The sequence below is a fragment of the Pungitius pungitius genome, chromosome 16 (genome assembly GCF_949316345.1).
Source record: "Pungitius pungitius chromosome 16, fPunPun2.1, whole genome shotgun sequence".
Classification (NCBI taxonomy): Eukaryota; Metazoa; Chordata; class Actinopteri; order Perciformes; family Gasterosteidae; genus Pungitius; species Pungitius pungitius.
In genome coordinates this window covers 1,109,176-1,170,270 of record NC_084915.1, presented here as the reverse complement: position 1 = coordinate 1,170,270, position 61,095 = coordinate 1,109,176, and the positions used below count along the sequence as shown (strand labels likewise).

Here is a 61,095-nt window from a genome sequence, read left to right as displayed (position 1 = left end):
TCCCCCCCCTGGCGTTACACTCAGCCCATTCTTCTGACATTTTGTGTAAATATGACAAGTGGCAGCACGGCTTAAGTCCTTTCTTTTGCCTAATACCTGATAGCCTCTTGACCTGCTACTTCCCATGGCCTCAGACATGAGGAGGTCATCAGCCATACACAACTAATAAACCAGATGTGCAGCTAGATAAACAACAGGTCACAAGGTCACAAGACTTCTTGCTAGTTTCTTTTCTTTTCTTTTTTTTACAGTTGCTCAGATCAATGAAAGCTGTTTTGTTAAGCTTCCTTATTGGTGACCCAATGCAGGCGTGTAAACACACCCGAAGTAATATGCATGATGAGTGAAAGTCCCTGTGGTCCACAGTGTCCACTGGATCCTGGGCTAACACTCCATGGATGAACACGTGGGATGTTTAGTCAGATAAGCAGCAGGGTAAATGTTTTACAAAGTGGCTTAGGGAGAAGTAGCAAAGTCAAGTCTCGGTCTATCTCGGTCAGGCTCCTCCAGGGTTGGAAGCCCCCATTTGGGTAAGTCTTCTCAGAGAAGCTCTGAAGGTTTTGATTCCATGTTTCCACTGTGACACTGACCTGTTTATTCATGCCGAGAGAAAGTTGCAATGCCGATGATCTCACCAGATCTATCAAAAATCAGGAAACCACTATTTTCCGGTGTGGTTTATCACGTCACATGACAGAGCGGTTGATCAGCAGGGTCATGAACTTTCCACATGAACATTTCTTTCGAAAATTTCAAAATCCTGCCCCAGGTTGAAGGTACTTGTCATTTCAGTGTCAACTGGTGTGGCTGAGAGCAGCTCGGGCTGTGAACTTTGTGCTTTGGGGGCTTGGTGCCATTTAAAACTCCTTGACCTTCTGCTCTCATTGGTCCCCCAAGTGTGAAGTCATACAGAGATGTAAATATTAACTTTGCCACTCAGAGGGGATCTCAAAAAGCAAATGAAAAGCACTTACAATATTTCAGCATTTAAATTGAAAGATATGAGAAGTGGTCAAATTGATGTTGTGATACATTAAGCTATACTAAAAGAGCGGTGAAAGAGCACCAAATCATAATTACAGTCTTTGTCAAGTAACAAACGTTGCATTTTATTTATTGACTGTGTTTTTTTTCCCCATGCTACCAGTGTGGCTCCACGACAGCAGGGCCACCTCTTCAATATGTTTCAATACAACTATATGCATCGCTATGACGTTTGGTTAATAAGTTGACATTACCCCGTCGAAACAACTTTGGTGGTCAATGACCTTTCTTGGGTCTGTGACCAAATATTTGCAAAGCTGATGACACCCTCATCATCCTCAGTTATTGTTTGTGCTAAGAGCACGTCCCCTACATGACCCATGGCGATGCTGTCAACAGTCTCAACTTCCTCTAGGACACTTTCATGTAGTACTCTGTGTACAGTGTAAATCCAACAGGGCAGTTGCGTGATTAAATTACCACTGCAACATTTTACCGCTTCTTCTTCTTCTCTCCCGTTATCAGTGTGAACACACTTAAGCCCTCAAAATATCAAGTGTGAATGCTTGAATACTTTGCTCTTTGGGTCATCTTACATGTGAGGTTTTTCAGATTCCTCTAAGGGTGCAGGGTCTACATTTGAGGTGACTAGGGATTAGGTATTTTAACGCTGCTTTGGATCATGCGTCTGGATCATTCGGCTTTTCCCTTTTTTCTGCAACATTCTTAGAATTTACTTCTTTTAGAATTGAAGTTCATATGGTGGTTAGTGTGGTGAAAGTTATAGATTATGGTTAAAGTTATTAAATTGGCCTTTTGTAACAGATATAACATTTTGTTATTACTAAATGGGACTGGTGGAAGTGGTGATAAAATAGGAATTAGAAACCTGAAATCTTCTTAAAGATCTCTTCAAGACAGCCTATATCCAACCACGGGGGGATCTATACTTCACTCTTTACCAGAGGTGGGAACAAGTCACTGTTAGGCAAGTCACAAGCAAGTCTCAAGTCATTGGCCTCGAGTCCCGAGTCAAGTCGAGTCAAAGACGAAGCAAGTCCCAAGTCGAGTCACAAGTCAAAGCCAACAAGTCTCAAGTCGAGTCACAAGTCGTACCATTTTAGTTTCGAGTCATTTCGAGTCATTTTATTATAGTGGGGACGGGGAACCCTGGGTGATGGTGCGCTGCCTCACAGACCTAGACTACGAAGGGAAGGGAAGTAGCAAGTCTTCTCGAGTCAAAAGGCTCGAGTCCAAGTCAAGTCACGAGTCATCGGTGTTCAAGTCCAAGTCGAGTTGCAAGTCTTTGTACGTTTTGTCGAGTCGAGTCTCAAGTCATCAAATTCATGACTCGAGTCTGACTCGAGTCCAAGTCACATGACTCGAGTCCACACCTCTGCTCTTTACTGTCTCATAAAACAATGGCCATATGTCACAGAAGAGAAAAGGGAAAGGAAACAATCAGTTATTCATAATTAAATGAAGTATGTATTATGGCAACCTTGACTGCTTCTCACAAAATACGTTGACATTTGTTCTCCAACTAAAAAGCTGCCGGGCTGTGATGCCTCTCAGGTACGCCGTGTTCATATTTTCTGTATCACATATGAACATCAATGATAGACGTCTGCTTTCGATATTAAATATGAGGATCAGCGAATGAGATCTCGTCGAGGCATTGTAATTTCCCCTGAACCCAAAACACGGCGCAGCTTATCTTGTCAGAAAAAAAAGTGGAAGAAGTAAAAATCCCTTCAAGGACATATCAGTTTTTATGGCTGCATGCTTTGTGAAGGATTAATATCAGTGGCGTTGAACGTAACCCGGGGGTTTGATCGAATACTTCCCAACCTCCCTCAGGACGACGTCAACAAGTCACCCAGAAATCCTCATTGCATATCTGTACCAAAGATAAAAATGAATTTAGATCAAAATAATGCAGGTTTAGTTTAGGAGATGCAGACCAAACTAAGATGGAGAAGAGTTTGCCTTTTCGGAGGGAATTTATAGAAAATGTAACAACGTACAGTATGTGTAAGAAGAGGCCAGAATCATCTTTTGGAAGATCCGCTTCACGGTGCCCAGGCAGGCCTCACTCTTAGATTAGTGTGCCCCCTCTATACGAGGAGCCATAGTCGATGCTTCCCTGTAGGGCCCTGCAACCCCGGAAATGCGGTGTAATTTGTTAATATTTTCCATTGAGCCACTTGCGTATTCTGTGATAGATTACTAGTGTCGGCGTGCTTGGACACACCGTCTGCTTCAAGAAGAGATCCTACCAATTATATAAAATGTCATAGCAACTGTGCCAACTCATTTAAACATAAACCCATTACTAGATGTGATAGACTACACTTGTAAGAAGCATCACAACTCAATTTCTTATAGTGACCAACACAACGGCCTGCCCTGGAGCTGGTGAATGATAATGGATGATGCTTTGTCAGCCACATTCAGAGACATGTAATTGCCGCAAGCCCTTAGTTAATAAAAAATAATAAATCTCTCCAAATAACTGTAGAGTAGCCTTGAAGGCCAGAGGGGAAACATGGGCAAAAAATCTAATCCAGCACAAAAAGACTCAAAGGAGCATAGACACATTTTAAGATATTGTTATAATATAATATGTATACAGAGAGCTGGCTGCACTGGATCGCATTAGAGTGATCGACACCATCGACGGTCATCCGTTCTTTTTGCAAAGAAGCTTTTATCCAGGATCCAAGGAATGCAGAAACAAGCTGAAGCATTAGGTAATTTACATTCAATAATATCCAAATAAATCTCCATTGAATTATCATTGCATTTCTTAGGATCCCATGATATACGTCAGTAATGTAATATTTCTGTTTCCATGCAGGCTAGAGACAAGATGGGCAAGCAGATGATCACACACCCCAGAAGCCTCCACATCGACTGCAGAGGCATTTAAAATGGAACGTTACATTTTAATCACTATGTTTTTTCTCTATCAACTTCATCGAGTTTGTTCACATTATCTCTATCCATCTGGGTTGTCATATCATCCATAAAATGGCATGAAAAGTACATGTTCAAAACAGGTCTTTTGTTACAATGTGTTGGATTACTGAATCACATACAGAGAGCGGTTTAAAAGAAGTCCTGGTGCGATTGAAGATATTATCATTCAGCCCCCAGGCTCACTTTCAGGATCCCTTTTGATCTTCAAACAAGTCTAGGCTCTTGTCAGACGAGGATCTATCCAGACTGCTACCGCTTGACTTTGCCAATTGACTCATCAACTTATTTTCTGATTGGTTTCCTGACAGCTCCCCAGATTCCTCTGACTGATAGCTCTACTCCCTGCCCTGGGGTCAAACTGTGTGGTGCGTTGGCTCACACAGGAAGGCTGGTTTTATTGGACGTGTTTTGTGTGCTTAGGTCAACCCTTACACACACACACACACACACACACTCTCAGTCAATATTTCTGCACACTGCAACGTAGACGCTATGAAATATTGATCATGGTGCAGCGCTGGGGAAACAAAATCGAAAGCAGACTTGGTGATTTATAAGTGGAATCATTTTCATGATTTATTATCTTTTCCACATTCCTGCTGCCATTGTGAGAGTCTGTCGTAATGCATGCTGGAGCTCTAAAGGAGGAGGGGGCCATCTGCTGGAGGAGGGCTGAATAACAGACCAGCATTGAACAGATAAGGTCTGAACTGAATGCAAAAAATCCAAAGAATGTAGTGATATCTAATGCGAATGGCACCTTGCATAATTTTAATAATCAATCTTCCTCTGATGAAAATGCAGACAACTGCAAGTCTTGTTGACATCTTCCTGCACAATGTGTTTGTGCTGCTGTATCCTTGCCCCAATGACACTACAACGTTCTGACTATTCTCATTAATATGTATATGCACTAGTTAGATGACACAGTTCGTGTTAACAAGGCATGCTTTCTGCTTCAGTTATGACTTTTACAAACAACGCTAACCCTAAACATCTAAAGAATGACCCAGTTTGGTACGAAAGGAATGTTCTCTTACATCTCGCTCTGAATTCATCACAGCTGACACATTTGAAGGGACGTAGGTGTTATTCTATCTGTCTGAATAGTTAGAGCAAATCAGTTAGAACTTTTCAAATGTGTTTTTTGTTTTGCTCTGATGCACAGTTCAAGGAATATATTTTTGCTGGGAAGAGTCATATCTTAAAACATTATAATATTATATAATAATATAGTATAATATTACCATTAAAATCGACTATGATCCAAAAAATATTTATGGATAGCGATGCACCGATCAAACTTTTTAAGTCCCAATACAGATACATGGCCTTTGGGTAGCAGCCTAAAATTGACATGAATTACATTTCCAGTACATGATGTAGAAATAAAGATTGAATTGAAATGGCTAGATCAGCTACATAGTCACCAATATCTATCATCTTCACTCTGCCTTCCAATCGCTAAGTTCAACCGTCATTTTACAGTGCTAGAAACAGAATTTTAAATTAAGTGTCGATATATTATTATATACTATATATTATATAGTAAATAAAGTATAAAAGGAAAAATACACTGAATATTATGTTATGTTCTGCAACCAATTTTTAGAGGAGGCGGGGAGTAACAATAGAAATAGCTGTAAGAGAAGAATAACGGGCAATGAATTGATAAACAAACAAACAAACATTTATTAACACTAAATCTAAACATCCATACAAGGCACAAACTCAAAACTACTTTCCCAAAAGGAGAAATGTGACACTGATGCTCAACCCACCACAGTAAATCAAAATGCCATCAATTGGTCACATACAAGCTGATAGGGGTACATGCAAGATAATCCAAGGCCTCGTCTGCCTGGCTTCCTCAGCCTCTCGTTCTCATTCTGTCATCCAGTGGCTGCAGGCAGCATCATATGAGTCACTGGAGAGAGAGAGACAACGACAACAGGATACACACCTGTAACATATTATATCAGTATTATATGTGTATCATTCAATGATTATGAATGATGATGATGATACATCATTCTGCATTACACTTGGTTCAAGTGAATAAGACTTTCAGGAATAAATACACATTACTTGGCTCGTCTTTTACAGTGAATGTTAATCTAGAAATAAACTTGGGTAAAAAGAAAAACATTTCCCCCTAGAAATGGCACATTTGTGTTCCGATTGTCATTAAATTGTATACATTTAAAATCATAAGAATGGATAAGATAAATAAAATACTTGATTGATTGAACCATTTTTTTTCAGTGTTATTTTGATGACGCACCTCGGGCCAGAGAGGCCTGCATCACAAGGAAGTCTAAAACACGACAGTAGCATGGGTTTAATAGCAGTCATGATGTCCAGCCAAGGTGTTGTGGATTCGGTGGTGATCTGTATCTGAATTCACTCACTTTTGAGCAACACACTCCTTTAGTGTATGTAGAATTTAATCAGTATTCATGAATCATGTCAATTTTCCTTACAGAATGTTATGGATCAATCTATACGCTACCTTCTTTGGGACTTAACACTGGGTGCATATATTTAATTGTATTGGTACACAACATAATATAATCACAAAACAGCCCTACTTTTGATTATTCTTATTGTTATGCACGATTTCAGACCCAGCATCTGAATCTTATCTGTAATGTAAATGGAGTTCAGGCAGACGTGAGTAGTCAATCCCAGAACTCGGGCGAAGCAGAGCAATGTTTTCATGCCTACTGACGACCTGCGCTAGTATCTCTGCCATGGCGCCCGTGATGTTGCTGACTGAGGAGGGGACATCGTAGTATCGTGTTTTAATTTGCTTCAGTTAATTGTGCTCTGTGCATTTTACAACTATATGTTTGAATTGGATTTTATCTATTTCTGAATCCACCATGACCGTGGAGCAGAATGTCCTCCAGCAGCATTCGCAGAAGGTAAGCTTACTGAAGCTAGCTTGGGGGCTAGCTAACATTAGCCGTACTGTTTGGCCGCATAGTTGTGGAGCTCAAAGTGCATGCATAGTCGACCCGTCCGCTTCTTGTTAGGTAAGGTAACCACGTATTAGGATGTTGGGTGATTGGAGGGTGCGAGTATCCGTTTCGAAATGGCAAGTAGTCTTTATTTTAACGCTAGGCCTGTCGTTAGCCTAGCGTAAAGCGTTATCCAATACTGTGTTGTTGCCAACGATAGCTAACGGGTAGCTAACGGTACCACGTAACGCTAGTTAGTGCTTAGTACTGGTAAACCATTTTTGAACGCTGGGTAACCGCGAGATCATGTGCATTAATGCAGGGAAATGCTAACTTTTGATAACAGTAGCATCCCGGGCTAACTGTGTCTGCGGAAATAAAAAAGGCCGAGTGTTAGTGAAAGGTTTAACGTAAGTGTCAGTGTCATAAACTGTATTTAAAGCAGTATTTAACGCTGTGGAGTAACGTCACGTGGTTTTTTTTCTCGGCTGGCTTTGCTAAGGAATGCGTTCTCGTCCGAGTTTGTGATATTGGACACGTTATGTTTGTGTGTGCGAATATTTCCTAGGTTACTCATCCCGAATCTAATGTTTGTTTACTACGCGTGGTCAGGGCGCAGCGGGGCTGATGGCTGCGGGGCGTTGGCATGGTTCATGCCGTGGCGCGGTGCTCAGGTTACGATGGGTCATGCTCCCTCCGTACGAGCGTTCATCCGGGGCCACAACGTTGACTCACAGCGCCAGAATTGTCACCATACCATGGCTAATTGTGATTAAATTTAAGTTTGGTTGGATGGATACGCTGTATGTGAATACATTTCAGTTTTGCATAAGAGTATGCTTGTAAAATTACATCCAATGCAATTAAGCAAATGTGTTTAACGTTATTTACATAATGAACCAAATCGGACATAGCTAACTCTACATAAAAAAGCAACATAAGCTAGCGGTGGGAGGTAATCATCTGATGGGTTGATGACAGTCAGAAGTTTGAATCATGGGCTAAAATAAACACTTGTTGACTCAAAGTAGCAGTGTAACACAATCCCCATTATGCAGGCTGACCTTTTGAGGCTGAAATGAATCCATGGTTAACAACAATGAAATGACATGATCTTATTCAGTTTAAATCATTTTATGCAGAGTATGAATATAAGGCCATGTCTTAGCTTAGTTTGTTTTGTCACACTTATTATGTAGTGGCCTGTAGATAGTGAAATGTTGAAAGGGTTCTTCTGTTCCTGTCCTAATTAGTTCTTTTTGATTGCAACTCTTTCACATGCACAAACAGAGCGGTCCCGGGAACCCGACAGTACACTGCTGTAAAGCCCCACAAGTAGATCCGTGTGTGAGTGTGCGTGACCCTACCTCACACTCCCTCCCCCACCCACATGTCTTAGTAACCGCGTGTGGTTAACTCGACCCAAATCTGTCACAGGTGCCACTTTCCCTTGCACTTCATTGACGGCAAATAACTCCATTTGGAGATGAAAGTGTGCTCTGGTCACTGACAGTGACCAGAGCACACTTTCATCTTCTGCACACTTTTCATCTTCCGTCTGATCCCTCTAATACGCCATATACGCATGGTTGCAGACAGAGTTACTAGCATTGTTTATGTGATGTTACTCTGACAAATCTGTGAGTTGTTTGTTTCTGAAATTTAATGAATGGAAAAAGACTGAGGACAATTTTATTGAATGCTCAGCTGCAGTGTGTGGTGTGCACCACGTTACGTTGCGGCTCGATAAAATCTTCTTGTAAATAAATGATTCCTTGTCTTCAGCATCGGTAGCGCTCGTACAGGACGTCAGCGCAGTGTCTTAACAGATCTTTGTGATCTTTGTGAAGAGAGCTGCTCTTTTTTCCCTGGGGAGTAGTGAACTAATCCAGAAGCTCAAGTTTTTCTCTGGCGTCCATCACAACAAGGTGTGCGTTGAGTCGTGGTCAATTTTCATGCCACCCTGACGCACAACCTTTGGACACCTCCGATCAGCTGGTGCAGCGTTAGAGGGAGTGCGTTGCTATCAGCAATTGAGGCGTGTGTGCGTGTGTGCGTGCGTGCGTGTGTGTGTGTGTGTGTGTGTGTGTGTGTGATTTTGCTTAAGAAGCATATAACTTAAAGCCACATGACATAACGTAGGTGACATCACACAGGGGTGTGTGGTCAGCATCAAACAGAAAGCAACCTCCTACAAAACATTTCCCAATATACCTGAATCACTTGGTTATTTTTTTAGCTGTATTTAGATGTGGTGTAACACTGATGGGAACACTTTAATGAATAAGCTTCAAGTGAATGTGGGGGTGTATCCGAGTGTGAGAGTTTGTTCGTCTGAGTGTAGTATAGAGAACAAGTTTTGATGTTCATGTTAAATTTTCTGATTTGTGTTTTTTAATGAATTAATATGTTTAAGGAGCAACCTGTACTTTCTGAAGTATTTTTGCATTGTGAATTTGCAGTTCTGTTTTAGAATAAAGGGTTGGAAATTTTAGCTTTTTAATGCTGTTTCTTTTTTTTTTTATCTGATTAATTGATTAGTCAGAAAATAATCGTTAGTTGCAGCCCTAAAACCAACAGAACTTTATGAAGAGCACCACATGCTTTCCAGATGATCTCTGCAACGCAACACAGTCCGTGGGAAGGGACAAAATCTGAAAATGCTTACAGTGCGCAATGTTTTGTGTGACTGCTCTGTATAATGTTAATGTATTAAGCCTAACCTCAGCAGTGACTTAGATAAGTTGTTCTGGAGCAAACTAATCTTCTTTTGTGGGGCGCTGCTAGTTTGTCTTTAAAATTAAGTCATTCCTAATTCAAGATTTGTTTACCTCAATTAGAATTCAGTAAATGTTTGAGTATGCGTATACGCAAACATTTTTTTATGTATTGATCAAACAACATTTAATTATGTGTTTAATATTTTAGAAAATGATATAGCGGATGTAACTGCACCAACTGGCTTTTCCAAATAGCTGCGCTGTTATTTCATGTGCCCGATAGCAAGGTGATACATCTGGCATCACTGTGTATGTGGCAATCTGGTATGAGCTAATGTTCACTCTCAGGCCGCGTAGAGAGCAACTTTTCACCAGCTCATGGCAAGTTTGTGGCTGTGGCACAAATTTTAAATAGCGGTTAAAATGGAATTACAACTTGGCCCAAAAATACTTGAAAAAGATGCCTGTATTTCCCCAAATTATAATAAATCGAATAAGATGAAAAACTCACTTGGATTTAAATCATTGGGTCCTAAAAGCTGTAAAATGAACCAATAGCTCAATGAGCCCTAACACGAGTCTCCTCTAGTACGAGTCTCCTAGTGTGAGAAAGTGTGTGGCACTTTAATATCGTGTTCAGAAACGAAGGAGACGCTTTTGAACGGACACACTTATGTGATGCCTGCTGCACCAGCTTCAGGCGCTGCTTCTCTCATGCCTGTTCCAGCCCAAGATTTGTGCCATGAGCACAGACACTAAGCGCTCTCTCCCATTATCCATGGTGCATTCATATGAGAGTGTGTGTGTGTGTGTGTTTGTGCGTGCGCAGTGAGATCATGAGGTCCAGCCTAGTTTGACATCAGTAGGTCATCCAACTTGAATAGGAGTGAGAATTTAACAGGTCAGATTAAATCATTTGTCTGTGCTTCGAGTTTCATATAAATCATGTTAAATTAAGATTCATTACATAGTCATTTGACGTTAAGATTCTTCTGTCGTGTTCAGATACTAATGTACCATCTCCCATCATGCTCTCCTCTAAACCGCTGTGCATCATTCTCTCTTCTCTCCCTCTTACAGCACCAGCAGACTCTACTTAACCAGTTGAGGGAGGTCACGGGCACCACAGACGTTCAGCTGCTTCAGCAAGCTCTGCAGGTACACCGGGAAGATGTGTCTGTGTCCGTCCCCCAGCTGAAAAAGCTGAAAACCGAGGGGGAACCTTGAGTCTAGTGTCCCTGCTATCTGACATGCGCCTCACAAATGAAACTGTTACTGCAGGTGAGCAATGGAGATCTGGCCGAGGCCGTGGCGTTTCTGACGGAGAAGAACGCCAAGGCTCCTCAGGAAGATGACACCGCCTACTACCAGACGTCCCAGGTGGCCAGCGACAGATACATCAGTGTCGGTAGCCAGGCAGACACAAGTGAGCACTTTACTTCAACTTTGAGGCGCTGGGAGTTTACAGGGAGGATTAAAAGAAAACCCAAACATGTCATTTTTAGCTGGATCTGTGTCATCGCAGTGCGGGCAGCGTCCCCCTTGCCGCCCAGGGCTCCTGGCCCGTTTCCTGGTAGATACAGGGCTGGCGGCATGGAGGGAAGCCAACAGTGTGATGCCAAAGCTGGCTAAAAATGAGTGTCCTTTTTAAAGAAAACTTCTGTAAACCATTTACTAAACATACAATCATGTAATATCCTGCTTAAGCAAAACCAATGACAGCTTGTGTGTGGTTTTTATTTCCTGCAGACGTCATTGACCTTACTGGGGATGATAAGGATGATCTGCAGAGAGCCATCGCTCTCAGCTTAGAGGAGTCCAACCGGGCCTTCAGGGAGACGGGCATCACCGATGAGGAGCAGGCCATCAGCAGGTGGGCTCAGCAGCAGGACTAATGTTCTGGACTCATCTGACCAAACTGTTGCTCCAATCCCTAAACGAATAACCCAAGAGAGACGACGATCCGAACAAATGAAGATCAAAATCTGATTCTGATTCTTCTTTACTATACTCAGCCTGCCACAGTGAATGAAGTGAAAAAATAATTCATGAGAACATTTGATCGACCGTGTGGCATCCTGTAGCCACATCTGTTCTGCAGCTAGTCTGAGATAAGAGGCTTCATTAAAATTCATCACATAATGTCAAAGATTAAACCTTAATGGCTTATATAAAAGCAGTTTTGAAATTGGGTCTTGAACACTTTGCCAGACGAGGTTTGGATGCACCTGACCTGTAGTTCACAGGGCCTGTTTATTTAATTCATTTGAAATCATAGTGCTTTTGTTTTGGCAACAGCGGTGGTGGAAGCATGAATCTCATCAGATTTTGGAGGTCAAAGGTCATGTTCACTGTGACCTCACATTCCCCCCCCCCCCCACTCTCATCTACGCAATATTCAACAAACATCTTCGTCGAACTTCTGTCCCATTCTCTAGTGGAACAGCGGAAACGCACATGCGCAGACTCAAAATCACAGGATATCTTTTTTTGTGACCATTTGAGAATCGCTGCTCTAGTAACGTCAGAAACACCGTAGGCAAATTTCTTACAATCGGGTACAAAAGGACTCTGAGAAATTGTGTTATTGCGCACGCGTTGCAGGATAAACTGCAGCAGGTGAGGAAATTGGATTTGTTTTGTTTTTTTACAATCTTTTTTTCTTCAGAGTTCTGGAGGCCAGCATAGCCGAGAACAAGGCGAGTCTGAAGCGGACCCACACAGAAGTGTGGAGCGACTCCCCCAACCCGCATGACCGGAAGAGGGTCGACACCTGCCCCGTCGGGCTGAAAAATGTTGGCAATACCTGCTGGTTCAGTGCTGTCATTCAGGTGGGCACACATTTGAGTAGGGAGGGTGGGCCGCTAACCCCAGGGTTGATGACTCAATATCCCGTGTCAAAGTGTCCCCGAGCAATAAATACGAACCGCTCCCCGAGTGCACTGCTCCCACAGTGTGGGATGGGTTCAATGCAGAGAATAATAAAAGGGAACTTTCTTTTAAATGTGATAATGCATTAATGCATTCTTAACACACACATTCACAGGTTCAGTCCACATTAAGAGGTTCTTCAACACACACATGCAGATTTGAGATTCAACTACACAACTTTTCAGAGTTCTGCTACTGTTTTGGACCCATAGGTCTTGGCGTGGGCATGTGATCGTAATGATCAATGCTTTAATCTGCTGTTGTTGGCCTATGTAGCAGCCCTGGGTAAGGCCGTAATCAGTTTTAAAAAGCGGTAAAGTGCTGGGACATATTTAGCCCAGCTTTCACAAAGACTCAGTGTGTTGTTTGCTGGAGTCTGTGGTAGAATGTGACCTGAGCGAAAATATGCCTCATGTACCCTGGATACACCATCATGCGGTGTAATGTAACCCCCACCCTTCCAAAGGAGGCAGCGCTCTAACCTGATCCTGCTGCACTTGGTGCCAGAACAGAAGTAAACAACCTTTTCAAATGAGACATCCAAATCTCGAGGACTTTCCTGTCCACTCATGTCCCAAACAGAAATGAACCACCATGACCCGAGTTCCTGGCAGGGAGAGTCCGTGGCTCTTGTTACACTGATGCCTCTACTTGTACTCTATTTCTTACATGAAATCAAATCTCACCCAACAAAATGTTGATATTCTGGCTTTTTAAAGGGCCAATAATGCATTTCGTGTTTCAGCACGCATCACACCTTGCAACAAGCCCTCTCTCCATAGTATTCCTTGTAAAACAGAATTTACAGGCTGATGTCATATTTGGGTGTGGTCCAACTTTATTTCTGTTTTATGAACCACAGTTGGCAGAGGCATGAGATGGATGGACTTAATAGATGAGAGATCTTGATTTAATTTAAAGAGATAACGATGTTTAATTAGGAAAATGTAGACGATAGAGAATCAGTATCTTGCACACACATGTAGGTTTACCAAGTACTGTGAGTAACTCCTACAAAGTGGAAACAGTTGTGTGTGTGATGAGTTAAAAGGTTGAAAGCCACACTTTGTTAAAGGTCTAAGCAAGGCATCTCTTTTAGTCTTTTCTCTCTGACCTGAATCTATCTATTTTAACAACCCTCCTTTCTCTTCAACCCTAAAGTCTCTGTTCAACCTGCTGGAGTTCCAGAGGTTGGTGCTTCACTACTCCCCGCCAGCCCGAGTGCACGACCTGCCTCGCAACCAAAAGGTAAGACCAGAGGAGGGATGGGATCACGATACCATGTTGTGTGGAGTCTTCGGACAACAATAAGCTGTTTGCTGATATCACAACGTCTGCCACCATACAATTTATAACTGATTCCAATCAGGGGCCTGTCACCAATATTATACAAACTCCTATATCGGTGTAACACTGTTACCTCAGTTGTAACTAACTAAAGCAACTCACGTGTGATTTGTTCAATGCTATTAGTATTAATCTACCATTTCTGAAAAAGAAATAAAATGGATGTCTTGTGGTTGCTGGTCAATGCTGGGTAGCAGCTTGTCACTAAAATGAGAATAGCTGGTCTACCCTAAAGGTCAGCCCGTTGAAAGTGAACCCGTTCACTTTAATTGGCAGGCGACACGAAGCACCCAAGAGCTGGATGTGGGTCTTGAGGAATGGTTGCATTTATTCTCTGAGATGAACAGCTCCCACTCTGAACCAGCCAACCCACTGTCGCTGGCTACTGTTGTGCTGTTAGCACCACTTGCTAACCCCACTAGCTACTGATGCTAGCACCGTTGCAAAGTCCAGAAGGGATGTGTGCTTGAACGAGAATGGTGCAACAGATGTCTGATGGGAATTTCCAGAGTAAGAGCTGATCTTAAAGGTGATCAGACATATCAATATGTTTTCACTTTGCAACAATGATGTGGAATCGTTGGCCATTACCACCGCGGACAGATCCCTAGCTTTCCATCACTGATTACAGTGACGTTGTGATGCTTTAACCAGCTTTCGCAACCCATTGTAACATTGTCGATAATAAAGTACTTTGTTGTTTAATTATTGCACAGCGGCCAATTATGTTTCAGTCAGCATCAATGAAAACACGCACTGCTCAACTGAATATGAAGAAAAATGGCTTGTAGTCGGCATCCATTCAACCACACAATTCAATATTAAGCCTGAAATAGTTTCTGAATCACCAATCGGTGAAGTATTTGTACATAAAATCCATCTGCCGCTCTTTCCTCAGGCAGACATCGATCACAGCGTCGTAAAAGATCGGTGATACCGGTAAACACCGCCGTCATTTTGACTTTGAATTTCGTGGGGATCACGCTTACAATGTAGCTTGTATAGTGACGTCAGCTGCACAAATGTCCAGTAATATCTCAATTTTAATGGGTCCATGTTTGATATGTAATGTAGATGATTACTTGCACATCCCATTTACGTGCAAAGGCACAGCAGAGTTGTGCTTTTCGTAGTACAAGTTGAAGAATACAGGATTAAAGAGCCCATGTTTTTTTGCTTGTAAAAGCACTGCTTATTTTACCATTTCTTTGTATTTTATTATGCGTAACGAAATCCGTTCTATTCAATAAAACCTCTAATTTCCATAATTTAATTTTCTTGATTTGTTGCTGCACCCTTATTTTGAAACATTAGAGCCTTTGCTATAATATCCACTCATCTGTTAGTCCAAAAAATAGTCCAAACACAACTCCAACGATATAAAATATTATATGCAAATTAGTCCAGATATTGTGTAGATGTAACATGCACATTTCCTCAGAGAAGCAAGACTGATATATATATTGCTAATTTCTCTCCGACAAACCCTTGCCCAAACCACAGAAAAAATAACTGCAAACTTCCAACATATGAATCATAAACTCCCATTACCTTTGACGTCTCAAACTAAATTATGAAACCAAGCCGTGTTTTGTTTTTTTAGCAAGAGACCGACTGCGGCCATTGTATGTGCACCACAAGCAATTTTTAGGAGTTGGGAGGCGGGCCGGGTTTCAGCCAATCCTCTGTCAAAGGTCATTTTGCGCTTCTAAGTGGAAGCTGTCCATCATTTTCGCTAAAAAAAACATGCTCCGAGTGAAAGGTCAAGAGTTGGCAGGTATGTATTTGTATGAACACAGAACATGCCAGTAACTTTAGCTCAGTTTCTCAGTTGTAATCGTCATTGACCAATTCACTGCAGGTCCAATGATCCTCATCTCATATACTCTAACTACAGCAGGAGACGGTATTAATATTCTAATCCTTGAATTCTCAGTTCAAGGAACGCTGGCTTGACTATTTGATTCACTAAATTGCTGATTGTTTTAACCCTGACCAGGAGCACAGGAACCTGCCCTTCATGCAGGAGCTGAGGATCCTCTTCTCCCTCATGGTGGGGTCCAAGAGGAAATATGTGGATCCATCACGAGCTGTGGAAATCCTCAAAGATGCCTTTAAGTCCAGCGAGTCACAGCAGGTAATCCTCTCCCTGACAGAAGCCGCTCCCTAAGCACAGGCCCAGTTTGTCGATTGAGCATCATCATGGCTAGATAACATCTGCCAAGTGGCCTTGTCATATCAAGCTATGGCTTGACTGCTCAAATCTCATTGTTTTTCTACTATCCTCACACATCTCTAACTAGTAATGCTCAAACCCATCCCTCTTTACAATAAATAATATTCAGTGTACTTGCTTTACATGTATTGAGATTGAGTCTTGGTTGTATCTATATGACAACAATTAATAACCTGCAACCAACACCCTTTAGCACCACAACACAACAGTTAGTGGCCAGTGAACAAGGAGCGTTGAACAGCTGTTCAGTTAGTCGGCAGTCCTTTTTGCCGTCAATGAATGAATGTGTTTGCTCTGAAAAATATACCGTGTCTTACAAAGGGCAGTGATAAGAATTTTTGTTCATACCGTACCGCCCAGCCCTAATGTGACGTAAAGGTTCAATGCACAGTGCTGCCCTTCTTTCATCAGCGTGAAGTGTAAAGGGTTAACGGAGGTCAGCCCTCAGTCATGTCACTACTCTGTATTATTCAGACAGGCATTGACCTGAATTACAGGCTGGCATGGATGTGAATGAGATGATAGCCTCGTGGCAATGCTGGTCCTCTTTGAAATCCAGCAATCTGCCAACTCATCCACTCAGACGAGTAGCCTCAGAAGTGTACATCAGCAGATGACAGACGTAACAATGATTTCACGGATGGGACTGTTTTGCTCCGAGGTCCAGTTAAGTCCTGTAGTTTGACTCTGTGACATGCACCTCCCAAAGGCCGTCGTTTAATGTGTGTGTGTTTTTGTGCTCCTCAACAGCAAGATGTGAGCGAGTTCACCCACAAGCTGCTGGACTGGCTGGAGGACGCTTTCCAGATGAAGGCCGAGGAAGACAGGTAGGCAAAAGTGTCTCCATCCTGAGAGTGGACATGCAGTATACTTAAGTTTTAAAGCATAGTCAAATAAACATTGTTTACATTGAACTGAATCAGAAATACCTCCTGTAAATAACCTTTCTCTGCTTTAAGGGAGGGCGAGAAGCCAAAGAACCCCATGGTGGAGCTCTTCTACGGCCGCTTCCTTGCTGTGGGCGTCCTGGAAGGTAAGATGAGCGGTTCAATTTAAACCAGCAAAGAGAGAAAGCTAGAGTGGCCCGTCCTCGCCCCTAGTAATGAAAAGTGACCTTGTCTTAATGAGACGTGGCCATGTAAAAGAGGAGAGCGGCTGCATTGATCGTGGGAGACCTTGATGGCTGATTGACATTGTGCTTATTATGCGTGACAATACTGGCCCACAGCCACCAAACACTGGGCCAGTGGGCGGCTGCTCATGAAACGACCTTAATGCCTCATCTGCATGTCCGCTAGCAGCTCCTCTCCCTTTGTTTGGTTTTATTTGGGGCGGGGGGGGGGGGGGGGGGCTTCTCATCACTAATTGATGCGAAGAGGTCTGTGGACCTGTTTAATGATGAGTGAGTGACTGCTGAACAAGTAAAAATCAGCTTAGATCTAAATGAGTGTGGAGTTATTGCATCGTCTTCATGCTCTTTGCCTTCCAAACCATCGTATCACACCTGGCACATCTGTGACCTTTGTATGCTCTCTCCCTGTCTGTCTGTCTCTCTCCCTGTCTGTTTGTCTTTGTCGGTCTGTCCATCTGTCTCTATCTTTCTGTCTGTTCTCCTCTGTGCACCTGTCTCTCCATCCGTCTTTGTTATTCCACAGGTAAAAAGTTTGAGAATACAGAGATGTTCGGACAGTACCCGCTGCAGGTGAATGGCTTCAAGGATCTCCACGAATGTCTGGAAGCAGCGATGATCGAGGGAGAGATCGAGTCCCTGCACTCGGCAGAGAACACTGCCAGGTCCGGACAAGAGGTCAGTGTTACATGGTTATGCTCGTTTCCACAAACATTCTTCAAAATGAAACGTAAATAGGTTAGTTTGAGTCGCACTAGCAGTGGGTTAGAGCTGACATTCAGCTTGAATCATTTCTGATTGATAGAAGACATCCCCTCCGAAGGGTTAACCCCCTGGTCCCTATGTGGCACCTGTGCTATTCTGGCTGTGACCTCGCGTCCACTGTCCCATCGCAGCTGGGAGCAGCTAATTACTAGGCCAGTGCACTGATGAATATGTCACCCCACCTTATGGAAAAGCTCCAGCAGTCACAGGGGAGGGAGCTAGTAGGAGAGATACTCCATCCACATCATTTAAGAATCTAGGGTTTCCCCTAGAAAATGAATAAACAAACCTTTCACTTGCAATGAAATGCTGCCAATGTATATTTGATATATTTGAAGTTTCTTATTGTGAAATAATGTCAACACATTGGATTTCTAGATTACTCATCGTAAGTATTATTGTCCTGTTTCAGTCACTGTGGGTGTTGATGTGTTAAGGCCAGCCCGACTATATTTTGTAAGGTACAAGTACCACAAGGTGGCAGTAGCTTGTTTTGTAGCACCATGTGAGAACGTTCTATGCCACTTCATTTTCCTTATCCTGTTATACAAAAAGCCCATCCAAGGAAACCCAGCTTTTCATTTGAAAAAGATGCAGAAAGTGCTGAGCTTATATTACTAATTTTCCACTTAATTTCCAGGGTTGATGATCTTTTAGCAGTAGTTTTAACCAGCTAGGTTAGCCTCGCTTTTTAGGCTGGTGTACTTGCTCACCGTTGTTGGCCAAATTGTTGCGCACACACAAGGAATTGGATTGTTTTCCATAGTAGTATTATTTATATATATATATATATATATATATAATTTTGCTATAGTATAATACTAATTAATCGCACATTAATTGCAATTAAAAGTTTTTCTTCTGAAGACTCAATCTATATATTCAAAAATCTATATTTGTTTCCAAAAAGTTAAACAAATTTCTGTTGTGACCTGCATCCTAAGTCGAACACAACAGTGTGGCGCAAATCCACTGCACGGGTCAAAGAGAAAAGGTTATTTTGTTCCTAACCAAACAATTGAAGCAGTGCCTTTCAACCTTTTTCACACCAACAACTCCAAAAGTTCAGAATTGTCACATTGTAGCTTTTGCAGGCAGATCATATTGATGTCTTGATGTCTTGGAGAGCTCTCCCAGACACACAAGTTACCTATCAGCCCCTTTCATTGTTTTTTTATTGGTATTATTGTTGGTAAGTCTGAAGATGAGGTTTAAGCTTGGTTTGATAGCGTTTTCCCCACACACCAAGCAGAAGGGAATCTGTGCAATCGGATCCCTTATGAAATTGGGTCCGAAATGAAAGATAACTTTCACTTTACTGCCTCGAGCTCACAGCTTGCTTTTTTTTTTTTTTTAGCACCACTCGTAATGGGCTTTTCATCCGGGTCGCCCAGGGCCCAGTTAAGAGTCTGCATCTTTATTTTGGGAATTATTTTCTCCATTGCCGTTTATTCTCCACAACTCCTATCTTAGAGTAACAAGGTAATTACTGCGCTACCCACTGCCCCCTACTAGCATGGAAGAGTATTTAATTACTGCACACTCAACAATGGCACATTATTTGCTTCAATTCAACTAAATAATAATTTGCTTTGGTCTGAATTAGTGGAATTGGACATTTTCCCACGGCAATCCCAACGACTTCTCACGGCACTTTGGTGGACTAAAGGATAAAAAAAAAAAGAATTTATGTAATTTTCCTCTCCAGTAATTACTCTCTAAAGGAAAGGTTATTTATATTCCACAGTGTTATGCTTCCATACTTTGCTGGTAAAATGTCTCCTTTCTTAACTAAAAAACTAACTATAGATTTGAACATAATAATATAATTAACCTCAAGATCAACATCCTGTTTTCCTCCAGCACTGGTTCACAGAACTCCCTCCTGTGTTGACCTTCGAACTGTCACGGTTTGAGTTTAACCAGGCCCTTGGCCGTCCAGAGAAGATCCACAACAAGCTGGAATTTCCCTCTATGCTCTACATGGACAGGTAACCGAAGGATGGCGCGGGTTTTGCCTGTCAAAGTCTGCACTATTGGTCTTTTCTGTGGAAAAACAGCTGATGTCATGTTGAAGACTGAGGCTTCTCGCTGTGGTCTTTGTGTTGTTAGGTACATGGACAGGAACAGGGAAGTAACCCGGATCAAGAGGGAGGAGATCAGGAGGCTGAAAGAGCACCTGACGCTGCTTCAGCAGCGACTGGAGAGGTACTACTAGTCCACCCATAGCTGAGAGTTCAGCCAAGTCAACAAATCTCTCCAGACAGCCGTGGAGAGGACTTCCTCACACTGCACCCTCCTCTTTCAGGTATCTGAGTTACGGCTCTGGCCCCAAGAGGTTTCCTCTGGCAGATGTTCTCCAGTACGCCATGGAGTTTGCCTCCAGTAAGCCAGTGTGCACTTCCCCAGTGGAAGACATTGACTCGTCAGCGCCCCCAGGTGGCACAACCGGACAACCGCTGTCCCAACCGAGGCAAGTTTCATAACAAGAGAGCATGACCGGCCTCTTTTTCAGCAAACCCTCCCAATGGCACAAAGTTGTCTCTTTTCACTTGATGAATTTTGCCTGCTCATCAATAGGCTCAGGTTTCTTGGAGTCCAATTAGGTCTTCACATTGGCCTTTTTCTTCTTCTTTTCTTTATTTTTCTATTAAATATACCTATTTGCTCATTTTGTCAGCCTGAAATTAAATATATTTTCTTTTCCATTTCATGTCCCAGGGTTCGTTTGGTCATGGAAAACCTGGAAAAGTCATGGAAATTTGTTATATCAAAGTTCATGTCGTTAATTTAAGATTAGTTTGAAATAATTGATATGCTTTTAAAAGCTTAAAATATAAGCAGAAACGTGCGCGCACACCAGCGGTCACGCAGCATGCATCCGCAACTCCTTCCCTCTCGTCGGCCAATCCTAAATATACAAATAATACATTCTGTCACACGGTAGATAAACGATAGGCTTCCGTGCCTAATGCAGCTCTTCTGTGTTGCACCTGCTGCAATCGTGACGTCAATACATCGAGACATACAAGGAGCTCTAACATCAATCTAACATAAATGCTTTTCAATGTATGTTACATATCTTTAGTTCCTGCACAATGAGCTTAAATAAAAAATGAAGTCATTGGTATTCTATATTCTGTTAATGTATATGTCATTAATATAGTCTTTTCTATTTGCTGCTTTAATTATTGATTTTGTAACAAGAAGTGGATGGCCCTTTTGCAGTGTATGTTTCAATTTAAACATTTTTAAAATATGTTTCAGTTCATCTGTGGTATATAGCTCTATTTTAGCTTTTAAAAGCTTATGTTCTAAAATGATGTGTCTCTTACCCCTGCAGCACAGCCGAGCAGGACCCCTTGCCTCCCTTAGAGAGCTCAGGTTCTGCCTCAGTTCCCACTCCAGCTGCCACTGCAGGCCAGCAGCAACGAGTACCCATTCATAAGCCCTTTACCCAGTCCCGGCTGCCCCCCGACCTCCCCATGCACCCTGCCCCGCGCCACATCACCGACGAAGAGCTGAGGGTGCTCGAGGGCTGCCTGCACCGCTGGAGGAGTGAAGTGGAAAACGACACTCGTGGTTGGTCTATTGTACCTGCCTCTTTAAGCATGAATTACCTGTGCCACAGTAATGTCGCAAAAGGTGCCTTACTGATAGATTGCGTATCATTTTTCTTCCAACCAGACCTGCAGGGCAGCATCAACCGAATCCACAGGACCATTGAGCTCATGTATTCTGACAAATCCATGATGCAGGTGAGAAATGCTCTATCCTGCTCAAAGTCAAATAAACATTTGCTGACTGTTAATCCGGAGTCCAAATCTCCCTTGGGTGGTCCTAGGTCCCATACCGGCTCCACGCCGTGCTTGTCCACGAAGGCCAAGCCAATGCAGGCCACTATTGGGCTTACATCTACGACCCCCACCAGCGTTGCTGGATGAAGTACAACGACATCTCCGTCACCAAGTCGTCCTGGGAGGAGCTGGTCCGGGACTCCTTTGGAGGCTACCGCAACGCCAGTGCCTACTGCCTCATGTACATCAACGACAAGAAGCCTTTTCTCATAGAAGGTAAACACTGACCCGAACCAACCATTAACTGACATCACTCATCCAGGTGGGCCGCAGCGGACGCACTCACAGGTTTAATCCATCATCTACAGCAGGTCACAGTGTATGCGCAGAAGGGGCTTTAGTTCTGTGCCACTGTTGGATCATCCAGTGCATCCAGTGCTCCTTCAGACATTTGTAGCCCTTCAGGACTTTCTGTATGTCAGCATTTCTGCAGAGTTTGTCCAAGGGAATTACCCACAATTCATAGCAATGCGTTGTTATATGCCGGGGTGCCGTTGGCTGCCTGGAGACGGAAAAACGGAAAGGCACATGTATGTTCAGTATGGCATGTTACAGTTACAAAAGCACATGAAAGATTGAACATATAAACACTATAGAAGCAGAGATTATATCACAGTGTTATTCATTCAGTCACTCAAGGTTCTCTATTTATTAGATATTTTAATGACAATGACCAGAAGACGATCAAAAGTACTGACAGCATTTATCTTTGGTTAATTGTAATATTATTATATTTTTCCAATACAACACGCTTTATAGTTTAAAACATTGCGGAACGTGGTATAATTATGTTGTGTCTGTGAGCAGATTAGGACCATTTCCAACCGCTGCAGGTATGAACATGTATACAGACACTAGCTGCTCCCTAACCAGTTCATTTAACACTAAAATAAAACCTCACACAGCTCTGTTTGCTGTTAGCTCAGTTTAAATAAAAAGGTGAAGCTGGTTTGACTCCCACTTTGTTTAACCATCTCTCATCCAGACACGAAAGAAATACTGACTTCTTGTCAAAGTTTGATCGCAAAAGCGTTTTTGTTTGAAAAATGTACATCAAAAACTCTCATTACAGCAAACAGTCCGAATTCCAACCAGATCAGAATCGTCTGTCGCTCTCTGTGTTGTCTCTGCAGAGGAGTTTGATAAAGAAACAGGACAGGTACTCGGCGGCATGGACAAACTACCTCCAGACCTGAAGCAGCATGTGAGGGGGGACAATGAGATGTTTGAAAAGGAGGTCCAGGAGTGGGACGCCCTGCAGATCCGCAAGGCCCAGCAGGAGAAACTGGCCCTGGCTGCTGCCGCTGCCGCCGCCGCCGCAGCAGCAGCTGCCGCCGCCGCCTCCACCCCGGCAGCTTCCAGCACCTCTTCCTCCTCCCCTCAGCCCATGAGCATTGATTCCAGCCCTCCAGACAACACAGGTCAGGGCCGTGGCACTCAGTCCAGAGCAGAGTGATGATTTAAGAATCAAATCTTTGTAGGAGGATGAACAGTAAAAACTCTGTACAGGGACATAATCAATTCCCTGTGACATATATCATAGTAAATCAAAGGGCTGGCTCGCTGTAGGACATCCAACACCAACGCATTTTCCAAAACGCGGTCTCTGTCTGCTGAACTCCGCCGTGCGCGATCAAGAGATCGGTGGATAGTAGTAAACATGCATGTAGAGACAAAAATGATATGATAAATAACACAAAACATAGTTTGTTTAATAAAATGTACAGGGGATGCGTTATGTATGATCGGTAACCTTAAATGAATTCTGTAGTGATCCAACGCTATGTAGGAAATGCAGAGCGCCCTCCCGTATAATGGTAGGGGAAACCCTGCAACATGTTGCATCCCGTTTGATATTTCTAATGTGGACATGCTGGTATTACTTAGAGCCACATATTTGCACACCTGGTGCACTGTGTGTGGGGGGGAAAAGTCCAATAAAGACCTGCCCATCTCTCTTGCTCCTCTCATGATGCCGTCCGCCCCCCTTACAGTAGCCCAGCCAGAGCCAGAGTACATGGAGCAGCCATCACCCACAAACGACTCCAAACACCTGCAGGAGGACACGGAGAGGGCCATCTCCAGGGCCGCTGCCGAGCAGGAGGGGAGGAGCCCCGAGGCACTGCTAAACGCTGTATGTAGAACACGCCCTCTCACACCAAGTCTGTTAATAACCATCGGGTTAAAGATGCTTCTTGATCCACTCATTTCAGCTGAACTACACGAAGGAGAATATGTTGTTTCAACGGTTGTGTGCAGTGAATGTGAATGTGGATCGAAAGTTATCCATCTTTCTAATACTTCATCTTTTGTCCTCTGTGATGTTCGCTGCCTCTCCATCAGTACTCCTCCCTGTTTCTGTCCCATTCTTTCTGCAGTCTCCTCCCGCTCCCCCCTCCCCACTGCCCGAAGTCCAGCCGTGCACTCCCACCAAAGCCCCTCCCCCTGACCTGGTCCCGGCAGACGAGTCCCCTGGCCAGCGCACGGTCGAGGTGGCCATTCCCAACGTGGGGACCTTTGTCATTGAGTCAGAAGAGGGGGGGTACGATGATGAGGTAGCCCTCGCCCCGACTCCCCCCCCATTTCTATGCTGACATCTGTGACTGTTTGCCATTACATGAAGTGAGGGCAGCGTTGCCTGTTCGGGTGGCTCTGCACGAGGTTTCTCACACTGGAGACAATGTGATCCTTTAGCCGGCCCATATCTGGACCCGTGCTGCACAGTGGGACATCCCCCCCCCCCACCCTACTCTTGTGTGAATCTGCATCTTGGCACCTTTTTTGCAGAAAGCAAAGCCCTGCTTGGTCCCACTGTGTCAGACATCTGTCCATTTGATGGATGTTGATCATGGTTTTCACGTATTTCAGTGTGTTCTGCTGCTTGGCATTCCAGACTCCTGCAACGTTCACTCTCTATCTATTGACTAAGGCAGTCAACTAACATTCTACATTTTAATATACATGCACCCAACTGTAATGACGCCAGAGAACTGAACCACACAGAGAGATACAATGTAACAAAACGTGTTAAACCACCTATCGTGGGTCAATTTAGGGACGGAAACTTCTGTAAATGACATGAAGTTAGTCCTCACTTTGTTTCTCCCCCGTCGTGTGCGTCTGATGAGAGCTCTGAGATATGTGGTGCCTCGTGGCCAGTTGGACACACCCAGGTTGTCGCACCCAGCAGCCACGCGGCTCTAACCCAGGCGTGCCCACACTTTTCCGGCTCTCGAGCTACTTTAGAAACTAACCAAGTCATGGCGATCTACCCCCCTCCCCTGACGAGGAAGGGGGGTTTGGGGGTGGGTGACTTAGTGGCGCATAACGAGTCGATATGAGGAAAACAATAAGCTTCTTCTCATCTGTCAGGATCAGGTCATTACCTTACTGGAGTCAGCCTGGGTGGCTCTGGAATTTGAAATTAAATGCATCCGTTAGTAAGCAAGGATCGCTAATTAGCATTACCCGTGGCAGGCCACGTGACATGACGTCATTTTTTTTTTGTAATCAATGGCACGCGATCGCCTGGTCTAACCCATGCATGGACTGAGTGAGAGGCATGCGCCAACTGCGGCACGCTCTGTTGTGGTGGCCTCTGAACACATGTGGGTGACTTTGCTCGGTGTTGTACCGGAGAACATGTTGTTTTGTTTGACATGGCTCCTGCTTCCCGGGCAGGCGATGATGACCCCCAACATGCAGGGTGTAATTATGGCCATTGGCAAATCCAGCAGCGTGTATGAAAAGAACGGGCCTGAGACCGCCTTTTTTAAGGTACACACTCTTCCCTCTCCTCATCCCGCCTCCATTCACCTTCTCTTTTATGTGTGTGTGTGTGTGTGTGTGTGTGTGTGTCTCACTCTCTCCTGAGCATTTTCTTATTTAAGAAGTTGGTATGGGAGTAACCTTAATACCTGAGGGGAAACTTGTGCGCCACGGGTGCACATCTTTAAACCGCTTGGCTTTCTGGGTAACACATTAGTCATTATTAGTGACATCTGCCACATCCAGTCAGAAATCTGATGTTATCAAAATCTTTTTTGTTTTGAACTTTCTAATAGTCTAATAATTAGTTAGACGCTTGTAGCGCATCCTTTTAAAATGTAGTACTTTCAAACTTGCTGCTCCAAAATAGAGACATTAATTTCTAAAATAGTAAAAGGGCAGATGAGCGGCAATAAATTGACTCCATCTCAAGAATAATCTTCTTAGATTTCCCATGCAACTGGGTTTTAAGAGAGGAGCTGAAAAGAGAGCAATTGAATGTGCCCAAATTGTTTTGATATTCAAACACAAATCGGAAAGAGACGCTTCAGCCGGCTGCACGCGCTCTGTGTTCTGTTCATCTGAGCGCACACCGAACCACTGAGTTCTCTACAACACATGATTAGGCTGCGGCTTAGTGCAACATCTACACAGTCCATTAGACGGTTGTAGTCCCACTACATAGTCGTAGTCTTCAAACGATTTGCAGAAATCTGGGCGGAAATTTCCAAATGTGTTATGACATTTACTACATTTACTAAGTTTTCTCTCCTTTTATTATGTTCTCAACCCAAGAGCAAGTAGTGTCCGTGTCCATACCTGTAAACATGACTCTTCCCCTCTGCTCAGGCCATAAAGCTGGAGTATGCTCGGCTGCTGAGGTTTGCCCAAGAGGACACGCCTCCAGAGAACGACTACAGACTCCAGCACGTCATCGTCTACTTAATACAAAACCAGGCGCCTAAAAAGATTCTGGAGAGGACTCTGCTCACTCAGTTTGCTGACCGGAACCTGGCCTTTGATGAGAGGTGGGTTAGGCTCGGGGGCCACGGGTCCTTTGTTTTAACGGGTTCCAGCATTTTGTACATTTCTGTGAAGAAGACTATGTACACATCTAAAGGGCACAGGAACCCCTGAGTACACGTTTTATTGACAGAGCATTTGCTCTCTGCTAAAACTCTGTGGTGCAATATTTACAGGAAATCATCTGCTCATTCATCCAAATTGCTTTTTTACACAACATCCAGCCGCTATAATGTCCACTGTTGGGGTTAATTGTACCTTTTTGTTAAAATATCAACATAATATGTGAGGGGTCGTCAATGTACTCCGAGGAAGTGGCAGTGACTACAAATGTCGCCACAACATTGTGTTTTAATGCAAAGCTGCTAAAGTAAAAAGTGCATTCAATTTCATTATCTTTAATGCACTTAATGACCAGCAGAGGGCAGCCGAGACCTTGCCTAACGAGGTGGTCAGCACTTTACTATTCCCACTGTCGCCCTGTTGGAGAGGACAAGGTTCCCTCCCAGTTAACACTGTGCTGTTGACGTCATTGGGGTACGCAATGCCCCGATCTTCTAAAACTTTTCAGCCACGCTTGATGGCCTTGATCCATATTTATGGAAAGAATTGATTTGTCCCCTCTCCGCTATTTTGAGCGAGATAATTAGATGTAAGCGTGCGTGTGACCTAAAAAGGAGCCCCCGGAGGAGCGGTTCACTTCTCCTCTCAGCAGTGAAGAGGGATTTGTTAGGCCATGGTGAGGCCTCGGGGCAGGGTGGACTGTTTCATCTCAGCACTAACGCCGTCCCTGCACTTCTTCCCCACAGATGTAAGAGCATTATGAGTGTGGCACGTGCCAAACTGGACCTAATCAAACCGGAGGAGGTCAACATGGATGAATACGAGGTCAGCAGCGGTGTCTTCGTTAATCTCCTGTAGAATTTAAGGCAGTATTATCCATGTTCTTTGCTGCAGTAATTGTTGTTCCAGGTAGATGGACTTTTTCAATATTGCTTTTGAGCAAGTTTGCATCCACTAATCTCTGTTTATCTTCGGCAGATGTGGCATCAGGGTTACCAGAATTTCCGCGAGACAACAATCCTCATGATGATCGGCCTGGAGCTGTTTCAGAAGACAAAGTAGGCCTCCTCCTAAAATCCAGTAGAGGAGATGTTTAACTGTTTAAAAGTTTTAGCTTGCAAGTTTAATGGTGCACATGACAGTGATCTTCAGTTAATTCCCCTGGGTGGCCATTGCATGTTGTCCCCTGCAGGGGGCGGCAGCTCCCCAGCTTAGTACTAGTGCAGTACTAAGTTCACCGGGTTTCTTTCCTTTCATAAGTCCTCAGTGCAGCTTTGATACTGTTTTATCTCAGTGTCTCATCTGTTCATCTTCTCTTCTCTTCCCACAGCTACACGGAGGCTCTGATGTATCTGATTTACTCCTACCAGTACAACAAGGAGCTTTTGTCTAAAGGGCAGTACAGAGGGCACGACGACGAGCTGCTCGGTCATTACCGCCGAGAGTGTTTGCTGGTGAGGCACCGTGGGTGTTTTGTTGAAATGAGTAGACAGATTGACGCAGTGGGAGTTACCTTTGTGTCCCTGTGATCTGCGTCGCCCCCGTTCCGGACTTTTCCCTGCTAGTGACTCGGCAAAACTGCCACGGCCAGACATTTCTCCTTCAGAACCGAGCAGTGACGCAGTAATCAAATTTGCTCTCGCTGAGATATTGCTTTGGCTTGCTCGCAGCCCACAAAAGATTCTACTGAGGATTTTTTTTGTTGTTCATCCAATACTGCCAGATGAAAATCCTTTCAGCGTTTTGCGATTTTTGTGAGTGCCCTTTTCATTTCGCCCCCCCCTCCATAGCTGCGGGCTGGGCTCTGTGTGTTATTGGTTAGGGTATTTTGGTCAGATGGGCCTCACACTGGTCCTCGGCGGTGCACTCAGTAACCTTACACCGGCATTGTGCTCATAATGTAATCATTGGAGTGGGAATAGGAAGCAGGAGGGCCAGCGAGTGTAAACACATTACCTTGGGACACAACGTGTCCTCGGCTAACCTCAGAACTGAGCCCCGGTTGGTCGTGTCAGATCTCTGGCCAGATCCTCTGGCTCCGTCCGCTCAGCTGTTTACCTCCAGCTCTTGTTTTAATTGAAAACACTGTTAACATTGACACAGTTAATGTGCTTTTTTTAAATCCAGCCCTGCAGTCCTTGGTTCCAAACTGGCTTGCATAAATGGAAAAATAAAAAGCTAGTTTCCTCAGAGAGGAGGTCAGGGAGTTTGTCTGTGACAGTATGGGGGAAAAGAAAAGCTCAAATCCACATGGTTGCAGGAACCCCAGGACCTTCCATTGGCAGGAGGATGTTCTGTGCGATTAAGGACGATACACTGTTAAATAGGGTCAAATCTTTCAGTGCAAATCAGAGGTTTTCAACCTGCCTGCTTCCCTTTGGAGGGCTGGAGTTCTGAAACAGGCCCCACCATTATCCCCTAAATCAAAGTACGCTAAAAGCCATAATTATTAACAGGCTGGGTGTCTTGCAAGGGCTATAAATTAGAGCATTCATGAGGCCTTGCGGCGTGGGGGGCGGGCCGATTGCTTGGCTCCAGAACCAGGGGAGTGGAGGAGTTCAGATGTCACGTTGGCCTACACAGAATCCAGCAGTTAAGCATGAACAGCAGACGACGTGCTCGTCCTGCACCGGGAGCTCCGCCCACTTTGTTGCTCCTAACGGGACGTGCCTTGTGGGTTGTTGCTTTAGAGCAATAAGAAGGAATGAATGATAGATTTGACTTTTGTCTCTTGTCTCGGTAACCTCTATGCTCTCCCGGCCCACAGAAACTCAACGAGCAGGCGGCTGCCATGTTTGAGTTGGGGGAAGAGCCGGATGTGACCACGGGCATCGCCATCATGAACGACCTGGTGGTGCCCTGCATCCCTCTGCTGCTGATCCATGACGCCGAGAGGGACCTGCTGGCAGTGGAGGACATGAGGAACCGCTGGTGCTCCTACCTGGGCCAAGAGATGGAACGTGAGAGAGAGAGAGATTTCTTTATTTATTTCTGGATTATGAGGTCCTAGGTTAATGGGACATTCCCTTTACCTGCGCCAGAGATGATCAGAGTCACGGGTCACGGCTCGGTTAAAAGGGTCCAAAGGCTTTGAGGTCGGGCAGAAGGTTCCAGTCGTCCTGGGAAATCTGAAGAGCTAAATGTTGCTTGGATGGTTTCAGAGCTTCAATGAAGCCCTAGTCCCACAGGTCACATGACATGTTGGCAGTACTTTACTTTAAGTTCCCCAATTTGGCATTTCCATTCAATAAATGGTTTAGGACTCGCATATTAACTGTGAGGACACTCAAGGCATCAACAAGTATTGGTGCCATTAGACCAGTGGTTTACTATATTATCATCATCATCTGTTTGTACATCAGCCTCTGCCCACCAGAGAAGGAGTATTGGTTGTTGATGAATACTTTACTAAACAGTTAAACTTGCTAATCCTGTGTTATAAACTAGAGGCAACAATTCTTATTACAATAAGTATTTTGATCTGATCATCATTATTTACTGACTGAGAGACTGTGGATTCACTCCAAATGATGTAATGTACAACACTAAACTAATTACATGATCATTTATTATTCACTTAAATATATCTGCTTTTTAAACTGGTAACTATGTTTCACTATTTGACATTTTATTAACAATAAGTCGATAAAAACAAGGCCAAATCTTTTCATTTATCTAAACTGAAGTTGTTGCCCCCCCCACACGCACACGTTCCGTTAGATTTGCACAGAGAAAACTCTCGGGGAGAATTCTTTCTTGGTATAAAAAGGCAGTGAAGATTATTCCGCTCTTATCTGGTGTTCCAGGATCGCTCTCTACAGTTCAGGAAAGAGCCGAGTATTATCATTAGCTCCACAATCTGTTTTTGTTATGGAACATGTGACATCACATGGAAAATATTTACCCTGTGATTTCTGCCTTAAGGAATGTACACATTCACCTCTGGGTGTGCGAGGCCCATCCAGTTCACCACCTCTTTGCCTCTGTGTTTCCTCCTCCTCCTCCTCCTGCAGCAAACCTCCAGGAGAAGCTGACTGACTTCCTACCCAAGCTGCTGGACTGTTCTACTGAGATCAAGAGCTTCCACGACCCTCCCAAGCTGCCCAGCTACTCCACGCTGGAGCTGAGTGAGCGGTTCAGCCGCGTCATGGCCGCCATGGGCAGGGTGCCCTCCGACGGGAGATGAGCTGCAGAAGGACAGAACCCAACCCGGGCTGACATCCATGGAATTCTCTTAACCCATGCCTTCCTTCTAACTCGCTTCTAGCTGTTACTCCTCGGTTACTCTTCTGCTGCTATAGATTTTACCATTAGAAATATTATGTCATTTTTTATTTTGAAGCAAAACATAACAGAGGAAGGAAGGCGGACTGTTTGGGAAGGAATCAAGAAAAGAGGCGATGTTAAAAAAAAAAAAAAAAATTGTGGCAATCCTGCAGTGGTTGAAAGCCAAGCACACTCTGCTTCAGCTTTTTATCATTTTTTTTAATAAGAAAACACGTTTGAGGGTTTTTCATAGTTGATTATTATTATTATTATTGTTGTTGTTGTTGTTGCTATTTGATTCAAGCTTCCAGACCGCACTCAAGGCCCTTTGTGAAGCACCCTTATCTGCGTAAAAAAGCCCCCCCCCCCCCCCCCCCCCGCGCTCCGCCTCCCGTTTGGCACAGTATTACCGCGTTTTGTTTTGAAGTGAGGATGAGAGCCTTCTGATGTCTCAGAAGGGTCTCGTGTCCAGAATGAGGGGTTTGAAGTGCTGTGGTAGACGGCCACGGACTTCTTGTGGCTTGTTAATAAATTGAGAGTATAAAGTTTTATTTATGGCCCTTTTAGGCCAAATAAACAAATGTTTTGCCTGATAAGGATTCCTCCTTTATTTGCTGACATCAATATTATAGTGTTATTATTGACATTGCAGATGGTTTTAACAGTGATTTATTACCCTGTTTTTTTGTGTTTTAAACAAATGTGATACACGTATATCTAATATCAGTTGACAAGTAACTAGAGTTTATTTGTGACACTGACTTGAGATCCGTGGCCAAAAAACTGGGCGATTTTCTGCTATTCCAGTTATTATGCAGTTTATTAGAATCTGACTTTCATTGAACGATGCATTCTTTTAAACTTAATTTTAACTTGTAATCTGATAGCTACAAACACAAGCTGTCAACCTGATCAAGCTCTCTGAGGATCTCTAAATACTGATATAACTCTGGCTCGGGCTGACACCACTCGGAGCATCTCAGCAACAACACACCGTTGCTTCCTGAATCACGATTGGGCAGCTGGTCTGCTGCATCTGCCTCGGTCTTCTGTGGTCTTATTAATCTGCAACACTACTGTCATTGGATGTGTAGAACAAGCTGATATGAAAACATTGACCTTGGTCATAGTGACTGGATTTGATCTTAAGAGTGCTTTTATCGGACAGTGTTCCTGTCCTTCATTTAAAGTAAAAGAAATCTAGATTATTCTTAATATATATATATATATATATTTTTGTTAAAGGTTTTGCATCAGACAACCTGTAAAAAGAATACTACTAGAAAAATCTGCCTCTAGGCATCAGAAATGAATGCGATTGCTGTGCATAACGTGTAAGCAAAAGTTGTATTATGGGGAGGTGGAGCTAGCGTTAGGCATCTCCAACGGGTCACTTCTGAGGGGTCCTGGGATGATGAGGAAAGAACAAAGAAATGAAATTCAGCATCAATGAACTTTATTTAATATCGACTGAACAGAATCTTTGCAATAAAGTCTTGAACCTTGATGTTGTAGTAAATTTACTAAAAATGTACTTTAACAATCTTACTTTTCAGTAGTTTGTCTTTAAAAACAACAGTTTGAGTGAAAATGTCTACACCCAAAATAAGAAATACACCGAAACCTTTAACAGCAGCAAAGCAGCTATATATCTTGGGGTTCCTGTGGTATAAAGCAAAGGACTGGCACGAGGAAGCCATGGTGAGTGGAGCAGTTTTCAACCGTAAAGCAGCTTTGGGCTTGTGTCACCTCTCCTTCCCACCATCCTTACTCTGCTCCTGCATCCATCCTTCCTGCTGCTTGCATCGGAGCGAACGGATGAGGGAACTTTCCTTGGTCCTCGCTGTCACAGCAGCTGTATCATGTGTGAGCTCCTGGTGCCTCGCTGCGACACCTGATGGGCCGATTCATGTTTGGTCCTGACATCTTATGGCATCATCTGATATAAGTGAGAGAGCCATTGGATGTTTTCCTTGTTTCACCCAGGTTTACAGAATAATAAATAGCAGGCCATGAGTTATTCTCTGAATTGCTGTACTTGTGTGTGTTGAGTTTGCCTTACTAGAGACGTTATAGACCTGTTTGGGATTGTAAATGTTTATTGGGCTTATTGTTGTTGCTGCAGCATCCCTTAATTTTGCTCATTATTTCTATTGGCTTAAAGGGGGGGGCATGGGGCCAAATACTGTGATAATTATGGAGTAGAGACCTTGGCAGTTTAATACGGACCAGGGTACTGATGGACGCTTAATTAGAGGTTTGAACTGCTTTTCTAACAGCATCCAAATTGAGGACCCAGAAAATGAGACAAACACACAAACCTCAGCCAAGTCCTTTTAATGATACATTGATGAACATCACAATAGCCTGTGCATACAGACACACACTTGCTAATAGTTCTCTATGCCATGGGTGCACGCACTGTCGGTTTGTCGGCTCGCGCGAGACTTTTTAATCGACTAAGTCTTGGCGATCTAATAACGAGCATCAGTCAACAAACGGAACAACAACGCTGTGTAGCGCGCACACACAACGAGCCTCTTGTCTATTAGGGGGGAACCGTCACAACCATTCCATACATACATTATTTACTCTGATGAGTGGCGGGGTTGCTTTTGAATGACAGTAAATGTGGCCGTGAGTAAGCAAGGATCGTTAATTACCAGCGCCAAGTTTTCCGTAAGCTCCCGCGGTCTACTGCGCATGCGTGGCGACCCGACTGATTCTTTTTTCTCCAATGGCAGGCGAACCAGCGGTATCCTGTTTATTTACCAGCATCAGTAGGTATCTTACCGCACAAATATTGTTTTATTACCTGTGGTTAAAAGTACATTTGTGTTAGAGGGGGTAATAAAGAGTGATTCAATGTTTACATTAAGTGGCATAATGTAAGGCATGTTTGCTAAGGACAAACTATCCGTTGGGACATCACGTGGGGGGGGGGGGGGGGGGGAGTGACGAGCAACGGCCATTTTAAAGTGTAAAAACTTGGGTGTCACAGAATTTTACAAAATTAGTACTTTGAGTTCTTACTTAACGTTTAGTTAGAAAACTAACATCCACAACGATGTGTCACTCATCTGACCCACTGCCTTCTGTTCAGCTTCATGCTAATGAACGCTAACGGGCTGTTTGCTAGCATGCACTGCTGCTTACAGCACACGCAGGTTTCATCCCAACTTTCAAATGTATTGTAAGCCCAAAATAATAATGGCCGGCACACAAATGTTGGTAATCAGACCTGTGGGGGCTAGCACAAAGGAGCTGGCTCAAATAAGAAAAACCACCTTGTTCATTGTCACAGCTACTCAAGGTCAATGGTCCAACCCCGGGCAGACTGAGGGGCCCTAATCGGGGGTTGAAATAAAACGGTGATTGAATTTCTAGCACTGAATATTTATGCATTGAAATAATGTATCTGAATGTTTTTCAACATTAAAATACTGCAAAAAATTCAACCTAAAAAAAAATCACTGTTAAAATATTCAGCCGCAAAAGAAATCACGGTAACAATATTCAGCCCCAATTATTCAGCCGTGAGACACCAACATCCGGGACACTAAGGAAGAGCAATCGATTCTAGATTGAAGATCAGGAGCGTGCGTCAAGCAAAAGGAGCGAGCACCCAATACACCTTGGGCTTCGGATTGTAGCCATGTCCAATAATAACGGGGCTTTAACTCTGAGGTATTAGAGAGAGTAGAGCAGGGGTCCCCAAACTTGTTCCTGTGAGGGCCAGATAACTTTTCCCTTCTCTGGAGGGGGCCGGGGTCAGAAAAAGTGTGACGATTGCAGTGGGTGCCTAATGGTGCGTTTCCACCGAGCGGTACGGTACGGGTCGGTACCCTTTTATTTGTGTCTCCACTGCCAAAAGTTGAGAAAAGTACCAAAAATCCGAACCGTACCGTACCACTTTTTGGGTACCCTTTCGTTGGGGTACCTGGCACAGTTGTTTGGTACTAAAGGTGGATCTAGACTTACTGCAGAACGTTGAACGCCGCAAGGGGAAAGAAAACACACAAGGCGCCATTTTTAAACTACAACACCGTCGCAACAATGCCGCTGCCCAGCATTACTTTTAACAGCCACATATCGAAACGCAAGAACAGGATCGGCTGTATGTCTCCATTGTTGTTTACGGTTAGCTTTCAGCTTCCGCGCGATCGAATGACGTCAATCTACTCTCCGTTCAATACCGCGCCGATCAAGTGACGTTACCACTACTTTCTGGAATACACCACGCCTATCAAGTAAGGGTCCTGTTGGCGGTGGAAACGCTCGCCAAATCATAGTTAACAGACCCGACCCGTACCGACCCGACCCACACCGTACCGTCCCGCTCGGTGGAAACACGCCATAAATGTAAACATTTATTGTTTTGCAGAAAGCCACATGTAACCAAATAATACCAATCCGGGATCTTCAGGAAAATAAATAATATCACTTAATGAAATAAATAATAACCAAATAATCTTCTCTGGGATCTTTACAATGAAATAAACAATAACCGCCACCGCCTCTTGACAGATGAGAGCATTGAACAAACAAATAATGGTTTGACCCCTGCAGGTTAAATACCTGCATTCTGAATCAACCTTTTCTCCATTATTCCCTTCTACTTCACAGGGGCTAGTCTAGGATTTGCGTGGCCAGACGGAAAACCTTAGTTTGGGGACCACTGGAGTAGAGTATTCTTCCTCTTCACCTGTAAGAGAACCAAATATTTTCGATTTGTGTTTTCCTTTATGAACTAGGATTGAATATTGATGTCTCATGTCTATTAGTTCAGAACACCTATAGCTGATTATTGTGTCAGTAAGGATTGTATGCCATACATATTTTATAACAGAGTGTGTCATAAAAATGTCATTAAGAATGGCAAGTACGGTATGCCATAAAAAATAATTGCATAGTATAATAAAAAAGTCGTATAAAAATGATTTGTATTGTATCCTATTACAATAGATGATTAAAAATCCTGGTATGGTTTTAGAAAACTAATAATAATCCTTATGTCTCTCTTTGGTTTTGGTTTTATTTGGTTTCAGCCAGAGCTCTGGTGCAGAACGCTGGCGAAGGTACGAAGACAAAGGAACACTCGCCCTGGATGCTCCTTCATCACCGCAAATACATTGTGGGGGGAGGCGCTGACATTCTACGCTGTCTTGACCATTGTTGCTCCCTAAGGTACAGATCTGCCAGTCACAACTAATCGCCGCAATCACAGCTACACAAATGGCCAGAGCCACAATTACACACTGTAATTTGACACACAAAGAGATCTAGAAGTGAAGTGTGTCACTTGTCTTTGTTTAGGTTAAAAACTGAGTGCCAACAGGTTTTGCTACAGGTAGATATCATTTGATCCACATGGTCTTTAAGACTAAGTAAAAACCATGTTTTTCCATGCCAGGGAACTGAAATTCAATCCCAACTAGCTACTGACTAGCCTAGCAGCGGAGCCCAATACATTCAAATAACTCAAAAACCACACTACTTAAGAGCATATGGTGATTTGTACCACGCTGAGCCGGGCAGCGACGCCTATGAAGCTGATAGATGATAGAAAAAAAACTAGAATACATGTGTACACACTGTTTCCTTCCCCAGCAGCGTCTCACCTTTCCGTCGAGTCAGCATTATGTGGTCCTCAAAGAAATGTTCCCTTAGAAAAGCGTAAGAAAAATGAGTGTGTCGTGGCAGTCCAGCCTTGTGCAGCTGCAGTGGGTGAATGGCGGCGAAGCCTCTCAGGGCACCGATCGCCACAAGTTCACGCTGCTGGCGAGCTGAATAGAAAGCAGCGGAGGGCCTTCGTCCCACAGCTTGAACATGTATTTAACGTCTCTGTCCGCGTGAGTCTCCCCCTTGAGCCGAATATCAATTAAATTGCACTTCTTTCTAGTCAAGTTTGCGAATAGTTGAAAGGGGATTTCAAGTACTGCTCCAGGCCGCGAGAGCCCCGCCCTTGTTGGGCTGTTTTATTGTTAAATAAAAGTTGTGCAGGGAGACAAATGCCATCTGGGCTTTGTGCCAGGGGCTGGTGTCTCACAGCAGTTACCGCCTCCCACCGGGGCTGTGATGAGAAAACTTGGTGGGAGAAAGCGTCTGAGGTGTGGGAGGGGCGGGGGAGACGGACTCTCAAGGTGCCTCTACCATAGTGATGCAGCTGGGCCCAAACAAGATTTCCATCAGCGGCCAAACAAAAGAGGAGGTGGCCGCTTGACTGCCTCATTACTGGAAGCCAGGCAGCTGCCGTCAAGCTGCCGAGATCGGCTTCTTTGGGAGCGTCAGCGAGGGCGACACCACTCAACCTTTGGTGGTAATGAGGGATGCTGAGCACCTTTTCTCATGGATTGACTGTATTGGTGCTGTTGGTTCGGTTGCTGGGGAATGAGCGTCTCCCCGCGAGTGTTCTCGCACTTTTTCATTATTTTTGAGTTAACTCGAGCCGCCAAACTGGACAAGCTTTCTGTCACTTGCTTTTGTTTGGTTTTAAACCCATTTCTGAATCAGTCAGCTCAGCGTTGTCAAGGACTTCGAATCCAAGGGGGAGGGAGGGCATTGAGGTCACCTCACACTCGCCCATCCCTCTGACCACTCCTTGTTCTCTCTAATCACAGACTCCGTCGGCTCAGAACAGTTTAAAGAGCCAGCAGTCTCTTTCTGTCCACAAACAGTGGACGGCGTGGTGTTTATTCAAAAAGCACACGTGGAAAAAACCCCAGCATGTGTTTGCCGAGATAAGAGTGCGACAGGATGAAGCTCTGGCAGGGTTGCCAACCAGGCCACTCTCTTGTTAGATTTAGGGACTTTTGAGACCTTCCCAGTGACTTCATTTTTAAAAATGTGCTTAGAAAATCTTCTGCAGCTTATTCAGATCATCAGGGACAATAATAAATAAATATATTTAAATATATTGCACTGTATTTCATTTCCATGTATGTGCGCAGGGTCTGGCAGTAAGTTTCTATGGTTACAGTGACACTCCTGCTGTCCTTTCCCTTTATTTATGTGTCCTTATCTTCTAACTTATTTTTTCTTTAAATATGCCCCTCTTTATGTCCCTCTTTTTTATTATTTAGCATAATTTGACTTCTCCACCTGACATGGGGTGTCTCCTACCTGGCGTGAAAGAACTGTAGCTGGTGCAGGAGATGGAGCCCTACCTACTTTATGTAGAGGCCCCAACTTAAGATCTGCTGGGGACAAAATGTGGGTCTGAACTTCTGTACCACTCATGGATTGGCTATAATAAAAAAAGACATGTGGGGGTAGAGCATCTAAAGTGTACTTGGTCCAGAACCTCATAGGCCAAAGATGGGTGATTGACTATCATCAGAACTGCTGCTAGGAGTTGTGCTCAAAAGGTCATTGGTGCCTTTCATGGCAGCAACCAGCAACCCTCCATCACATGGAAACGACCCAACGGTACCTGTTGGAGGAGAAAGTCTTTTCCTGGCAAACAGTTACATGACTAACAGTGTGTGAGGCTCTTAGAATACTGGCGACAGACATTTCAATGTACGATCCTGCTGTTAAATGTGGGGGAAGATGTTGTTTTCACTTTTCTGCACAGAAATGAATTGTTTTGCAATTTTATTTTCTTGTCTGGCTTGTCATCTTACCTGCAATATTTTCAATTTAAAAAATATAGTTTATGCCTGATACCTATCTAGATGTGACTGAGAGTGACTATCAGGATGTAAAGAAAGAGCTGCTGTGCTCTTATGTTTTCAAAATGATTTATTACATAAAGGCTTTATTTTCAGAAAAAAACTGAATTCCAAAAGTGGTAAGTTTGTATATTTTACAATAAGAGTTTATTGATGGAAACGAAGCAGGAGCAGTAAGCACTCCTGTTAAAGCCCTCCACACTGCGCTCAGTTTCCCATTTAGGAAAGTCCCAATCAGAAAAAAGCCTGACTTGGCTTCCAGTCAATAAAGAACAGGACTGGTGCTTCAAATGTATGAAGCAACATTTACTGAAACCGTAGTCCATAAATCACTACCTTCTGGCCCACAGTTTTCTTCTTTAATTAGCGCTCCCTTCCCCACCTCGTGGCACAGAGAATCACTGAGAGCATTGTTCCTCCTGCCAACTCACTTGGCACATCTAGCTTTATTTAGAAGCCCTTCAGGTGTTTAGCAGGAAAAGGAGCTAAGCAGTGAACCCTTCTCCATAAAAACAGTTTGGTATGTGACATAAACGTAACTTGTTGTGTGCTTGACTGATGTTGGGTCTCCCTAAAAGAACCACATGAATGACCAGTTCCTTAATCCCCCCCAAAAGTTTCACTGTTGTCTAAATCCATCTGGTTGGTCGGTTTAAACGAGTCGGGGGCAGTTAGAGGGACAGCGTCTCCAATGGGAGCCGTGCTGTTGGACCCGTCCTTACCACATTCCTTCAGGGTCTCTGCTTTGAATCTTTATTCATTTCAACTCATTATGATTCGGGGTCACCCGTCCATCTCATGTTTAAGTAGGTACATTTCTTTAGTAATTTAGCAACGGATTCAATTCATTGAAATGAGTGATTGAAAATAAGTGTGACCTCACGAAAACACATTTTGGCCAAATTGTCGAAAAAGTAATTATGACAATTCTTCAAAAATATCTATCAGAAGGAAGGGATGACTTTTTGGACCCGTATACCACCACGCCACCAAAAGTAGAGAACCACGCTGCCTTAGTGGGCAGACGAGTTCAACCTGTCCCTATCAACCTCTACAAACCCACACACAGGGTCAGTGTGTATTTGATGGCAATGCTTTTGTATATGTCGGCCTACAAACATGTCTGGTTTTTATTAAGCATTCCCCCCTCACAAACCTTCTCATAATCTATTGCATTTTTCTTCAGTCAAATGTAGTGTCAACTCTTTCATTGTTTCTGGATCGGACACGACCTTCAAATTGATGGTGCCGTACCTCATTGTCCTGCATACGCAAATGCATCTTAAGGTTACTTTATTTATAGGGAATTTAAGTATAATGAATGTATACTGAAATACAATTCTCCTTAAGTGGCCTCAGTTGGTTCCAACTAACCACCCACCTGGTGAGCAGGGCAACGCTTAAATGGCTTTAAGCTTTGTGGCAATGTAAGGTGCACATTGTTATCGCTGCATGCTGCTTGTCCTTCATCTGGAGCTGACGTTCCACTAAGTCAGGAGGGAAGGAGCAGGCTGACAGGGGGGTTGTGGCTTCATCACCAACCCTAAAAACAAGCGTTGTGAGGACTGGTTTTTGAACCACGCCCCCCCAGTGGGGCTCAGGTTGAAAGAGGACGCGTGCAGACAGGGAGAGAGAGGGAGGGAGAGCATCTTAAAGACAGCAGAAACGACACCAAAATGGGTAGAAATATACGTTTTTGCACTGTTCCCAACTAAAAACGTTATATTTAAAGTAAATTATAAAAATATGTTTACAAAATGTAATAAAAGTGGAAAAGTAAAGTTATATGTAATGATTTTATAACTAAAACCATTTTTATTATACATATAAAATGTTACAACTTCCTTGGGTTTAACATCCAGCAGTGAATAACTTCATTCACAGCTCCACTCTGCCATTGCAACAATTTCCAAAAACCATGGCTACAAATGTACAAACAGGCTTTGTTTGCATAGACCACATATGTCAATCTCCAGTCCAGTGGGCCCGGCCGGAGGGCTTTGCAATTGTGAGAATTAGCTACTAGCTACACACTGCCATTTGTATACGGGGGGGTCCTGTCTGTTTATTACCTGTGGAGGGCAGCAGCAGTCCTGAGATGCATCGATGCTGCATGTACTGCTGAAGAAGAAGAAGAAGAAGAAAAGAGGGTGGTGACAAATACAGGCGTGTTTATTTTATCATATCACTACTTGTGGAATTATATACATATATATAATTCAAAGGATCAGGTTCGGTTTAAAGTTGGCCGGTTCAGTTAGTTGTTCTGGATAAAAGACTTCTTCTGGGTCAGATCTGGTATTAATATTTGGTTATGTATTTGAAAATGATCTGGTGGACAAACTATGTAATGGACACTAGTAGTATGAATCTTGTTGAGCATTTCTGGACTTTTTTCCCTTCTTCTCACCGGCCAAAACGTAACAGTCTCTGTTAGATCAGCTCTCCTGCTTCACTCCATCAGTCACATTAACGTCTCTAGGCGCCCCCCCGTGCCCCCCGAATGGCTGTCCTTGGGAGCTCTCTTTTTCAAGTTGGCAAACCCTGTAACTGGAGCAGGAGCACTTCTGTGCATTTAAATGGCCTTTAGACCCCGGGAAGTGCTGTAGCTTACCGGTAACTCTGCTCAATAAGTAGATGTACCACTGAGGGCAGGGACCACAGCGCTCAAGAGAGGCTTAATGGGAAAAGGTGATTTGCACATCGTGTTTGCAAACCATGCTGGGAAATCTGTAATACCAATGCTTAATTTTTGCTTGCCCTGAAGGCGGCTCAAGGTGGGCACAGCAGGAAATGGTGAAATAAGCACCATTGAAATGTTGGAGGAACTTAGAAAGAGTAGAAGTGTCTCCACATGAATAAGCAGAATGACCCAGAGAAAGCAGTGTGCACTTCACCCATGAGCACAAACAAGGTTCTGATTGATTCCTCCTTAGTCAAGCCAAGAGATATCAATAGATCTTAAATCCAAAGTGATAACTCCTGTTGGATGTCAATGGTTTGATCATAGCGGGAGTCTAGGTGGACCGTGTTAACTTCTTTCCTCTTGCACCAGTAATGGTTCACATTCATGTACATATTACACTTGGCCCTTACACAGTACAAGCAGTGACATTTTAGTCAATTGGTTTTCTATACTTTTTGTTACAAGCACTGACTAAACACATGTATCAAAATAGAAAATAGGGGGGTAAGATAAGACACATATTCGAGCACTTGTTTGCTATTTTCCATCACCTAAACAATATCTTGTTATGCCACCTCCATCTAAATATGATAAAACCTCTGTTATGTAAGCACTTGAGTGTCCACTTGGGCCAGGCATCATTTAAACCAAGCCCACTTGATGGCAGGAGCACAGCTGGGGCCTGGACACCAACGCTACACGTGTGTTCCTCATGTCAGGACTGCTGGGGGAGCACAAATAATGTGATCATTGAGCTGTTGGAGTGAATGCAAGGGGCTGTTTTTGTTTTACATTACATCAAGGTGGAAATGCATGCATACTGTTACATGGTATAACACGTGAAAAACTCTCTCCTTTCTGTGTCACATGCATGCTCTTTAGAATACTCCACCCGCAGCTCGAGAACTACGCAAAGGGACACCGTGTCTTACAGAGAGGAGCCTTTGAGCCACGGCGAGTGAAGAGAAATATTCAGACAGAAATAATGAGAAAAGCAATATATTTTTCATATTATCATGCATAATATGAGTTTGCTCGAGTAGCACTGCTTATTTACATTTTTTAACGTTACTGCAATCTACTTTTTGGATTTTAATCTATTTATTACGACATTTATTTTAGTCTTATTGACGTTCTATTTTGCACATTGTATGTGTAATATTTGTTAGACATATCCATTGGTTTTTTCTGATCCCTCTTTGACTCCTCCCTTCAGGATAGTTGAAGTTCCTTGTCATCTCATCTCCAATCACTGTTCTGTTCATGGTGCGTACACACACACACACACACACACACAGAGGCTGACCTGGGTGTCAAGGTGCAGTGACTCTAAGGGTTGTCTAACTGGGCCTCTTGAAACTCTTGCCCTGCATTCCTGCGCCCGGAGGAGGGGGTTGTTGCAGGCAGGCATGTTACCAGAGAGAGAATGTGTGTGTGTGTGAGAGAGAGAGACGGGGAGAGAGAGGTGGGGGTAGAAAGAAGCTGGAAGGGATTATGCACTATTTCCTCGGCTTTCTAGTCGCTCTTGCTTGTTCCCTCCCCCTCCTACGACACAGAAGAGGGGGGCGCTGAAAACTTGAACCTGCTATTCTCCAGCTGCCTCGGCCTCCTAACTAGCTCACTTGTTTTCCTGCCTTTCCCGCTCTGTCTCCCCCTCTCTCTTTCTCCAGGCTGTGTAAGAGGATCACTTTGTTTCCGTTGGCTCTTTTTTTTTTTTTTTTAAGTGGAGCTGCAGACACACATGAAGGAGAGGACCTGATTTGAGGAGATACTGATGGGGGCGCACAGCTGCAACACCCCCCCCCCCCCCCCCCCCCACCCCACACTGTCTCTCTCTTCGTCACACTGTGTGTTTGACCTTCTGTCCGTCGCACTCTTTCTGCCTCTCGGAGGGGTGGGGGAGCCATACGGGAGCTCAGGGAACTGGAAGTGGGTCCAGGAGGGGAATCTGTCACTCTCAGGCTCCCATGTCGGGATCTACTTGGGTCGGTAAGTAGCGATTCTCTCTTTCTCTCTCTCGGTACTTTTCCCTCGGGGGGAGTTGTGCTGTGGAGGCGAAGCGGGACTCTCCACATGCCCAGATCCTCCGTGAGTCCGGCCCCTCGTTGCTCGGGATTCATGTGCTGCCAGCCGTTACCTGTTTGGAGTTTGAACAGCCGGACGCTGTTTGCTTTTTGAACCTTTTTCTTCCCCTTCCTTTCAATTTGTCGGACCCAATTTGTCAGCTCTGGCAATAGAAGGAAGCTTTGTGCGTTTTTGAATTTGCACCAAAAGTTTTAAGGGTCAAGGTAGAGTGGAGGCTCACGGGGGGGAGGGGAATCTGGAGGGGTCAAATAGAATGGCATCCAGTCGAGGCATTACAATGGATCCAAACACTTCTTCTCCTTTCTTTATCAGGACATTGCCACTGTAGACCATCAAAAGCTGCATGTTCCAGCTGGCTTAGTTTCCGTTCACATCGCTGATGAAGCGGATCAGTCGCTCAGCGGTTGAACTTTTTTCAGGAGTGTTCAGGAATGTTCACGTCTTGGTTGAGTGAAGATACTGGCCATCGTAGTTTGGACATAACTGTTACGCACTTTGAGTCTGTCGTTGTTATACATATTACACTAAAAGCTTACTTTGCGGGGCCCAGAACACCTCGCCTGTGTGGCAAGCATTGTTCTTTGGAGATTTTCAGCAGTTGGGGTTCATCGCCGTAGAAACAGGTCGTGTTGGAGGTCGCTGACGGTGCAAACCGATGCTTCACTGCAGGGTGACTGAATGGTGTCATATAATACATATTTATTACATTATATGTGTGATAAGAGAGAGGATTTGCGTACAAATGTCAATGCTACACATTTGTTTGTTTGATTTGATAGTAAATTTATAACCTTGCAAGTTTGTTCCGCATAAATATTTAAAATGTTTGGTGCTAGGTTTGTGTATATCATCCCACACATGCCCCTAGAAAGCTGATTTAGTTTTCTGGAATTCAAATGCTCTACTATTTTATGTGGAGCAAAAGTTCCTCAAAGGTTTGCGGCGTTTATTCAGAAAGAGCACAGTGAAGCTTCTCGCCTCATACAATGGCTTAAAGAACTGGTGTGCACGTATCAGGTGACGCGTATCCAGTTAAGTTGAGGGAGTCCGCAATTGAACTGGAAAGCAGTCATTTGCATGTCCCACCTCGACGGCTTATCTCGATGGCTTTGACCTCGCTCCCTCTCTTCATTAGACATCTTAGCAATGTGGGAATGTCTCGGCCCCCATTACCGAACCCCTTCTTCCTGTGAAAGCTTCTATTAAAAACAAACAAAGTGGTGCCTATCCAATTTTATTGTTAGCGTGCTCTCTAATGCAGCACAATGCCGTTTTAATAAACTAAGCATGCTGAGAAGATCTTCAGGATCTCACTGCTCCTTTCTAAATGCACGGATAGCGACCCTTGCAGCGACCCTTGCAGGATCTAGTTCTATCTATCTGTTAAATGATTATTGGAAGAAAAAGGAATAATTGACATAATCATGTCACTTCGACACTAACATGCATTAGGACAGTTGTTTTCTGAATAATTGTGTTTGAATATACAAATGAAGCATTGCCCTTTGTGCAATAGTTGCATACCTTCCAAGAACTAAAATGTGACCATTGGATGAATACAGGTTCAAACTTTTACTTTTATGGCATATTAGAGTCAAATGACTTTAATGAGGTAATCTTTTTGGAAAACTCTGTAATTCCAAAATGACTGTTGACAGTCATCATTTGCCATGTTATTAGTGATAAAATAAGAAGGTTGAGGAATATAGAGAATAATGAAACTAAGAGTTACACTACAGATGAACAGGCTAAATTTACTGATTAATATCGCCATGGAAATTTAACAGTTTAGGAGACTCGTACAGACACACGAGACACAAAGTGGTAAATTAAACACCCACATATGTATTTTGGATTCATAAAGATAATGTTTTTCCTATAGTGTCACCCCATGATCATTTGTGAACCGTAATAGATATATTTCAGGTAAATAACTATTAAGTCATTTGCTATGGTACAGTTCAATTTCTCTCCACAGAGCCATTATTTCATGTATTTCTGTCCTCTATGCTGGGTGAAGACAAGTTGCAAGATAACCTGCCTGACCTGTACAGGCCATTTTAGCCCCTCCCTCATGCCTCCTCTGGTTATAAATTAGCCCGGTTGCTGTTTGCAAGCAGCGAAAGGAAAAGCTCACTTAGTAGAAGAGATTTATTAGCTGTTCGCTTCCTGCTGCCATGTGAACCAAAGAGGTGCCATCCAAGAGGAAAACAAACTCTGACAGCAGGCAGGATCGGACTTCTCCAGGAAATAGGAGGTGGTTTCCATTTACTGCCAGAAAGAAATGCACGTTAATAGTGCCTCTGCTCATCCGCGTGAGTTGTTTGATAGCCATCAGACCCGTGCAGAACTTCAGGAGCAGCAACGTGCTAGCCTATGAAGAACTCACATCCATTTATTATTGCCCCTAAAAGCAGGTGGCGCTTTCTACAAACACGACCCCTTTGCATACGGTGACGCCTAATGCCTGAGTGAACAGGTGAGACAAAGATGGATCCCTTCTTTTTTTCACTGTCATTACTGATACACCACCATCAATCCACAATCTGATTTCCTGGAACCCAAGAGAAGCCAGCAACAGGTAACCAAGTAGCCAGGAGCACATCCTTCAGGCTGGGGGCCCCCGGGCACGTTGAAGAGCAAAATCAGCACTCTCCCACTAATAAACACTAAGGAATGAAAGGTCCTACAAAACACTTGTTTTGTAACATGGGCGTTCATATCCTGAACATCTAAATGCCACACCGATTTTGGTTTGGCTTTTTGGCATGCCGATCCATCAGGCTATGTTCACTCTTGTTATTAGTATTATACTATTTGTAGAAGTAGACTCCAGTGGTGGCTGCATAGGATTGTTTCCCACGTGTGTCATCCAAACATTTCCAATAACTCCAGATGATGGATTCAATCATTTTCCATAGGCACAGTCTATCTAACAAAATATTCTACTTCAATTGATAAAAAAGTACTTTGGTCAATCAAACATGTTATGAATTCTGTCTGGGGTTATTCTGTCGTGATTTTAAGGGAACATTTGAGTTATACCCCACAGTTCCTCCCTGACGAACCAATGGAGGTCAGTTGGACAAAGGGACATTTAGGCACATAGTGAGTAGCTATTCAGCTGATCCCGTCCTGTTCTTGGAAGGCATATGATGTGAGTAGTTATGAGACCAACTTCTGTTCGTGCAGCCCTAGGAGTTCCATCTGGTCCCGGCTGCCCAGGCTGTACTTCCTTAGGATGACCCTTTACAGGTTGTTGAGTCAGCTCCTGCTCCGCTGATTATTGAACTTCCTATTTTGTGTCTTGCGTCCAGGCAATTCTTAGCAATTTGTCTGCTCATGACCATCCTCATGAACTCAGTCAATGGGCCGGTCCAGTAGTTTTCCCAGTGAACAAGCGCCCTTTATGCTTCTTGCAAAGTCTGTTGGTTTTGGACTTGATTAGAGTAGGCGTGGGTGAGGGACCACGCCCAGTGGACATAGCAGCACACTAATGCAAACCCACGGGACGGTGAGGTGGGTGGTATCCGTGGCCTAACCTTTACTTTTGTTCCGGGCATGCAGCATGCAGTTGGTGTTGTAAAGTTTATGGGAGCGATTTGCCAATGCAGGCTGGGTTTCTCCTGCTCAAAGCTGGAGTAATCAGATCGTGGACAGCAGCCCCGTGTTTGGCCTCAAATGAGTTAATAAAGATCACATCAGCATGTTTCTCGGAAGGGTTTCCTCTGTGAAGCTGTGGAGGACATGTTCGACTCTCAGGTCCTCCAGCATGCACTGAACTCTCCCACTCACTTTTTTAGTGTGCTGTGCTGGTAATGTGTGCCTGGATTCATTGAAACATCTTCAACTTTATGAAAGACAGTCCTGGCACATCCTACTTTGATTAATAGTATCAAGGAAACATGCATACAAGGTGCCATTGTACAGATAACAATGACAGATGATTTGCATCATAAGTCAGATTCTTTACTGAATTATTAATGAAATGAATGTCTGCCAGTAGAAAGCCAATCAAATGTGTCCTGCAATCAATGACTGTAGCCATGGCTACTTTTTCCCTTCTAACTATTATTGCCATATGTGTAAGAAAAGCAGAACAACATATCGGTGGTTGAACCACAAGCCCCGAATGGGTTATCTCAAAGACAACCAAGATGCAGCTTGCATGCACACACACACACACACACATATACGTGTGCACACACAAGGACACATCATTGAATTCTAGCACAAACAGCCCCCAGTGGGTTGCTTATGGAGGGGGTGAGGTCATGTCTGTGATGGAGACTGTGTCCCTTTACCAGTGATCCATTTCTTATCCAGCTGTCCTCACTGACACAAAGCAGAGAGGGAGAAAGGAAAGGACAAAAGAAAGAGAGAAAGCCAAGGTTCGCTTAGCTTTTTTTCCTCCCTCATTAAAATGTCCCTTTGGCAAGTAAAAGCACACTAAGGTTACACATGCTGCGGCCATTTAAGCACATTCATTTAAAACAAAGTGCGGATCTTTGCTTGTGCTTCGGTCACTCTGATACTGCACATCCTATCTGGTGTCCCATCAGTTTTTATTCTGGACTGTTTCCTTGGGTCGAGAGATCATTAGCAATTTGTCTGCTCATCTGTGAGATGAATGGAGCTCGTCCTGCTTGTTTGCCATGGTAGGGGGTGCAGAACTTCTTTGTGGAATATGTGTGTGTAGCCACACACACACACACATTTTAAACTGCTCAGCCCCTTTAACCTGCCTCATCCCCTTGGTGGTCACACGGATGTGGTGGGAGAAAGGTTACAGGGGCACACTGGGAAATGGCTCCCATGCATTAAGCATTTCCTCTTTTGAGGGCAGTCCTGTGTGTTGCAGTGGGGTTTGTCGCATCAAAGCCGGGCAGCGAGGGAGGGGTGGGGGTGCTGGATAATGCAGACACAATGGGCTAAGGCAAACACTGGGAGAGAGACAAAGGACACTCCACTCAGGTCACAGGGGGGAAGCGACTCTTTCCATTATCTGGGGGAGTAATCTTAATAGAGGGACTTTCTAGAACCCATCGTCCGGTGAGTGGCCGCACCATGTGCGTCGGGTCATGACAAAACCCTGGAGTTCATAGCGGCAGCCCACGGCCGACGTTGGCACCTAGCACCTAGCGTGCTATCACCCCCACTGTGAAATCACTGTCCCAGCGTTTGGATATTGGAATAACGGGGAGCTGCTTTCATCTATCCCCAGGCGCCGCATCCACAACCCGCTGGGTGCATCCTTCACTGCTCCAATCCACCACAGCACGTTCAGCGCTGGGATCAAATGGAAAACACTGAGTTGATCAACTTAAATTAGTTGTCAACTGCACTAACCACGACATGCTGGTCAGCTCCTAGCATCTTTTATTAGCTAAACGGCCTGCCAACCAGTTGAAATTTATTGCTTGACAACAAGTCCTCAATTACATGCTAATTACACGCTCTTAAAGCTAGCGCTTAACTGCAAGACATTATGAGCATTGCTCTTGGTATACCTGCAATTTGGGGGTTGCTGTTTAGCTGCTGGGAAACAAGAGAATCAATTAAATGACCCACTTGGTCTCAAGTTAGGAAGAATTTAGCCCGGCAAGAACTCTGTTGCTGCGAACGTTTACATATTAACACGGGCTTGTCCAACTGTGCGTGCTGTAAGGATTTGTTCGGTTCTGTATGAAACTCTATTCATGTGTGTGTGTGTGTGTGTGTGACTGAAGGGCCATTATGGGACAGGCTTTTAAGAGAGATCTGGGAAGTGGAAACCTAATACTGCCTGACTGCTGCTCTTGTGTACATGAACGCCACAGCTGCTGGAAAGAGAGGGAGCAAGAAAGAGAGGGATGAGGGATAGAAAATAGGGAGGAGGGGGGTTGGAAGAGGATTTGGGGTGCGCCCAGTAATTAGTTGTCTGGTTTTGTATTGACCAGTCTGGTACCGGGACCTTGGGGACCGTTACATTTGCTATTGAAAGTGAAAGGATTAAGCACCCAAAAGAAATGAAACACAAGTAATGAATGGATTGTGGGACACACGGCGGAGTACTGTGGCTCTTTCCCGTCTTCCACCGGCCTTCACTCTTCCTCAGTGAGACAGGGTCCTACTTTCCCTGTCCAAAACGTCTCCTTTTCACCTTGTAGGTTAAATTGGAAAAATGCACTGCAGGGTCCTGACAGTTCTACGGCGTGATAATGACACTTCATTTTTAGACCCATTAAGGTAAAACACACGTTGGCTCTCTCACTGTCAAATTGTTTGCTGGTGTCCATTTTAGGAGAGACAGGCTAAACCCCTCAATTCATTTCCACATGTTAGCTGCCGATCAAGAGGGTGTCAGGAAGTCTGTACGAATGCAGGCGTGCTGATTGGTGGTAATTGACGTCTCCCGCGTGGAGGGAAGGGAGACCGCATTCCCTCGCCCAAATCCAGCATGGCGGAGGGGCTGCCGCCCTGCGGCCTGTCCCCGGTACGGTGCCAGGAGAGAATCCACTTCGGACCAAATGGAAAAACGACCCCCTTGTGGTGAAGCTGACTCGCGTTTGGAGGGGTTACAAAAGTTTGGCAGTAAGAAAGAAAAATACAAAATACTCTGGAATTTGAATACTACTAAGGGTAGAGGCCTTGAAAAGAAGTATAACTCAGTGTTGGACCTAACAAAGCGTGTTTTGAGAGCTGACCAGCTAGGGTTTCGGTGCCTTGCTCCGGGGCAGTTGGACCACGTGAAGCAAAGATCTCTTGCTCGGTGAGTCAACATGAGCCGCCATCTGCATGCAGCACTTGAACCAGCTGAACCGCGAGGCTGCAGGGATGATAGAGGGGTGATATCATGTTCTCCCTCACTGTTTGTGTAGCTGGCAGAGGGTCAGCCCAGTGGGACATTTGTCCAAAAACAAAAACAGGTTTTTAAGAAGTTTCCCTTTTTTGGCCTCTTTGATTCTGTTTTGACGATTTGATGATTGAAATCTTGAATTCTTCCATGCAAACATGCCGTGTTTTGCATCAGTTTGAACGAGCCAGACGGAGTGAGCAGAGCTCTTTGTAGATAAGGCACACATCTACAGAGCTCTCTCTGTAAAAACAATCTGATTAAATACAGGAGAACCCGTGCACAGCGCTGGGCTGGGGGGAAGCAGACCACACCCATACTCTGGTAACCTGAAACGTCACACAGTGCAACTGTTTACACTGTAATCAGGCCTCCCAGTGATTGGTACTAACCATGGTCACCTGTATCCAAGAGGAATCGCAGCCGTCTGATTGGCTCCCTCTGAATGATAACGCCGGCACCAGTGATTAACAGTGACAGGTACTTGTGCTTGTGTCAGGGAAAGGAAAGGTGATCTCTCTTCTGTATTAATGCTGTTCACCTTTAAACACAATGACTCTGCAGAAATAGCATGCTGTTACAACACATCCTGCTTGTCACATACACACACCTCAAATTGCATCGAAATAATATTCTAATATCTAATATCTATAGATATGTCAATATGTATGGATAAGATATAGATATCAAATATCTTAATGATATCGGTTTGATAGTATTTATATAATCAGATTTTTGAAATATAACCATAAGTAATCTTGATAATTGATAATGCAGCCTTTAAAATCAGGAAAACACACTCATGATATTTAAAATCAGTTCATAACTAGCCTAAAACAAAATAAAGTCTGATTTAACCCTTTAAACCACTTACAATTCACAAATGAATAGGAATGAAAATAAATAAATAATAGGAAAAAAGGATCAACATGAATATTTTTGATGAGGATTTACTATCAAATAGCATAATGTACGCAAAGCATTTATTATTATTTGTAAGACCAAGGACTGGGCAGTGCTGGACGTGAGGAGGCTCTTGGCATTGTAAAATACACACACGGGACGCAGCGTTGATAGTGTGCCGCTTCAGCCCCGGCCCGCCAGGTAGCTGGAGACAGGGGGGGGGGGGGGGGGGGGGATGCGGCACATCTCCTCAGTTAGCTGCTGCTGTTTGTCCAAAGAGGACAAACATCCCGCTCATTGCTCATTGTCATTGTGCTTCCTGCTGTTTGTCTTTCAGGACGAACACTTTTGTCACGCCGTCTTTAGGCAGTGTGTGTGTGTGCGTGTGTGTGTGTGTGTGCGTGCGTGTGTGTGTGTGTGCTGCTCCATTCATTATGAAACATCTCTAAATATACGTCATTTGCACGGCCTCGGCTACATTTCCGTGGAAATGTCCTTTTTATCATTTTTAATTCTAAACGTGCTCACGGTACCAATGTTTCTACCGTGTGCCATGGGGGAGGATCCGGAGCCTCCCTGGTTCCTCACCCTGCCGGGGCTCCCTGGGACAAAGGTCCTGCCTGTGTTTTTTTTTCTTTTCCCAATGGCATATTCTACATTCATATGGAAATGATTGGAGGAGGGACAGAATCTTGCATCAACTTGATATATTCATGAATAGCCGCCAGTGTTTGGACTGACCCAGAGCTGACTTAAAAGCCTCGGCCGCCCCGACACCGCAGAGCCAACACATTTTAACACACATGCGCTGACACCCGAGATGAAAAGAGAAGTGCTGATCATTTTCTAGATGAGAAACCCTGAACGCCGTCTTAGTTTCTGTCACTTTCTCACGGACACGGCGCCTTATATCACTGGGGCAAAACTCTCCTCTTCTCTCCCTCTAATCCTTTCATTTTATGAACCTTGACTCTCCTCTTGTCCCCACATTTAAACCATCCCTAATCCCACATAGAGGGAAGAGGGAAGTTTCACTTCTCTTTTGAAGTGTTGTTAATGCATTTTATTGTGGCAATCACTGGCCAGAAAATGCTCAAAGAAGGCTAAAAAAAATCATCACAATTAAGTGCAACCGTTCTTAATAATGTTAATGTTCATCTGAAATAAGGGAAGAATGTCAGCATTTTTATATTTCATCAGAATAGCTGCCTTAAAACCGAGAGATCAGCGCGATGATTTAGAATATATTCTCGTGAAAGAAAGCGGCAGAGGCCTCGGCGAGCTGCGAAGGCGTCTGTCTGTGAATGCGTTCCGTGGCTAATGCTGTCTGAGCCAGTTTCCTCTTGGAGCGCCCCCCAAACAATGGGCCTCCCAGACCGGACCGCTGCGCCTGGACCCAGCAGCGGGGATCCATCAGATCCGTCTCAGTGGATATGCTGCTCTTTAGTTCCTTCAGGATTAGAGGCCACCACCCATAATCCACCCTGGTCTGCCTCTGTGTGCGTTTCATACTCTAGAAAGACGCCCAAAAGTCTGCCGTGAGACTTCATTTTGTTATAAATGAGCTCTATCTAGCTTTATTTGTATTTATTTATGATCTCTGAAATTTTGCTTATCCAAATTATCTTTTTAAATATTAAAAATAGAAAATCTGATGAAATAAATAAAAGTACTACTTAGCTTTTCTTATACAATTGAATGAAATGCTAAATCAGAATGATTATTTATAGAAAGCACATTTTTGTTAATTTAAAAAAGGTTGCAGGGCTATTTTGACCTATAATTGTTTCTTTATTCTAGCAGTGTTAAACAAATTATTTAGTATTAAGTAAATTAAATACTTTAAAATTGCATTTGTAATGTCTGAATTCAGAATTCACCACTGCTTTTTCCGGCATATTTTCACTGATTCCAATCATTTGATTTGAAAGGTGTGGGGGGTTTTCGGGGGGTGTTTCGTTACATCTTGAGAGTTGGTCGTTATGTTCAGTTGCAGCATTAAATCCGTGGATCCAAATCACGTCAAGCCGTCCCTCAACTCACGGCACAAGTGCTCAGTCGATAAAAAGAGCAAAAAAAGGGGCAGGAGGGCCTCAGTGTGAGTGTGTTTTGTCTCTCCATTAGCAGCCATTCAGGAGACAATGAGTCAGAGAAGCAGACGATGGGCTTGTTAACACACACGCATTAGTGAGCCCGTGTGTGTCTTTGTACTCCTCTGGTGTTATGACGGGAGGCTTTTCACCGTTGACGCACTCCACTCCAACAAGCACAAGTGTGCGGCCTGTGAAAAGGGAGGATTTGTGGCCCCGCACCTAATTAAACTGCACTTTGAGGAGGGCGAGGGCCCCCTTTGTTCCAGCTCACCTTCAAAGCACCTTGGGAGGCTTAATGTTTGACTCTGCCGACAAGGGGAGGAGTGACAAATAGACAAACACACAAACGGACCCCCCCCCTCCCCCCTACGCTTAATAATGGGATGCTCTTCACCCTGTTTGCGACCCATGCAACGTGTGTTTCATCAGGCGCGACTCGTGCAAGTTTTCACCAAGAGAGAAAGGGCCATTTCCTCAAGGGGAGACTCTGAAGCCCAAATGTGGTTTTTCATGCTCTGCTTCATGAGATTTCATTTCCAGAACATTTCTTCTCTCAGACGAGTGGAAAGAAAGACCCTAGAACACACATTCAGACGTTTGTTCCACTACATTTAGATAAAGCCCAATTTCATATTTTAACATATCTATTTTTTTTACCTTATCCTCTGATAATGTCTTCTGTCCACTGTCACTGTCAAAAGGGACTTTTTAATTATGTCATTTCATCTTTAATGAAATGCTGTGAAAAAAAACAACAAAGTGAGGACGTTTTGGATACTCTAAACTGACTGGCTTTTAAAGGGTCATGGGGGGGTCCCTGAGAAAGAGACCACAGATCACCTGTCTTTCGTTGTGAGTCAGAGAGCATCATTTTGATACTGAGGCAATTTGTAAAGAGGTCCTTTATTCATCATTCCTTGTGTGAATTATTTTTATTCCAAATCTGGAAAAAAGGTTTTCCACGACTCTGACTAAAATAAAACCCTCAGTGGGGATTTTAGGGGGACATTTTAAAAATCCTGACACTAGATAATCTGCAAGGTCAAGGCCTCCAAATGCTTTATATATACATTTTTGTGAATATTTCCAGAAGAAAATCCTGCGGAAATCAACTTGTGTCTTTCCCAACACGTAGGAGGAGAAATAATGGAGGCAGTGATGTGAGCTGCAGTCTCTGCTTTCAGTTCCCAACCGGGGGCAGGGGGGAGGAGGGGGGACTTCTGAAGCTAGGACGTCCCCCCCCTGCATTTGGTCCGTGTAGCGATGCTGCCCACACAGGGCTCGGGGCTCCAGCCTCAGTACACGGCATCGGGCCGCCTCCGTTCCCAGGCAGGAGGATGAGGATGGTGGTGGTGGTGATGAAGCTCACGCTGCTCAGCTCGTGTGTTGCAAGGAACATCTGCGTCAAATAATTATATTTAGTTCATTGTGTCTCTAAGTAAAATATGGGCCGTGCTCTAGAGTGTAATGTCTGTCCCGGTCCTGTTCCCTTTGTTTATGTGTCGCCCCCCCTGATTAATGTTCAGTATTTTGAGGGGCTGGGGGGTATTCTATTGTGGTTTGTTCTCAACCGTAGTTCTTAAATATTCACTTTTATATTTATTTTATTTCAATAATATTTAAAACAATAGGATAACAGCGGATTCACATTTTACTCTTTAAAATAAACATCACTATTATCATTTAATGTAATTATACTTTATTCAAAATAGCAGTGTCAAATGGCAGAAATTGTAATGTCAATTGTAACTGTAATTGTTATAGTAATAAAACTGGAAAATAAATGACATCACCTAATGGTTTAAATACAAACAAAATAATTTACATAACATTAAATTTTTCCGTATTGTTAAATATGATTTGTCAGATTAAGGAATTCTACGGTTTTGGCCGCTTGTAGGTGACTTTTCTCCTTGATATGGTGTTTTAATATTTGGGATCAGCAGCAGGGAGTTGGAGCCTCGTGGACACGATGCCTTTTTACTTCACTGGTTCCTCTCCTTCCTCTTTGAATTTGCTCATTTTCTGCCCCGTGTTGCCCCCCCTTTGATTGGGCCCTACATAGCAATGCGTCACATGGTGCATGCTCCTCTTTCTAAATTTATTCATGCCTATTTACTATTTCTATGTGCTGTATTTCTTTAGAACTGTCATTATACAGGAACATTTCTTTCTCTCTCAACTCTCATTATTCAACACATTGAATTATTAGAATTTATTTGTTCTCTTTAAAAAAAAAATAGTCATCGTGATGACATGAATTATTGATAACTGTCTTAATGAGCCTTTATACATGAGATTCTGTACATCCCTTGAAGGGAAAGGAATGTTTACATTTTATCTTGAGAACGAACCAATGGAAGAATTCTGCTGTTTTAAAGTTAAAGATGAAATGCAGGTTGTGTGTGAAAACATGGAACAACCAAAGAAGCTTCACTTTATGAAAGCGGCCTCCCTTGAACAATATTGATATGTCCACATTTGTGTCCCCTTGTTGCTGACGCTGATGGAGGTTCGTTCCTGCCTCCTCGCTCCATTGCCTTGTGGAATGCACCAAGACTCGGATGTGGAAACACAGTTTGTGTTCATGTGAGCAGACCAGAAATAAGGATTATATCAAAATAATTGCAGTTGCCTGAACATGACAATTTAGTATTTCATATATATTTCCTTCTTTCATTAAATGGGCCAAATAATAATGCAGATTTATTATTCTCTCTGTATAAAAACTGTTGGAAAATCATTTACCACAAGCAGTTTTTAGAAATCTAGTATTTTATTTTTTATTGTATCCCTATTATATTTAATAATTGAAAACAAATAGTTCCCAATTAATTTGAGCGAAACAAATGCAGCAAGAATTTAGTAAATCATTTCTTTGCTTTCTTATCCAATGCAACATTATTGCAAGGTTTACAATTCTGTGTGTATACATCCTGAAATAAACATTCTTAAATGTACACTAGAATTTAAACTCATTAGGATTTTATCTCAAATCCAGCAGACATCCTTCATGCATGACTCTAAATATCAGTTCATATCACGGTTATTATGAAAGAGCGAGAGAGCAAAACAAATATTCGGAATAAAAATGACACAATTAGTCTTACAATTAGTGCGTAATAAAATGTGATGTGGGCCCTGGCCACGGACCTGCGAGGGGGGGCGGAGGACTAAATGCTTGCTAAGCTATCCGTTTCACACACGCAGGGACAGAAGGTTCGATATTCATTCGATCGATGAATGAAAAGGCACAATGGCAAAATCGGGACCGGCTCCTTTTTCAAGTCCGCGTCTCCAATGCCCCCCCCCCCCCCACACACACACACACACCACCCCCGCCCCCTCCTCGCCACCCCTCCACAGTCTGCAGTCGCTGAGCGGCTGGTGTGGCAGGCAGAGAGAGGGGAGAGAGGAGAGAGGAGAGCAAGGGTTACATCAAGGCTGCTCCCTGGACCGTGCAAACAAGTCTAGACCGGTGACCTGCTCAATGGCTCCTTTTGAGGAGGGGGGCAAGTTCGGTCAGAGCGAGGAGAAAAGCAGGCACAGCCTCTTTTCACTGGCGAAGCCGCTCACAGCCTGGGATCGACAGGAGGTAAGGAGGGCCGGGAGGGCAGGCATCTGCTTCCATGGTTACGGGCCGGGTATGGGGACCCTGCCATTGAGGAAGCTCCGTTCTCATGCTCCCACAGAGGCAATGTCACGCATTTAGAAGAAGAAAAAAAGGAAAACGCGTCAGGCCGGGTGCGCGGAGGACCACATCCACCAGCAGCAGAGTCTCTCTTTTGAGATGATGGCACGTCAGTTGGAGGAGGCGGGGAGAAGAAAAAAGGCAAATCGGGGAGGGGCGGAGGGGGGCTGGGGGGCACTGTTGGATGGGGAGCAGCAGCATGTGCTTGAGGAAAGAAAGAAATGCTCGCGCAAACCCAAATTCAAAGTAAGATGTTTGTTTGTTTGTTTGGAGCCCTTTGAAACAGTGTTTGGAAGCCGGATTTCTCGTCACAGGGAGCAAAGGTCAAGGTTTACGTGGTAAACCCCTTTGTGCAGAGGCACACCTCGACCCACACGGGGTGCTGGGATCTGTCTTCTCTTTTGAACAGATCAGCTGTAGCTGTAACAGTTAGACTGCTCCCATCACAGAGGAGGTGCGTGAGGGCTTTGGACAGCAAATCACATCTGTCTGTTTGTTTGCTTGTTGTTTTGTTTGTGTTGTGGCACAAGCTGTGTGTGTGTGTGTGTGTGTGTGTGTGTGTGTGTGCTGAGTTGAATGGATGCTTTGGCTCTTCTGTTTTCTTTCTCTCTGTGAAAGAAACACCCCTCGTGTGTTGGAACGTTGGATTTGGTCCTGCAGCTGACGCTTTAGCCCCCAACACTCCCCAAACAGAGCGGACAGATGGCCGGCCCTCAGGAAGGGCTCGGGGCGTCGGATTTGCTCTCAGACCGTGGGAAAGTCTCCGGCTGACTTCACCTGCTCAGGGAGCCGGTGTGACTGGATTAGACGCCAATAGAAGAAGGGGAGAAAGGAGAGAGCTAGCGGGGACAGCGGCGCTCACATGGCTTTGTGCCGCCGAGGGTTGTCTTCAAATCTCGTTTAAGAAAGGAAAAAGGTGCAAATGGAGAGGACAGCAGGCAGAGAATAGGATTTTTCTTAGCAGGTGCAAAGGGAGACGGGTTGGATGGGTTCACTCAACGTTTGGCACGTCTTTGTCATCCTAATTGGAACCAGTTGATCCTCAGCTTGTTGGGACATTAGACCCGATGCCGGGCTGTTCCTGCTTCCGATTGCCTCGGCCATGTGTGCGCTTTGATTTATTGTTAAAAGAAACAAGAATAAGGGCCATGTTGTCAGGCTTTCATTCGATTGATGCCGAGATGAATTCACACTTCAGATCCATGCTCATACGACACCACGGGCCTCGCTTTTACCGTAGTGGATGGTTAATTATCAGAGTGCTTCTTGTGCTTTCACTCCTTTCATCAAGTGGGTGTATGTTGAAATTCCAGAAGACGCCACTCAAAGGTGCTCTGACAACTGAACAATTAAAAAAACTAATTTGCAGTCATAACTGGGATGAGGATCAGTGTATTCCCCCATCAAGGATCCCCCTCTGTGATCACTTGCACTGATAACAGATCCCTTCATGTTTTGCCTCAATTATATATTATTATTGCTGTAGCCATACAAACTCATCTTTAATATTTTGAGGATTATCACCCAATACATTTTCCCTCAAAGAAAATCTCCTTTTCTTCTGGCTTTTCTTTAAGGAAAATACAGAAAAAGAATTGTCCAAGCGTGTTTAATGCGTGGCGAATAGTGCATAGCTGTCGTGTCCATGCCACCGGGCCACGGCGCTGATGAGACTGATGAAATACTCCATTGCAGCCGGGCCACAGAAAGGCTTTATCTTTCATATAAGTGGAGCACATGAGAGTTCAATTTGGGTACGAGTCGAGTGCTCTTCATCTGAGCACTGTGTGTGTGTGTGTGTGTGTGTGTTGTTTAGTGGAGGGAATCAAATGTGGTCATTAGTGGCGCAACAAGGTCAAGAGTTTGACAAGAAATGTGAACTGGACTGGGCGGCCCTCCAGAGGACCCTTCAGGACATTTAACTTGCAGGTTTGTATAGTCTCCTCACATTCCATTGCTGGGAATGATTGGCGTCGCAGGGATGACATCATACAGTCGTACATTTGATATGAGTGGGACCCACGTGGTTCCTTTTTTCCTCTCTGTGGGTACCTGAGCTCCTTCTCCTCTGTGATCTTCAGAATGCCAAAGCCAAAGCATGGGTTTCTGTAGAGCTGCATTCAGAGCTCTAATTGGGTCACTGGAAGTCGCCCCCCCCCCCCCCCCCCCAACCCACCACGCTCACACACACTGTGTATAAATACACACTGGCAGACATTTTGTGCTGCGGCCTCGCTGACCCGCTCACATCGCGGTTTATTTTTACAGCAGTCATTTGCCGTTGGTGCAATGGTTTGGTTTCAGAGGCCCCGTCATTAATCACTGCCGTGTGATTACACTGTGAGCGCACTTCTAGCCACTTGGCAACAGTTGAAACCGCAACACCCCAGGAAACTAATGAATGTGTGTGGGGGGGGGGGTGGAGTCAGTGGCAGTGCTGTGTAACCCCTTTAAGATCTTTCTGCCACACAAAATGCACCCCCTGGGGTGTGTGACACATTTGTGTATGGCTTCTTCAACGGGATTTAACGGGTTAACAGCAGACAAAGGGAGCGGAGACCATGTAGCCCAGCAGGGGGGACCCCAGTGGAAACCCCAGGGTGCCCCCTAATCCCCTCCACCCGCCCGCTCTGTGCCGTCCCAGTCACTACTGACTGACTGACTGACTGACTGACTGTGCGGCGTTGCAGGGTCGAGAGCGGCCTTGTGTTTTTCATTTGGAGCACGTCTCTGCAGAATCTCTCGCACGCACACACACACACGCACACACACGCACACGCACACACACACACACACACACACACCTTGAGCCCACGGGAGGATATGTCACGCTGTTGGACAGGACAAATGCTGATTCCTAATGGATGGATGGTTTTATTGCGTTGACCAGCATTTCCCTCTGTAAGTTCTGCTCTATCAAACCGAGAGGGCCCTGCATTCCTGGGTCTCTACAGTACATGTCCATACGGTCTGGGTGCCCTCCGTCAGGGTCTGACTGTGTGCTGCACACCATAGATTCCTAGCACTGTGAATTCGGTACAAAATAAAGGGCTCAAATTATGCAGCATTTATTTTTGCTGTGATATTTGTATTTTGTAAAGTTGGGACATATTTCCATTTTCTGTTTGAGAGTCTTTTATCCACTGTAAATGACACTTTTCTGTCTTAAGTTAGTTATTTATGAAATCCAAATGGGCTAAAATCCTTTAATTAAGGCATATTAATATGAGCAAGCGCATTCTATTCTATTCAAAGGGGCCTTAACGGGATGAGAGCTTAAAGAGTAAAGTAGTAGTATTTTCATTCATCGGAATATTAGGACATGAAAAAAAACCTTGATAATATGTGTAAGACAACTCTTCTGCAAACCTTATCCAGAATGAATGTGGGTTGAACCCACAAATAAATACACATTATTATTCCAATATTACTCCTCTTCAGTGTCGGTGATACCTGCCCACTCCTCCTCTACATTGGGTTTACCTGACAGACAAGACAAGGCCCAAGTTTTTCATCTTTTAGACTGGTGGGGTAAGAAAATAGGTTTAATACTTTGTGTCTAATATAGATATGCAAAAAGATTTTAACCTTAATTCTTCAACAAGATTAAACATCATTTTTCACCCAGCTTTCGGAATGTTTTGCAAATACATAATTGATAAGAAAATACATGTATTTGATGTCCCTTGATGGAAGTACACACAGATGTGTGTGTGCTCTCTCCGGCTGTGTAACACGTTGGGTTGGAGCACAATGGAAACCTTCTCTCCGCTAAGTGCTCATTCGGCCTCCATCTGAATGCCAAAGGGAGCCTTTTATTTCTCCATTGTCTTTGTGGCATTGCCCGAGCCGCCTGATGGGAGACGGCAGTAATTAAAACTACAAAGCCACGGAAAGCTCTCGGGGGCCAAAGGTGCCGCGCCGTCCGAAACTATTTTAGATGTCGTTTGAATTCATTTTCAAAATGCTCAGGTCAATTAGGAAGATCCCTTCCTCCGCCTGTGTGTAATGTCATATTCATCGATCCGCCCATGTGTACGAGACATCGGTGTTTGTGAAACTCTGCCGGTTTGGAATTCATTAAGTATTGATCCC

At 44.1% G+C, this 61,095-nt stretch overlaps 1 protein-coding gene and 1 long non-coding RNA gene across 5 annotated transcripts; both read left to right on the top strand.

Moving 5' to 3' along the window:
* Nucleotides 1-406: 406 nt before the first annotated feature.
* Nucleotides 407-6,244, top strand: LOC119215068 (uncharacterized). The gene is made up of 3 exons (XR_005120014.2): nt 407-530; nt 3,620-3,737; nt 3,845-6,244. It is a non-coding gene; the product is annotated as an uncharacterized LOC119215068 (long non-coding RNA).
* A 410-nt stretch (nt 6,245-6,654) lies between these two features.
* Nucleotides 6,655-31,337, top strand: usp25 (ubiquitin specific peptidase 25). Of its 4 annotated transcripts, none has more exons than XM_037466722.2 (26): nt 6,655-6,893; nt 10,730-10,807; nt 10,931-11,075; nt 11,399-11,522; nt 12,318-12,480; nt 13,742-13,828; nt 15,927-16,064; nt 16,914-16,990; nt 17,123-17,196; nt 17,819-17,970; nt 19,921-20,048; nt 20,170-20,265; nt 20,366-20,530; nt 21,401-21,639; nt 21,745-21,815; nt 21,902-22,130; nt 23,048-23,335; nt 23,912-24,048; nt 24,293-24,469; nt 25,596-25,691; nt 26,532-26,710; nt 27,515-27,593; nt 27,747-27,826; nt 28,099-28,222; nt 29,536-29,728; nt 30,782-31,337. In XM_037466722.2, the coding sequence occupies exons 1-26, from the start codon at nt 6,852-6,854 to the stop codon at nt 30,952-30,954; spliced, it is 3,534 nt and encodes a 1,177-aa protein (XP_037322619.1). In that variant the 5' UTR covers nt 6,655-6,851; the 3' UTR covers nt 30,955-31,337. The 4 variants fall into 4 exon arrangements, with proteins under 4 accessions (XP_037322619.1, XP_037322618.1, XP_037322621.1 ...); XM_037466721.2 differs by having other exon boundaries at nt 23,909-24,048; XM_037466724.2 differs by lacking the exon at nt 24,293-24,469 and having other exon boundaries at nt 6,656-6,893; nt 23,909-24,048.
* The last annotated feature ends 29,758 nt before the right edge of the window (nt 31,338-61,095 follow it).

Bases quoted from the DNA above. Each gene is read 5' to 3' on its own strand.
- usp25 (XM_037466721.2), top strand. From the start codon at position 6,852: ATGACCGTGGAGCAGAATGTCCTCCAGCAGCATTCGCAGAAG. The intron at 10,808-10,930 runs GTACACCGGGAA...CTGTTACTGCAG, and splicing joins TGCTTCAGCAAGCTCTGCAG to GTGAGCAATGGAGATCTGGC. The intron at 26,711-27,514 runs GTGGGTTAGGCT...TCTTCCCCACAG, and splicing joins AACCTGGCCTTTGATGAGAG to ATGTAAGAGCATTATGAGTG.